The sequence below is a fragment of the Capricornis sumatraensis genome, chromosome 11, assembly GCF_032405125.1.
Source record: "Capricornis sumatraensis isolate serow.1 chromosome 11, serow.2, whole genome shotgun sequence".
In the NCBI taxonomy this organism is placed as follows: domain Eukaryota; kingdom Metazoa; phylum Chordata; class Mammalia; order Artiodactyla; family Bovidae; genus Capricornis; species Capricornis sumatraensis.
Genome location: NC_091079.1, coordinates 47,262,594 through 47,334,682, shown reverse-complemented (window position 1 = coordinate 47,334,682; position 72,089 = coordinate 47,262,594). Strand labels below are relative to the sequence as shown.

Here is a 72,089-nt window from a genome sequence, read left to right as displayed (position 1 = left end):
TTGCCAAAATAAAAATAACACTTATAAATTGAAAAATATTCCATTCACAGAAGTGACAAAAACTGTAAAGTAGTAATAGTACAAGAGCAGCGCAGAAATGAACAGTACAAATATTACTAAAAGACAGAAAACAAAACTGGAACAAATGCAAAGATATAATATATTGCATAGGAAGACAGTAATAAAAATGTCAGTCTTCCAAAACTAATAATGTAAATATCAATGTAATTCTAATTAGTATCTCAAAAGAATTTTTATTTCATTAGGATTATCTTGAATTTCCCATGGAAGAACAAATATCCAGAATAGCCAAGAAAACTGTTTAAAAATCTAATGACAATGGAAGATATACTGTAATAAGCCACTGTAATAAAATCATTATGGTATTAACATGAAAATAGATTAAAAATAATAAATCAATGGAATAAAATAGATAATTCAGAAATAGATCCCAGTGTATATGTCACAAAGGGATACATTAATTTCATGAGTAATGAACTGATTCATTTTAAAAGCCTGATAATATAGTGCTCCATAAGGAGAAAGTGAGAGTGGATGGGCCCTTATGTACACTGTGTATAAAACCATCCCCAGGGGTATACAAGAATTATCTGTGTAAGTAAATAAAATGTTAGAAGAAAATGTAAGAGACTGCATATATACTCTAAGTATGGAAGAAAATTTATTAACCAAGTGAGAAAAACTGAAAACTAAAAGAAACAAAACACTAGGGCGGGAATGAGGAAAAGAGAAAAAGATAGATTTGACAAAACAGCTTTTTTTCATTAGGGTGAAAGTGTCTTAAACAAAATCAATAGATAATACAGATAAACAGCGCTTTGGGGGAAAAAAAGCCACAAGTTGAAAGATCGACGAAGAGTTATCACTTGAAATGTATAAAAAGTTTCTCCAAAACAACGTGCGAAAACATGGGAAAGGATATGAAAACAGGCAACTCACAGAAAAGCAAATCTGAGTGACCAGCACACACATGAAAAGATTTCAGATTCATTAGTAGTCAATGCAAAAAAGAAAAAAACAAACATTTAAAAAGTAGCAACGAGGTATCACATCTGGCAAAAATTCAAGTGCAATAAATGCCTACTACTGACAAGAACGCAGGGGAAAGAAACTCAGACTACTGGGTGAAATGTCAGCTTTACAGTCTTTCTGAAAAACCATCTCGCAACATCTAATAAAAGGTAATAGAATTACCTCCTTTGATGGGGCGATTCTATTGATAATCTATCATATAAAAATAAAGGCACCTAAAAATATCTACAACTCTGCTTTTTTCACAGGACTGTTGATATGCAGTACTATCAATTTGGGGAATAGTTGAATGTATTAAGATAATTTTACATCATGAAATAATTTGCATCACTTAAAGCAATGAGTTAGAATGATACTATATACTTAAGAGAGTTCCTTGAAGTTTTAAGTGACAAAAAGAAAATGCATAATAGTACGAATAATATAATGCCATTTTAAGGAAATTCCCTGGTCGATTGGTTAAGACTCCGAGCTTCTACTTCAGGGCGCCCAGGTTTGATCTCTGGTCAGGGAATTAAGATCCCACAAGCCACTAGGTCAAAAATAATGAAAATAATAATGCCATTTTTAATAAGAACTAAAAATGGCCTTCTATTTCTATACCTGTGTGTATAGGAGTGTATCTATATGTAGTTTGTTTATAATTATAGTTATAGAGCATGGAGTAAACACATTCAGAGGGGTTAGGGAGGGTCTGCCTGATTTGAGGAAGAGCAAAGGAGAGAAGAAAGAAAGAGCAAAAAAGGAGAAAAAAGATATCATAGCTTCTCCTCCAAGATTATTGTATGATGCCATTTATTAAATTACATATATTGAACTGCAAGGAGATCCAACCAGTCTATCCTAAAAGAGATCAGTCCTGAATGTTCACTGGAAGGACTGATGCTGAAGCTGAAATTCCAATACTTTGGCCACCTGATGCAAAGAGCTGACTTATTTGAAAAGATCCTGATGCTGGGAAAGATTGAAGGCAGAAGGAGAAGGGATGACAGAAGATAAGATGGTTGGATGGCATCACCGATTCAATGGACATGAATTTGAGTAAACTCTGGGAGCTGGTAATAGACAGGGAGGCCTGGCATGCTGCAGTCCATGGGGTTGCAGAGTCGGACACGACTGAGCGACTGAACTGAACTGAACTGATACATATATGTGTATGCATGCATATAAAGAAAAAATTAATTAAAAAAATTAAAAACTGAGAAAGGGAAGGAAGAAATGAGGAGAAGATGGAAGGGGTTGGGGGAGGAAAGAGGGATCGATGATCAGCCTTTTCAGACTTGCATCACATCATCTCCTTCACTTACTAGTGACTTAAGACTCAACCTTGACAGCCTTCCATGATATCAGATATTTCAACAATTTCAGTCCAAAATGTGAGGGAATTTTTAGTTTTTGTAATTTTTCTTTTTTATCCTTCTCTTCCCACTTCATGCCTTTTTAAAAACAAGAACAACCCATTGCCAATGCTGAACATCACCTACATGGCTCAGATTCTTACCTGACTTCACGGAAATCTTTTAAACTGATATGCCTACAGAGTGGTTTTCTATGCTTTTTGTTGTCTGTGTGAAATCTCAGATAACCTACTGACGAGGAGCTTCTTCTAAAAGCAAAACACCCAGCTCCAAGAAAAGCTTGCTTTTGCAAAACAACAACAAAGGCTTTGTCCACGTCTTCTGAGTTATAAAAGACAAGAGACTGTGTTTTCGACACAGAAGAAACAATTTCTGAAATGCCTTAATAAATCTCAGTAATTGTTAGAACACCATCAAGTCAAGCAGAAAACAAAGAAGGATATCAATTTCTCAAAAGATCAAGGTCAATAAAATTGGTTCCAGCAACCATTCAACAATTTATAATGAGATCAAACTTGTCACCAAATGTCTTGGGAAAGTAATTACAATGGACATACTTTGAGGCTGTGGGTTAGCACAAAGTGTCACCAAGGAATTAAGAATGATGACAGTATTAAGGGTTTAGGGAACAATGGATGAGGAATACAAATACAAGGGAAAGAGGTTTTAACACAGACATTGAGTTCGCAAACTAAAATTAACTTGAATTCAAGTTAGTATCATTTAGATAATCTATGTCCATTAAACTTTTATATTCAACCCTCATCTAATCATTCATTAAAGTGGCCTCCCTCATCTTTTCTCTGCTTGGCAAGAGTAGAGGACTCGACTAATGCTCACCCCAGCTTCTTTCTTTGAGCCTCCATTCTAATAGAATCACACTTTGTATCATATCTCATTTAAGCATAATTACAAGTTTATGAAACAGGTCTTCATTTCACTATTTTAAGGTGAGGAGACTGATGCTTGGAGAGATACAATGAATATCATCAAGGTCAAAGAGCTAACGAGTGTCACAGCAGGGATTCACAGCCACGGCCAGTTTCAAATTGTGCTTTTTCTGCTCCACTGCCTGTGTCTCTGCTTAAGCCAATGCGGTCCTGGAGACAGCCAAACGTGGAGAACTCACCAGATCCACAGTCATCTGGCATGGAGTCACTGACTCTGTAATTACGCATACTAGGTCATTGTGGTTGCTAACTCAACATCTGCGGGATGGATCAGAAGACCCAGTGGCTCACCCCCAGCAGCTCATCTTCTTTAGAAGCTCACCTAGTGAGCGGACACTCGGTCCACCTCCCCAGGCGGTGTGTGGCATGCCACCCTGTCCCCACCAGCCGCTTAGACTTCTAGGATTCGTGGGCAAGTGACCTAAGGGAGTTAGTCATGACCCAACTCCCCATTATCTTTTCTTAGGACAAGATACACATCTTCTCCTCCTAAGCTCAGAAAATCTCTTGGGAAGAATATTAAACGCTAACGGGCAATAAAGATTACAGAATCTTATCCTAGAGAATATGGTGGATTGGAGCGCTCAGATTCTATGAGCTAGAGGTCTCTAGGGCAGCTCTTTCACTCTGCAGCTGAGGAAGCTGGGCTGAAGATGTAACATTACGCAGATTCTTGTGATATAGCCCTGCTTGCCTTTTTGACCCCATCCTGTGCCCCTCGGCCATCCTCCATGTTCCTCATAGAGCAGAGCAGCTAAGTACAATGGACAGATCGCATGTTTCAGTACCTCTGTTTCCTCATTTTAAAAACAGGTCCTTAAACACATTCTTTTTTTTTTTAAGTCTTTATTTTGTGTTGGCCTATAACCAATTAACAATGTTGCAATAGTTCCAGGTGGACAGCAAAGGGCCTCAGCCACACATATACTATAATATCTATTCTCCCTCAAACTCCCCTCCCATCCAGGCTGTCACATAACGTGGGGTAGTTCCCTGTGCTATACAGTAGGTCCTTGTTGACTATCACTTTGAATATAGCAGTTTGTACATCTCCATCACACTCCCTAACTATCCCTTCCCCCCTGGCAACCAAAAGTTAAGTCTGTAAGTCTCTTTCCACTTAAACACATTCTTATTGATATTCAACAGTACTAGAAGTTTTTTAGCCAATTGCATAGGGTTAACAGGGCTTCCCTGGTGGCTCAGACAGTAAAGCGTTTGCCTGCATTGCAGGAGACCTAGGTTTGATCCCTGGGTCCGGAAGATTCCCTGGAGAAGGAAATGGCAACGCACTCCAGTACTCTTGCCTGGAAGATTCCATGGATGGAAGAGCCTGGTGGGCTACAATCCATGGGGCCACAAAGAGTCGGACATGACCGAATGACTTCACTTTCTTTCTGTAGGGTTAATACGAGGATTACTTCATTAGAATTGATCAATGAGGCTTACATCCCATGTAAAATTCTTATCCTGGTGACTGCTCCATAGTAAGTTCTCTGTAAATTATTAGTATTATTTCCTTATCTCACCTCTACATTTTTGTACACTCCACCCTGTCTGATTGAAATGCCCTTCCCCAGCTTATTCATTCTTTAGGACTCAAAAATATCACCTCCTCTGCAAAGCCTTTCTTTTTATTCCAGAACAGTTCCTGACTTCCTTTTTCTCCTCTGGTTCTCTTTGTGCATGTATCAATTATAAAAATATTCAATATTAATAATACTTTGCCCCATATCTGTCTTCCCTCATCACCACTAGACAGAGTTCCATGAAGGCAAATGGAAGGTGGTGTCTTATTCATAGCAGAAGCCCTCCCATTTAGTGCAACAGGGAGGACAAAATTGATACTCTGTATACAGATGCTGAAAAGGTGAGTTGCCTGCCTGAGCTTTTTTCTTTCTTTCTTTCTTTTTTTTCTTTTTTTGCCACGAGGCATGTGGGATCTTCCTTACTCAACCAGGGATTGAACCCTCACCCTCCACTGGGAAGCTCAACTTCTGGGCCACCAGGGAAGTCCCTTGCCTGAACTTTAGAGTCAATTGGTCATAGAACCAGAAATCTGATGTCCCCTGATCCTGCTCCTGGTGTTTCTCTCTCCATTCACGCTGCTTCTCTAAATCCCTGGGAACAGGGGCCACAAGACACTCAAGAGCAGCCAGAACTTCTCAGGAGACCTAGGTCGGTCTGGGTCCAATCAGGAGACCGAATCTACACAGTGACTTAAACAGGGTACGTTTAACATTAAGAATTACTATACTGCAACTTAAGGGTAATTTTAATATGTAAGAAAACTTTATAAGAGTAAGTCCTCAAGGAAAACCAAGCATAAGAGGAGGTCCCCTCCCAGGGTTGGGGTTCAGATCTCAGTAGAGAAGCGATCGTTTCAGACCACTACTTGGCAGATGAATTTGCCAGTGCACAGTAACAGGGCAAAGAGGAAGTGATCTCTGTGACACAAGTAAGCTGTGGCTGATGAGCTGACCCACAAGGTGCTGAGGGATGGGGACACTTGCATATCTGGAGGGCCTAATGTTTATATTGCTAGAGCTGCAGGAGATGAAGCTGGGATGGAGGGAGCAGGCAAGAGGGATGGGGAGGGAATGGGGTGCCAGTAGGGCAGAGAGCCTACAGGGCAGTGTCTTGATCATCAGCTCAGACCAGGGTTGCAAATCATCAAAGGACCATGCATTCTCGACTCACTTCTGGGGCAGAGTACCACTGAAGTGTTCACATCCACACCCCTGACAGACAGTGCAGACACCAGAAGCAGCACAAATGCCCTTTCCTTCGGTGGTGTTCTTCCAATACCCTCTATAAGAAAGCTTAATATCATGCTCACTATAAATGAAAAATGTTTAACGTTAGCCTGTCCATTATGACATAGTAGATATTGGAAGATGAATTGGGAGTTGACAGGCGATAAATTGACCACTGGCATAAAGCCTAAATGGAAATTTCAGAGTGTAATAAACGCCTATGTTAATTTTTTCAAGTCTGTGAAACTGCCAATCAAAAGTGAACAACTGGGGCTTCCCTAGTGGTCCAGGGGTTAAGAATCAGCCTTGCAATGCAAGGGACACTGGTTCAGTCCCTGGCCTGGGAAGATCCCACAGGCCACAGAACAATAATCAATAGCGCGGGCTATTGTCCACGGCGCTCGAAAAATGTCAAACACAATTGCATTACTGAGCCCACATGCATGTATAGCACAGGGAACTCTACCCAGTACTCTGTAATGACCTTGGGAAAGGACTCTTAAGAAGAGTGGATATAAGCATAGCTGATTCACTTTGCTGTACATTTGAAACTTGTTATGCTCCAAGCCCGTATCTCCGAACCAACCGAGAGAGAGAGCAAGTCCACCACAGTAATGCAAGGGCAAGAAGGGAGTTTATCTCTAGCGCGCTAGGGCCCAAGTCTCATCCCACACAAGGGAATCCGACAAGAGCCCCGAACAAAGGAGTATGGCGGCTTATGTACAGGCAGTTCTTTGTCTCAGTTACAGGAGTAGCTGGCGTTACATGATTGGCCTTGCAGGATGAGCGCATATCCTGTCTCTTTCTGGTAAACATGACTCAGGTCCTAGAGCCCGTCGTTTGGTCCCTAACAAAACTAACACAGTTTAAAGCAATTCTACTCCAATAATAATAATAATAAAATAAAGACAAAAAAATTGCATTTTAGAAAAACAAAGAAAGATATAAGACAAAAAGCAAAACCTCTCCTCTTTCCTCCCCCTCAGCCAGCAAGGTTAACATCATACTTCAGAAGTAGTCATTGTTATGAATGCCTTATGTATACTTCCAAAATCTTTAGCTATAAAATCCTTTTTAAAAAATGCTTAAATTATGTATTAAAATTATATGTGGATCTCTTATTTCAGTTGTGTGCTAAATTTTAAAACTCCTGGTACAGATCATATATGCCATGAAGTTTTGTGTTTGTTTTTTTTTTTAATTTAAGAAAATATATCACCATCTTCTTGCATCAGCATCTACAGCTACCTAAAGTTTCACTGTAAGGAATTCCACCATTTACTTTTTAGACCAACAGGTTTGTTTCCATCCTTTAATTTGCTATTACAAACAATACTGCAAGGAGTATGCCCACCCCCTCACACCTTTTTTTGTGCACTTATGTACACAAAGAGAACTTCCTAGGAGAGGAATTCAGAGTGGTGTTGAAAAACTGAAGACAATAGCTGAAGTGAAGAGAGTAGGCTTGGAGTAGGGAGAACTCTGAAGCTGAGGGTCCAGTTAGGGGGCACAGGGCCAGCAGGGACACAGGGCCAGAAATAGATCACACCCGTGGGTGTGACCGAAAGAAAGGCCTGAAACAGACTTTTTCTACCTCCCTCCCCAAACCGTCACCCACCCACACACGGCAGACAGCACCCGCACACACACACAGCACCTGCACACGCACACAGCACCCACACACACACACAGCACCCACACATGCACACAGCACCCACACACGCACACAGCACGCATCATCCAGGGCAGCCTTCCCTCCTCATCATGAAGGTTTTCCACAAAATGCTGCGAATTTCAGCACCTTCAGGTCTTATCTTCCACCATATATGATTGAAGCAGGGTGGAGAGATAGTGCTCACATCAATACAGGCAATCACCATAAGACTTCGAGACCCCCAAATCAGTCTCCACAAAGCCAGACAGAAACACAAGTTGGGACAATGGCTTGTAGAACAGCTAATCCTGTTGACCCAGATTTAGCCTAACAGAGGAGCTTCATTTCTAAAATCACTGCCGTAAAATTATGACTTTTCTTATACCAACTACCTTAACAGGTATTTGGAGAAAGATAAAGGGATGGAAAGGGGACCAGATTTTAAAAAAACAAAAACAAAAACTCATTTTTTGTAATCCTCCACAGTGCATATATTCTCTTCCAATATAATAAAACGTGCCCTGCCTGTTGACAACTGAGAAAACTGAGAAAGTCTAAATCGAAATATGATAAAGAAAAACCTCAGCCAGGGCAATGGAAAATGTAATCAAACCTCAATAGCTCCCTCTGCTGTCGTTTTATGTAATTTAATTTTTTTGTTTGTTTTATTCAATTACAAATCACACGAAGCTGGGTAATATAGAAGTCAGTTGATAAAATCCTTAATTACTTCATCTAAAACTGGAAGCATCACTCCTGTATCCTGTCTCCTGTATTGGCAGGTGGGTTCCTTTTCCACTAGCGCCACCTGGGAAGCCCACTCCTGTATCATGAATAAGAATGATCTGATGATGGGACAGTTTTCTATACAGTAGAGGCATTAGGGTATCTTAAAGAAGTGACTGGGCTTCCCTGGTGGCTCAGCGGTTAGGAACCCAGCTGTCAAAGTAGGAGACACAGGTTGGATCCGTGGGTCGGGAAGATCCTCTGGAGCAGGAAATGGCAAGCCACTCCAGTATTCTTGCCTGGAGAATCCCCATAGAGAGGAGAGCCTGGTGGGCTATACTCCATGGAGTCAGACACGGCTTAGCTACTAAGCAACAACAACAAAAGAAATGGCTACATTTCTGAAGTGAAAAGTGCTCCATACGCTTCAATAAACCTCGATCTCTAAAAATTAGGCACATTTTTAAAAAGACAACTTTTAACGATCCACTTGTCTAGGCCACACTGGTCCTGTGAGAGTTGAAAAGCCCATGGCTTTGAAAAGGATGTGGAAGACGTAAGGTTGGAATGCAGAGAAAGGAACAAACACCAGGCCAATTAGGAACAGAACAGGTTCTTCCACTTGAGGCGCCAGGACCGCAGGGCACAGGACGGGGGCGGAGCCGAGGCTGACACGCCCCGGAGGCTCCCTGCAGGATGCCCCTCGGCGCGCATCCTCACCCGACGCTCCGAGCAAGTCTGAGCGGGGATATTTCTCACTTTACGAACAAGAAGACACTTAATTGTTTGGTCCGTCAACAACTAAGGAGAAAGATTGGGCACAGATTTAGAAGCCTTTGGCTTGGAAGTGGGAGCTAGAAAATCTGGGCTTTGAAGTCTTCATTCTGTCACTCACGGGGACCCTGGGAAAGTCACAGCCTCGCAGCCTGTTTCTTCCACTAAAAATTGAAAGATGTGATTCAGTGGCCTCACAGGTCTTTTCCAGCACTCGAAACCATTGCAGGCCCATCACACTCTATTCCCCCCCTTTATCTGACCCAGAGATGGTTCAGTTTAAATGACAATCAAAGGCAATTTGCGGAAAAAGGTAAAAAGAGAGGAAGGAAGGAAGGAGGTGGAAAGAGGGAGAAGGAGTGGGAGTGAGGTAGGAGATAGATGGGCTCCAGGTTAGACATTTTAAACTGGCCCCCTGTTTGTATTTCATGGGCCACGAAGTGGCCTTCAGATTAGATACTTAATACTGCTAGCATTTCTTGAGACGAGAGATAGGTGGGCTCCAGTTAAGGCATTTACAAGCACCCTCCTGTTTGCCCTCTGAAATGGAAGTAACAACAGAAACAGGGTAAATTGCCAGTGTTTGTCTCTTGTAAAATCCTTAAGGTAACAGTCATGGCAAGAACAAAGAAGGGCAAAACCCTGTTTGAGTAAAGGATTAAAGGATCTCCATTTCCCCGCCTTTGGGGACAGGAGACACTACACATGCGCAGAAAGGCTCCTAGCAGTCAAAAGTCAGGGGGTAATACCAGCCATAATGAGTCTTGCTTTTCCCAGAAGCCTTCACTTCAAGATCCATCTTGGCTGAGGGGTGTGTGGGTACCCAGGGAAGGGTCCCAGGATAGGTCAGATGTGGAAAAAGAAACCAGAAAATTGCTTGAAGGTAAACAAAGACCTGGAAGAACTGCCCTATATAAATGACTTAATTGCCTCTTTATTGAGCTCCTCCTCTTGGGGGTGGGGTGGGGTGGGGAGCCGGGACAGTCACACCCTTTCTCTGCGGGTGTTCGCCTCTTCCTTGCTTCTGCCTTAACTAAACAAACCATTTCACTCTGTGCTCTCCCACTTGTTGTGCTACGTCTCTAATAATAAACTCTGAACCTGCGTTTATAGTTTCTGCCCCCAGGATCTTTCACTGGGGGTAAAGATCCAGGGAAAAAGAGATTCTAGGCTCTAGCCCTGCTGGTCTGGTGGCTAGGATTCCTGGTTTTCACTCAGGTTATCCAGGTTCAATTTCTAGGCAGGGAATTATGATCTTGCTTCATGCCACCGCTCACTGATGCCTCATTGAGATCAGGAGGAAAGGAGGGAGGAAAAATGGGAGGGAAGCTGGCAGATTTCAAAAAAGCAGCCAAATAGAATACTTGCAGTGAAATAGAGATATTAGCAGGTGGTGAACGTGCCCCTTGGTGAGAAAAATGAAAGTCACATGGCTTTTTTTCAAACAATAATGAGCAGCAGCAACTTTTCCCTGCTCCACTCACCACCAGTTTATAGACTGACGTCTGGATCTCAATCAGCAAAGGCCACCATCGAAACATCAATAGCAAAGGCTCCATTCATCCCAACCCTGGAGCGGCTGGGAGGTGCCGATGACTCATTCAACTGGGAGCTTCAGAGCAGTTTACATACCAGAGAAGTCCCTTCCCTCCTAATCTCACAGTTTACAAAGATAAGAACAAACACAAACACTTCTGGAGAAGTTCTATGAAGAAAATAGAGGTAAGAGAATGGAGTGGTAGGGTAACTGTTTCAGCTATGGCGACTAGGGACATCCGGTCTCTCTCTCCCTTATATATATATCTTGGCTTTGATCCCTGGGTTGGGAAGATCCCTTGAGAAGGGAAAGGCTACCCACTGCAGTTTTCTGGCCTGGAGAATTCCATGGACTGTATATAGTCCATGGGGTTGCAATACAGTCCATGGGGTCACAAAGAGTCGGACACGACTGAGCAACTTTCACTTTCACTTTATATATATATATATATGTATTTAATTAGAGGATAACTACTTTATAATATTGTGATGGTTTCTTGCCATACCTCAACATGAGTCTGCATTAGCTGTACCTATGTCCCCTCCCTCCTGAATCCCCCTCAGAACATCCTCTCTGAGGAAGTTATCCTAGCAGAGTCCCTGCTGCTGCTGCTGCTGCTAAATCGCTTCAGTTGTGTCTGACTCTGTGCAACCCCATAGATGGCAGCCCACCAGGCTCCCCCGTCCCTGGGATTCTCCAGGCAGGAACACTGGAGAAGAAAGCAAATATCTGATCTAAGCCGATGACAGAAGACCCTGAAAGTGGGAGTGAATCTACAGTATGTGGAGTGAAAGAAAGGCAGGGTGGCTGGAGGATGGGGACAGGGCCGAGAGAAGGTGTGTGAGCTGAGGCTGGAGGGGAGTCTGGGCTGGTTAACAATGGAAGCAGGAGAGCCGACTTGGGCAGGAGAGAAGTGGAGTTGGGGCAAGTGGAGAAGAGGAACCCCGCTCACTGGGCACGGCCCGTGCTTCTGTTCCCACCACCTTTGCTTGGAGCTTTGTAAGCTAAATGGTGGTGTGGAAAGGAGAGCAGAGGAAAAAGGAAGTGAGAGGGTGCTGAGTGGGGTTAGGAGAGGCAAGAAGACCAAGGATGAAAGCAAACATCCCCCAGCAGATATCCCCCAAAACAAATCCCTGACAAATACGAACACAAGTCAAAACTAATTTGAGGGTCTTCCCTGGTGGTCCAGTGGCTAAGACTCCATGCTCCCAATGCAAGGGGACCAGGTTCAATCCCTGGTCAGGGAACTAGATACCACAGGTCGCAACTAAAGATCTGAGTGTAGCAACTAAGACCCGGCAAGGCCAAATAAATAAATATTTAAAAAAACCTAATTTGAGCATCAAATCATTCACATTCTTATTTCTATAGGCAATAAAGCAGCAGATAAGGTGTGGAGGAAAACAAAGTTAGAGGAAAAAAGTTCAGGGGTAATTAAAATCTCTGAACAATAGGTCCCTTGTAATGAAGATGTTAACTGAGAAGCCTGTTGGACTCTATGTTGGCAGATCAAGAAGGACAAAAACTGGTGTGTTTCTCTAGAAAGGTGGGCGGTTGTGTACCTGTGAATGGTGGAGTTATCCAACAGGACCTGACAGATCTAAGGACAGCTATTCACACAAAGGACCACGAACACCACACAGTCCATCAAGTGTCCCCAGAGCAGTGGTTCCCAGGAGGGGCATCCACAGTGCCAAGTTTATACTCATAATCATACCAGGGCTCTTCACTCTTATTTTCTCCTGAGTGTACAGTCCAGCTTCCCAGAGAATTACATGACAAGGGATACTGCAACAGCTTAAACACAAGAACGATGAAAATCCAGCTGCTACTAAATGAAACATTAAGCCCTTCAGAATTTTTCCGTTTTAGTTTCCAGTGTGGTGACTATTGATAAAACCCATAGGAACAAAAGCTTTTGGGGTTCCTCAATCATTTCAGGGTAACAGAAAAGTTTGAGAACTGTGGCTCAACCTGTTAGTAAATTTGAGGTTATTAATATCATATAGTATTGTACTATAAATATGATGTAAACGTTACAATAGGATAGTGATTGGTGATCATTTTATTATTAAATGGGGAGTTGCATTAAGACTAGATACTAGGGCAGTAGATCCAAGACTCACAGCCATCCATGAACCACTTCCAAGGCAGTAATTTGTCTGCCATTGGTCCCGTGCAAGACTCCTAAGTGATGAAAAAGCAGATCTACAGTGACAAAATTCGGAGCCTTTCCTCAAAAGGAATGCATGTTTCTGCACCAAATGATACACAGGAGCTGAAGGGGAAGAAGAGGCTGTGTCTGTGAGAATGAAACTCGCATTCATGTCTTTTTTTACATTTGAACCTTTCTCAGAAAGCTGTCCAATACTTCTTCACACACACTCACATACGTATGTACGCTATTGATAGTCATTCCTTTGGTTTTTCATTTGACCTTTCACCTACTGCCTGGAAACCTAAAGAAATCTGAAACCTTCAGTTTTCCATTTCACATTTCATTTCACACGTGCCTTTTCAACCATCGCCTGGAAAGCTGAAGAAATTTGGGGAAAAAAAAAAAAAGAAGAACCAAAACAGAGAATCAAGCCAAGGCTACATACAACTCCAAGATAGGTATTGAATATTTAACTTCTTTCTCAGGCCTTCCTGCCCCCCACCTTACTAATGGAGCAACGGGGGGAAAACCATCAATTTACATAAACTCTGAGAAAGGAAATGTGTCTTTCCAAAAGAGGAATGGTTTGACTCAAGACTTGACATGGTTTCAGTTGGCTTTAAATTTAGATACAAGAAATTGTTAGTGGGTACATTTCTTCTCTCCAGCGTTACACACAGAAAACATTGCTCATAGTTTAGATATTTGAAATAAATATGTAAGTGCTGGCACGTTATATTTTCCAAGGGGTATGAATACTTGTCTTTATTACATTTACTTGCAAAGATGTCCTACCAAGTCATCATTACATATGGACACAGGCAGTCATGTTAAGATATTTAATACAGAGGGAAAGAAGTTTGGGGACTTTAGAAAGAATAATTTAGGTCAAAACTTCTCAAAGTGTTAAATAATGAAAGATACATCATTTAAGGAGTGGATTCATAAGTGATACAAACAAACCTTGCACACTGTAATTTAAAACAAATATGCAGAGAATTCCCTGATGGTCCAGTGGTAAGGACTCTGTACTTTCACTGCCAAGGGCCTGGGTTCAATTCCTGATCTCAGAAGTAGGATCCCACAAGGATTTGATTTAGATCCAAGAGTTCTTCAAATAGGAATCATGTCTTTTTTCTATGAACCACACCTCACCTCTAAGGCACCATCTAAAATTTCCCAACGGAGTGAAAACTGAAAATACACTTGCAAACTACAAGCAAACTTCTACATTTTTAATGAGTTTCCTGCCAAGTTTTTACCATTTTCTGATCTACACCTGATGTTCAAGCTGGTTTTAGAAAGGGCAGAGGAACCAAATTGCCAACATCCGCTGGATCATGGGAAAAGCAAGAGAGTTCCAGAAAAACATCTATTTCTGCTTTATTGACTATGCCAAAGCCTTTGACTGTGTGGATCACAATCAACTGTGGAAAATTCTGAAAGAGATGGGAATACCAGACCACCTGACCTGCCTCTTGAGAAACCTATATGCAGGTCAGGAAACAACAGTTAGAACTGGACATGGAACAACAGACTGGTTCCAAATAGGAAAAGGAGTCATCAAGGCTCTATATTGTCACCCTGCTTATTTAACTTCGATGCAGAGTACATCATGAGAAACGCTGAGCTGGAAGAAGCACAAGCTGGAATCAAGATTGCCAGGAGAAATATCAATAACCTCAGATATGCAGATGATACCACCCTTTTGGCAGAAAGTGAAGAACCAAAGAGCCTCTTGATGAAAGTGAAAGTGGAGAGTGAAAAAGTTGGCTTAAGGCTCAACATTCAGAAAACGAAGATCATGGCATTCAGTCCCATCACTTCACGGGAAATAGATGGGGAAACAGTGGGAAAAGTGGCTGACTTTATTTTTGGGGGGGCTCCAAAATCACTGCAGATGGTGACTGCAGCCATGAAATTAAAAGACGCCTACTCCTTGGAAGAAAAGTTATGACCAACCTAGATAGCATATTCAAAAGCAGAGACATTACTTTGCCGACTAAGGTCCGTCTAGTCAAGGCTATGGTTTTTCCTGTGGTCATGTACGGATGTGAGAGTTAGACTGTGAAGAAGGCTGAGCGCTGAAGAATTGATGCTTTTGAACTGTGGTGTTGGAGAAGACTCTTGAGAGTCCCTTGGACGGCAAGGAGATCCAGCCAGTCCATTCTGAAGATCAGCCCTGGGATTTCTTTGGAAGGAATGATGCTAAAGCTGAAACTCCAGTACTTTGGCCACCTCATGCGAAGACTTGACTCATTAGAAAAGACTTTGATGCTGGGAGGGATTAGGGGCAGGAGAAGGGGACGACAGAGGATGAGATGGCTGGATGGCATCACTGACTCAATGGACGTAAATCTGAGTGAACTCCGGGAGTTGGTGATGGACAGGGAGGCCTGGCGTGCTGCGATTCATGGGGTCAGAAAGAGTCAGACACGACTGAGTGACCGAACTGAACTGATTGATCTACACCTCATTAGAGAAATAACTTTTATCAAGTTATTTCCAAAGCAGTCAATTTAGTTTTCAAACCAACAACTCTCTTTCAGTCACATTTTATCAGTTTACATATTTAAATGTCATAATAAAAGAAATAAGTACAACTGGAATAAGCAAGCTTAGAAAAAACCACAAATGATATTGATAAGCATATGTACAAGGGCAAACTAGAAAACAGCTCTGAGATGCAAGTATTAACTGTGATCTAACAAAATCAGTTACTGCTGATAGCCCAAGCAGAATAAGTTTAATATACTGGAGATGATAGCTTTAATATTAGCATGCAACAATATTATGATAAAGCTTTAATTTGTAAACTTTTTACCTCAAGATATAATCTTGAATATGTACTAGAGTAGCTAGAACTACCATGTGTCAAAGACCTCTTCCTTCTAAAGCTGTACAATGTTACCAATGCCATACTGAGCTAACACATCCACATTAGTGTTTCCATTTTGAATTGTTACTAAATATTCATTGTAAAGCTCTTATAATTCACTAACATACTTAAGTGGCATGGATATCAAGCAGCATTGTAACAGGCAAAGCATACTTTTTTTCTTTTAGTATTTATTTATTGCCTGCATCACAAGAGACACAAGAGATGCGAGTTCAATATCTGGGTCACTAAGATCCTGGAGAAGGAAACGCATCCACTCCAGTATTCTTGCCTGAAAAACTTCATGGACACAGGAGTCTGGCGGCTGCAGTCCAGTGAATTGCAGAGTTGGATTCGACTGAGTGACGAAGCACACACATTTACTTAGCAGTGCCAGGTCTCAGTTACAGCAAAATTTCTTGATCTAATTTTCATCTTTGGCTTTATTTTCTTATATTGCTTATAGATATTCTTGTCATTCCCCCATTTGCTCTCCTTTTAGTCTAATTTCCCTTTGGTTTTGCTGCCTGCTCTGCTCTGGCAGGATTAACTAGCTGTATTGTTGCAGTTTACTTACTTTGAGAAACAATGGCTGACAGTCACTGAAAACCCAAAATTGCAAAAAACAAAGATAAATAATAATTTAACTAAGCTTTAGACAGGCAGTGCCTGTTCTCAGGATCTCAATCATATAACACTATGAACTGAAAATAATCAAACTTTCTACTGCATCTGAGCAGTGAACATTATCCTAAGAAATGTCCAGTGGTAATCAATAAATCCTAAATTTTCCATACAAAACCAAAGAGCAAGTTAACACTTAAAGTCTTGCCACAGACCCAGGGGTTGTGCTCACCGCTTTATTTAATCCTTCTGAAATAGGCTCCATTCTCACTCCTTTTGGGGCTTCCCTGATAGCTCAGACAGTATAGAATCTGCCTGCAATGCAGGAGACTTGGGTTCTATCCCTGGGTCAGGAAGATCCCCTGGAGAAGGAAATGGCTACCTATCCACTTCAGTATTCTTACCTAGAGAATTCCATGGACAGAGGAGCCTGGCGGGCTACAGTTCATGGGGTCGCAAAGAGTCAGACACGATTGAGTGACTAATACTCAGCTCTTTATTTTTTTAACTGATGAGGAAATCTAGGCTCGGAGCCTAGTGCACCCAGATTCCAGTACAGGTTTATCGGCCTCCAAAGTGTATGCTCTTGGCGAGAATATTATGCAGCAGACTCAGAAATATTTCAAAACCATCCATCAAAAAGGATGCTGAACTATTTAAATCACCTTCTTTAAAAGGAGTGCATCATTCTAACCATAATATTCTGTTTTAACTCCTACCTCTGGCTTTTCAATCCAGGCAAATTTGAATGACTATCTGTTCTTATACGTAAGACCAAGATAATCAGCCACCATCTAAATTTTCCCTATTAATACACCTTCAATCCCTTTATTAAGACCTCTGCACCCTTATACACACAATGAGAATCCATTCAGGGAGGAGGTATGAATCTCTATTAGAATTCCTCCAAAATACAACTAACCGTTGAGAAATGAGGAAAGAAAAAGAGGGAGGGGCGGATAGCTCTAAAGAGATAAAAGGAGAGTAGCGCTGACATATATACACGGTCATGTGTGAAATACACGGGGAAGCTGCCGTATAGCACAAGGAGCTCAGCTGGGTGCTCTGCGATGACCTAGAGTGGGGTGGGAGGGTCAAGATGGAGGGGATATATGTATACTTACGGCTGATTCATGTTTTTGTATGGTAGAAACCAACATAACATTGTAAAGCAATTATCCTCCAATTAAAAAAAGTAAAAAGGACACACGAGCCTGCCAGGATGAGCCTAGGTGGTGGTAAGATTCCTGTATTCCTCTTTATAAACACAAGGATGAAAGAAGAGTGCAACTGTCTACTCAAGTATGGACTGTGACTTCCTTCCAAAGCCCAGTGTGGAAAGGAGGGACAAAGAGTGACTTGAGCAATCTGACACTACCACAGCCAAGTGGTCAAAGTCAAATCAACAGGCGTATGTCGGTGGTGTGTGTCCTTGACATGATGTGGGAGAAATGGCAGCTTTACCCACGTATGGTCTTCCTCCCCAAAACTTGTAACCCCAGTCTAATCATAAGAAAGACATAAGTTCCAAAGAACTTTACAAAATATTTGACCAGTTCCTCTCAGTACTATCAAGGTCATCAAAACCCAGTGTGAGAAACCATCTTGGTCAAGAGGAATCTAAGGAGACATGACAACTGAAAGTAATGTGATATCTATCCTTGATGGCACCCTGAACCAGAATAAGGACATTTGGTAAAAACACAAAAATCAGAAAAAAATAACAACAGATCAATACCAATCCATTGATTACAACATATGTACCAGACTCATGGCAGATGTTAACAAGAAAGGAAGCTGGGTGCAAAGTAGATGGAAACTCTCTGCATCGTTTTTCTCAGTTGTTCTGTGAAAAGTGAAAGTGAAAGTGAAGTTGCTCAGTCATGGCGACTCTTTGCGACCCCATGGACTGTAGCCTACCAGGCTCCTCCGTCCATGGAATTTTTCCAGGCAAGAATACTGGAGTGGGTTGCCATTTCCTTCTCCAGGAGATCTTCCTGACCCAGGGACTGAACCCGGGTCTCACTGTTCTAAAAAACAGTCTGTTTGAAAACAGAAAAGGATTAATGCAAAATGGCAGTAGAATAAAAAAAATGGACAGGATTTCTTTAGGACACATATTCTCTTGCTTTATACAAACACTGTGGAAAAGATGACAGTTTCAATCACTAGACTTTAGGACTCACTGAAGGGAAGTAGTGGTTGTATTTTATCAGAGGCAATTAATCAAATATAATTTGAGGTTTTCAGCACCTATATTTTGAAATAAACAAAAGATAACTATCACAAATATTCCTGGTTTCCAGACTTACTTTTAAATGAACACTCATTGCCGGAGTAAGCTTAGAAAGTGATTTAAATCATAAAGTTGTAAAAATTCAGAACTGCAAAGAAGCCAAGATGCATTTTATGCCAACCTCCTGAACTACCAACTACACTGACAACAGTGATCTGTGCAGGGTCAGGGTCAGTCTACCAGTTAGCAGGAATCGTGTGCACTTCCTATTACAAGCCTCTACAAACAGTATGAGAATTACTGTGTTGGTAATGCAGATAAACTTAAGGAGTATGTAAAATAATCATTATGACGAAGAGAAATAGATATTTAAAATTTAATACTAAGGGAAAAGGGACCACTGTGTAAAACAGGTTATCTTTGGATACAATGTCTTGTCTTTCATTTTACAAAGCAGCTTCTATTTCAGTATTTTTTCTACATTAATAGGGTAAAATGTAGAGCAACTGCAACCTATCCACGAAATGGGTAAATTTCCTGAGGGGAAAAAAAAGAGTAACTGTTTAAGTCTGACTTTCATATTTCCAATTCTAAGATCCTCCTCCCTACAATATTCTACTCTGGTTACAAACATGTCAGAAGTAGCCAACGATGTTTCAAAATGACATTCCAGCAGCTAACCTCTGAGTGTGTTACATAAGGGGTATTCTTTGGAAGGGCCCAGGGTAGCAGGAAGGGATGTGGAAGCCCCACCCCACAGTGCTATTAAGTCTGAACTCACATGTTACTTGAACACGACATTTTGTAACAACTTTTATTGACAAGTAGTTCCAATGTTGTAACAGTAACTCAAGTTATGGACTAGACACATTCTGAATTTAGTGCAATGTTTATAAATAAACTGTATTTAAACTGTCCTATCTGTGGGTGATTTACAGAGGAGTTCTGCTCCTATTATTGCACCAAGAGCGATGGGGAAAGATTACATGTCAAGATTAGGAAATGACAAGTACTAGTGCCAGTACTAGTCCATGACTAGTACTAGTCCAGACAATGACAAGTACTAGTCCAGACAATGACAAGTACTAGTGACTCTTGAGTCCACTCTTGAGTCAGCTTAATTGTGTAGTACACTCCTATTTACTACTAAAAAAAGTCCATGTACAAGTGGATCCATGTAGTTCAAACCTGTGTTGTTCACGGGTCAACTGTTCTAAGAAAGCAAACAACTTAGGTCCCTTAACTTATAACTGCAAGATTATTTTAGTTCCTAGGCTAGAATTAACTGAATCTAATGTCACAAAGATAAAGCCAAGCCAGTAAGAGTCCCAGCCAGAAGCAAGAAGCCTCAAATATAAGCTGCTGAAGTGAGGCAAACCTTCTCTTTAGGAGACGAACAGTAAGAAGGTGGCTTCCAGTGATGCCACAGTGTGGACACCCGGGGTGTCTGTTAAACAATGTCCTGATCGCAGGCTGTGTTGTATGCAGCACAAAACTAAACTTTGGTTTCCCTCATCTGATCAAGTGCTTTACAGAGCCCAGCAATGATTACCAACACACCATTCAGAGTCCCCACCCCCCTACCTCCATAAACTGTAATCACTATTAAAAAGCATTCCCTGGTCCCAAGAATGGGAGATTATGGTCATTAGACAGCTGGTGCCAAGACTTCCTCCCATTAAATAAGCCTCTTTCTCTTTTGCTCTAAGTTTAGTAATAATGGTATGTAATTCAATAAGCGCACTGGAGTGCATAAAGATTAGGATAAACTGTTAGCCTTCCTCCTCTGTTTAATTCCCCTACTTAATTTCAAATGGCCAACTAAATCGAGTGATATAATCTACTTGTACTTGAGAAATATGTCAATCAGGAAATTCATAACAGAGTTGGCAAAAACGTTAAAATTTTTCTTGAAAGGCAATGCATATTTATAAAGATAAAATGGAAAGAACACAGATGTGAGTGAACAATTTTTATTGAAACCCTCAAAGATTAAGAGGACCAAATGGTGAGTTTGGGTACCATAACAGAAAATCTCACCTAACTGTACCATCATTCACAGGAATGAACAAACCCAAACACGACAAAATTCAAATTCTCATGTAATTGCTACAAGTGAATGTAAATGAACTAATCATTTTATCATAACCTTTCTTTAATCATATGAAAAAGAAGGGAATTTACATGGCATAACAAAAGATATGCAAAACTTCATGAAACACAATTCTCTTAAATTTCTCAAACTTATGTTTATAGGATGCAGAATGCACTTGAAATGATTAAATGACTTAAGCTGATTCTTTTTTTTTTTTTATTGCAAACTGTTTTAACATCAGCTTTAACCCCCATGCATGGTATTCAAAAAGAACACAGCTTCAGAATTAAAAAGATCACTTAAGTTAAAACGAGGACTGAACTCAGGAAAAGGCTGGGGTTTCTTCTGAAAGGAATCTTCAAGTACCAATAAGTATAGAGAAAGAATACTAATTTTGGTTACATTTTCCCCCTTACTGTTAAATATACAAACTATATAATACCTTTCAAAATAAAACACCCATATAAGATAAACTTTAATTAACAAACATTCAAACCAGATCTTGGAAAAACATTAGGCAAGGAGTTTACTGGGCCAATAATGTCTCAATCTGTGATTGCTCAAAACACGGGGTCAGTCTCCTGTTGAAGAGCCCAATTTCTCACCCTTCTGGGTCCCAGGAGTTAAGAAACCTCCCATTCCTTGTGCTAATGAGACAACCTGCGATCCTTTCACTTAAGAGGAAAAATATTCTGCTGCACGTTGACAGACCAAGAAGGGAGAGAAAGTAGGTACTCTGAAGAAAACTTGAATGAGGGGGAAAAAAAATCCACCGATTGAAAAGTTTTGTTTTTCCCAAAGGAATGCTGCACCCATTTCACTTAATATTAGAAATCCAGGTTAAAGGCACTGGGAGGAACTCCTCACCATGAGTAGAATTACAGGTGACACTTCTGAGTCTGCTATTGCAATCAGCCTGCCTGTTGAGTGTTCTGTGACGTTTCTTACACAGAAACCTACTGTAAATTAAACAAGTTTCAATCTGTGAATAATGTAACAACTAGTTTTATAAAAAATATTCAGAGTTGCTAATAAAGCACCAAGAAAAAGAGCAGCTCAGAGGACTCAGAGCCTTTCTACAGGTCACTCATGCACAGTTTTCTCCCACAGGACCTTCAGAGTGACAATGGTCTTCTCTGACCCGTCCCACCTATATAACCCAAGGGACGTGGAAGGCTGCTGCGGGGACTACACCCAAACGCCAACTTTCATTATAAATAGTTAAGAGATATCTTACAAGATTTCATGGCTTACTCTGAAAAAGGTAAAACAGGTGCAATTTTCCTTTAAGAAAGTCTTGATTTTTGTAATACACTATTAATATTTTGATGTTCCCTTCAGTAAACACTGATAACTATGCTGGGACTACCAAAGCACTGTGAAGTCACTACAATTTATCTACAAATACTGTATTTTTTTTCACCTGAATACAGTATTTGTACATTTTAAGAAAATATTGTACAAAAAAAATCATATAAATGAAAGCCTCAAAGAAATATCTGTCATTAAATTTTTGAGTTGAAGTGACCAAAGACCATAGTGATGAAAACATCTCTAAACATGATGTAAACATAAGTGGAGTAATGCAAAACATCAAGGTATTCAAACCTACTATATTGCTATTACCATCCTTAATGTATCTTTCTACATAGCTTTCTCCTTTTGGAACCGTAATATAAGGGGCAGTACATTATTTCACAACCATATGCCATCAAATCAGGTAATACAGATGCTTGACACGTTTAATTATACAAAATCAATTTGTTTCAAGATACAAAATTAACGCTGATATGTCATTAATGAAAAAAATAAGATGTTAAAAAGATAACTATAAGAATACCCAGATATATGCTGTATTCCCATTTATATAGATCTGATCAATAAAACATCAACACATTCACTTAGATACTGATTTAATCCATGGATCAAGGCCATATTTTCAAATATTTTAAGGATGCCAGGACACCGCAAAAGCCGGAGAAAGGAGTTGAGGAACAATATATGCTTGCTAAACAAGAACTATGTTTATTTAGCTAGTGAATACCTAGAGTAATAAATTTTTACTTCATGATAGCAATCAGGCTCGCAAACACCCAGAAATAGGAATTAAGGGTTTTAAATGTAGTTATAAAGGTCATAAAAAGTCTGATTAGACTGAGGTACATTACTCAAAATTTTGAGATTCATTAAGTGGTAGCAAACAAAATAATTCCTCAGACAAATGCACATTTTTCAGTATACATATTATTGGGGGAAGGAGGGGAGAAGAATGTGCATTAACTGGTGAGACCCACCAAGCTGCATATCAATATTCTGTTACACCAAACAGTTTGAAGACAAGGGAAATGTTCTAATATAATCTCAGATTATGTTTCATTTGGCTAAAATAGAGCTTAAGGTTGCTTTGCCATATTAAAAGTTTACTACAATAATTTTCACATAAACATTTAGACTTTAACTCCAGGACTAAGTATGGCATGATTCTTTTGCTTTTAATCTGTCAAATAGCTAAAAATTGACAATTTAAAAACTACAACAAAGAAAAAGTTGAAGCAGTGTGACTCTTACATCATTGAACCACTTCTAATGGTTAACTGTTAGTATTTAACAAATTCAAAGAGTTAATGAATCCTTGCATTCATTCAGTCTTCTGTGCCTTAGCTAGGATGCATAATTACAAAAGACAGCAGATACTGGTAAAAGCTTCAGGACAGAAAGTGCTTGACGGAGTTACAGTTCTCAAGTGTGTTTGGTGAGAGTATAAGGGCAGACGCGCTGATGAAAACCATTACAAGAAGAGTCAATTCTGTGTTGTTAGAGTTCAAAGATGTCACCTTAAGCAGAAAAAAGCTTTAATAACGTCTTCTTTGACTTATTAGGCATTTCCAGAGTCTACATCATTAGTGTTGTAATTCTAACAGGGTATCTTCATAGGGTTATTGTTTGTTTCTATTTCTCTCCTGAAAGAAAAACACAAAGACCTTTAAGGAAACATCATCGTTTAGGGATTTAAATTAGATGCACATAGAAAGTAAACCACGTCCATAAAGAAGTTCTTCAAATACTAATTCAAATAGTTAGGTAAAAACAATTCACTATTACCTACACACACCACAGTGGGAGTACCACAAGCCATTTTAAAATAAACAATTCCAAACACAAAGACCCAGTTCAAGAGATTATAGGTCCCTTCCACAGCCCTATCTTCCCACAGAATTTTGTTTACGTGGGACTACTACAATAAATGTATTTCTAGCCCCTTCCATGAGTTCTTGATGGTTAAGTATCAAACAGACTGTAAGTCCTGTGAAGCAATCAGAACTACTGGCTGAGGCAGGGTCAGGAGGAAAGGAAGAGGTGTGTTAAAGTTGCATTCAATTAAGCTTTCTGTGTTAATTTCTCAGTATCATACTCTCACATTCAGCATAATTCATTTGAATAAACACTAATACTTATTACTAATAATTCCTTTTAAGAAAGCAGAAATCCCTTGAACAAAAGTTAAACTGAGTGATGTTTTCATGATGGTTATTAATCAAATATCCACCTGCAATACTTATCTTTGAGCCTGCAATTCTAACAAGTTCACAGTGATCCTAATGCTTCCAGTCCAAGGACCACAGCTTGAAAGCCACTTGTGTCTAATACATTCTAAGACTCTATTTTTGGTTTCACTACTCCTTTTTCATGAGTAATACACATTCCATAATAAATATGTGCATACTTTGAAAATGGTAAAATTAATGTCCCATCCTCTGTGACATCAGGAAATTATTTAAAATTTTAAAGACAACCTAAAGTTCTTTGTTACTAAAGCCCTTCCTTCTTCATTTGTATATATTTCTACAACTTGAATGACAGTATTTAACACAGAAGTTTAACAAATAAATGTCCTACTATACAAATAACCACAAATAAACTATTTTATGCACCCATAAGTATCAGTGGGATATTATGAAATTAAAGAATAAAACAAAAATGAAAACAGACACAAAACAAGCTAATTTCCAAAAGGATAAACAAAAACAAAAATCCAAAAGCATAAAGGAAAAAGAGACCCCCCAAAATTAGAAAAAAGTAATAATAATTTGGAACCAGGAAGTTATAGTCTAATTTTACAAGATACCTAAAGCTTTAAAAAATAACAAATCAGCCTAAACATAAAGGAAATTTATTTCTCAGCTGAAGGAAAACAGATTTGCATGCAAAATGGTGAAGCCTGCTATAATCAGCTGGATTATAAAACACAGGAGGTAACGAATGGCTCACTGTTCATTCTTCCCCATGAAATGATTAATGAGAAAGCACAAATATAAAGTGGCAGAAATACACATTTAAATCAAGCCATCAAAACATGTAGGTTCAACAGAAACACAGAAGAGCTCAAATTTGTATTAAAAAATGATTTATAGGAAATTAACCTTAAACATAAGGAGACAGAAAAGTTAAAAATAGTGAAAAACAAGCCAGATAAAGACTGAGTCAATCAACTGTATATACTTGATTGATATATACAGTTATATAGTGGGTATATATGTGTATATATAGTGGATTCTAAAGGCAAAAACCATTGTTAAACAATCACATATTGAGTGAAAAACATTTTATAATTACAGCAGTATTAAAAAAAAATACAACTTTACATATATTAAAAGTTGTCAGAATTACAAAGAAAATCTGACAGGTTCTTAATTACAGTAGAATTAAACACATTTCTCTCAGTAATTGATAAAGAAGACAAATTGGTGAAAATAAAGACTGAATATACAGAAAACAGAAAACTGAGCTAAATAATTATGGCAAAAAAAAAAAAAAAAAATTATGGCAGGGTACACAATGAACAATTACAAAAGGAACTATATGTTAGACCAGAAAATGAAAATAAATACCAAGGAATCAGTATCATACAGATCACATTTTCTGACATCAATTTTAACAGGTAACATTTTAACAGGTAAAAACATCAATTTTAACATGGCAAACAGGTAACAACAATGACGAAATCTTTCCACACTGGAAATTCTCTTCTAAAAGTCTCCCAGAGACCATAACAAAAATTCCAAAGTTTTAACACCAGTGCAATATACTAAATCTAAGCCCTTGAATAGCACTTAGAAATTTACAAGTGTTGATTTGAAAATATATATATTTTTCAGTTGAAAAATGAGCTCATCATCCACTCAGTATGTTAGGAAATGAGCAGCAGCTAAGTCCCCCAAAATAGAATATAAGACCCAGGAGAACAATTTAACAGAAAACAAAAAGCAAAGACAGCACAAGAAAACAAAAATAAAAACTGATGTTGGGGCGAAGGGGTAAAAGAAGCTAACAATTGAAAAATCTCTAAAAAGACTCATTTAAAAAAGAGAAAGCATAAATAATATGAAGACTGATATAGCTAAAAAAAATTTAAAACACTATTAACACCAATATGAGGCTTCCCTGGTGGCTCAGACAGTAAAGTATCTGCATGTGATATGGGAGACTCCGGCTCAGTTCCTGGGTGGGAAAGATCCCCTGGAGAAGGGCATGGCTACCCACTCTAGTATTCTTGCCTGGAGAAGCTCATGGACAGAGGACCCTGGAAGGCTACAGTCCATAGGGTCACAAATGCCAATGTGCCAAAAATGTCTGAGACAATACCAACAACTTGCTAAAAACATAATTTATTAAATACAACATAATAAAACAAACTCAACAGTAAAAAGAAAACTTGAAGAGACTTATAAAAACTAAGGAACTTTAACCGACAATTAAAAATCTATCCCAAACTAAAAACTACCAGATTCACAGTTCCATAAATGCATTTGATTAATTATCCCAGAATTAGAGATAAGGAAAAGAGAGAATATTTCTTGATGTATTTTGAGGTTAGTAATACTTTGATACTAACTTCAGAAAAGTATGAGAAAACTGAATCCAGTCTCACTTGTCCCAAAAGGATCTCTTATGGGCTGTTCTGATGATAACAGAGTGTGGAGAGGAGCACAGGTAGGTGCAGGAAGGCAGTAAGGACAGCACAATAATCCTCCAGCATGGCAACGATAATAACGAAGGGTGCAGGACTAGTGAGAAGTGCTTGGATTCAGGATATATTCTGAAAACAGAGCCAACAAGACTGTCCAACAGACTGGTTAGATATGGAGTGTGAAAAAGAAATATCAAATTATTCTGGAAGGACAATGGCCCTCTACAAAGGGGGAGCAGGTCTGGGGCAGGCAAAGAAACAGAAGCCATATTGGATTTAAGATGCTTATGAAACAACTAAGTGAAGATGTTACATAGGCAATTAGATACATGATTCTAGAGAAAGAAGGAAAGGTGCAGTGTGAGTACACAAATTTCCAAGTCCTCAGCATGGTAAAACATCCTTCAACAAAATTCAATTCCTCCTGAAGTCAAAAGGTCATCAACACCTCTGCTTTAGGCAAAAACCCTCAAGTACCCCACATTTATATCATAAGATTTAGAACAGTGCTTGATACTGTATTAAACATTTGAATATGAGAAATCTCTGGACATGCTATTAGTAACAGACCACTAAAAACATGAGACTAAGAATTAATGAGCTATCTATCAGTGATATAACTTTTAGTGTTGTTTTAAAACCAGGTACATATGACACAGCTGAGGTCATAATCACATGCCCCAGTGAGTTGTACGAAGTAACACGGGGGATAGGAAACCTGAATTACACAAAGGAGCCAAGGCTGAGAAGCCCTGGGAAAGGATGAAACCTCTAGTGCTGTTTCAGCAGACAGCACTTCAGACATCTTTAGGATACAAACTTTCCAAAGTGGTTCACAGAACTCAATTTTTACTTTTAGTTACGACTGACAATTCAAAAATAAAACAACAGCCTGCAGAAAAATCCCTCCTCCCTCTCTTCACCACGAATAGAGGGCTAGGTCTCAACCAAGCAGATGCAGATATCTGACGACTTCTTCCCCACCCAGATTTTAGCAAAGGTACCGGAGATCGCAAGACCAACACCTAGAATTCAGCCTGTGAAGATGAACTCTGGGAGGAAGTTTACTCCCCAAGCCCATGTCTTTTTGACACAGCTTAACAGATGAGCTAAGAACTCCCCTACCCTTAAGGGCAGGAGAGAGCTGAAAACAAAAATTTTCTTCAGTGTCCTCAGAGGGGTCATCACCTAAACATTACAGGTAAATGACTTAATTCCTTTTCATTATCTTTAGGTTTAAATAATACTACATAAGTAATAAACTTTAAGAAAAAAGCATAAAATCAAAAAGAAATAAAATGGTCTCTACTGGCAGATGGTATGACTATTAGGCAGGAAAAACTACTAGAATTAATATGTGAATTTAGCAAGATCACACAATATAAGACACCTCTATAAGCTTGTAGCAAAAAACTGGGAAGACTGAAAATACAAATTATAACGGCAGAAAAAAAATATAAAATACTTAGCAAAACAATTCTGTAAGAATCATGAAGTTTTCAACAGTGAAAACTACAAAATTTTACTATTCTATTTGTCTCTCCCCAAAACTCTTAAGTTCTACAAAGCAAGGGTGATTTACCTTAAGTGGCTTACTGGTAAACCTTTAATATTTATCTGTTGAATGAATAAGGTAACAGTTAAGAAAAGAACACATAGGGTCTAAATATATGGTGATAAAGGATGACTAGCGCAAGATACACGCTAGTGTTCTGGTGCGGGGAGGAGTGCAGGGGGAACTTATCTGGGACCCAGTATCAAGTTCTTAAAAACACACAGAGGAATCAATATGCAACCCTATTTTGGAGTGAGGTTTTAGACTATGATAAAATGAAAATAATAAACTTATTATCCTCTAGACTGTCATTCATAAGGGAAACTGTTCACGTGTAGCTTTTTTACATCCTAGGTCTTTTACTTTATGTGCTGCAGGGAGGTGGTTCCAATACCCCCGTGGGTATCAAAATCCAAGGTCGCTCAAGGCCCTCACAGTAGCTGGCCCTCTGTATCCAGGGGTTCCATATTGACAGGTTCTTATCTGTGGACATGGAGGGTTGACTGTAATCATGCATTTGCTGCTGAAGAAAAAGAAACAGTTGAAATACCATTCACTTTAAGGATGATTGTTCACACCATAACAGATATGAGTTATTTACCAAGCTCAGAATAGAGTATTACTACAATAAAAATGGAATCATCTTGACTATTCAGAAAACCACTCAATGTCTTAACATAGAATTACTCACTTAAATATGCAATTAAGTTTATTCTATCAAGTGTGATATATCCTGGGCCAAAACCTATCTTCCAGAGAAATCTTTTACAGTGAGGATCAAATGAAAAGCAGGATTTTATACACTGAGTTTGCTTCTGTTCACCATAATGAACTCACTAAACAGACTTCAACCATACAACAGTTAACAACTATAATCTGACAATGAGAAAGCATTAAATTAAATGTTCCACTTGAGAAAAAGAAGTATAAGAACTGTCAGGAAAATGTTTACTGTTGACAAAGATATACCTACTGCTCAAGTAATTTCTTCTGTATCAACACAAACTTGATTACTCTGAGACAGACCTAACATCATCTCATCTCAGAATCAAAATGGCTCCAACTGTGAAAAAACTATCAGGGACTAAAACTTACTCTTTGGAAATACTCAACAATATAAAATAGCATAAATGACTAAAATATACAAGACTGTTCTGGAAATCGAAACTATTTAATAGGGATTTTATTACAATTATGTCTTGCTTGTTTCAGTTTAAGCTGCAGGCCTTCATCTCTTTCCAAGGAAAGAGTATTGTATTTTAGAAGTGCACCCCAAAGTTACAGGTACTCAAATACACTAATTATTCTTATATGGAATTTAAAAGGCTATTAAACTAAAAATCTCACCTCAGTCTGTTTACTGATCAATAAGGACTTATAAGAATGAAAGAATATAGAAGTTAAATGATGTAGTCATTATAACAAAGTAAAACTTCAGTAAAACATTACCTAAATAGTTAAGATGGCTATGAAGACTCAAATTTATACTGGGCAAATATACTCCAGACATCAGCAGTTTGTTTTTTTCTTTATTTTGTAATCACACTGGCTTTATCGTTAGAAGTAACACACATGATTGCAAGTTAAAGAAAGTAATGCTCCCCCACCCTCCTCAAGTCCTTTCTATTTTAACTTCCTCTGACATAACTGTACCTGGCATACTAATACATACATTCTTGATTTGCCAGTTCAGACACTATTGGTGGTTTACTTGCTAAGTCATATCTGACTCTTGTGGCCCCATAGACTGTAGCTTGCCAGGCTCCTCTGTCCATGGGATTCCCTAGGCAAGAATAGTGGAGTGGGTTGCCATTTCCTTCTCCAGGGGATCTTCCTGACCCAGGAACTGAAGCCAGGTCTCCTGCACGGCAGGCAGATTCTTTACTGACTGGGCTATGAAGGAAGCCCTCCCATTGTATATGATGAGCAATTTATTACAGTGAATGCTATATTCTCTTCTTCTCTACAACAGAGCTCACTCTATTTTAGTTCCAGTGACCATCCTTGACTTTGCCTACTATAGGCCAAGCATTAGGTGCTAAGGATTCCGCAAAGAATCCTAGAATCATAGAGCAACGCCAACCAAGAGTGCTCACGGCATCCCAACCAAGGGCTCATGTCTCTGTCAGGCTTCAAAGACCACGATGCCATTTAACAGACAGAGCAGGCAGATGCTTACAGCCCTGAGATTCACTCTGTACAATGAGGACTGTCTGACTCAAAACGCATAGTCTCTACAGAGGGATATTTGTTCTAATGTAACCAGCTAGCGGCTGTCATCCTTCTTGAATTCCTTTTTCATTCTGCTGAAATACCTCTTCAAGTTTTTCAAGGATATGTAGCTAAGGTCTTGTACACCTAAAAATTTTATTTTGCACTCGTCCCTCACTGATATAATTTAACACTCATCTTCAAGAGCATGATTTTATGCCCCATTCCTCTACACAACAAAATCAGAATTCGTGTATGTGTCCAGAGTTGTAGATGAGCGAATTTTGATAGCAGTCTGACTCTCCTTCCTTTGTAGCTTATAGGTAGAAGGCATATAATCTGTCTTTTGTTCAGAAAGCTTGTCTCTTTACCTCTTTTTCTTTTAAAATTTTAAATAATCCTGCTAGTTCCTCAGTGAGCCCATTCATTCTGGAAAGTTCTCTTTAATCATTCTGCCCTCTGATTGCTTTTTTCCTTTAGAGGCAGTAGATCTCCTTTCCACCATGTCTTCCACTCCTTGTATTTTTCATCACTGTTGCTCCACATTTGGAAATTTCTTTGATTTAAAATTTCAGAACTAAAACATTAACACTGTATTAATCCACTTGCTTAAGAAGACTTTTAAAAATTTTTTTGATAGTGTTTTTCATTTCCAAGAACATTTTCTGGTTTTCTTCTTTTTACGTATGAATATTAACAACTCAACTTTTGTTTTATAAATTACTTTCTGCTCTCTGAATTACCTGTTTCTTTTAGAGGATCCGTCTTGCCTTTTTTTTTCTTGTCAAGCTTGATTTTAATCAAATATATCAAAAGTGTGTGTTCACATCTAAGAATGAAGAGCTATACAAATACTACAATGACACTGGCATAAATTTTTCCTTTAGCTTTAAGCTTCACAACTACCCTTTCACTATAAAAGAGAAAACCTGGCTTTCCAAGTTTTATATAACCAGAACTTTCCAAGTTTTATATAACCCAACAGGCTATGTGTGATTGGCTCCTCCATAGGGTGCTGTGCTGGCAAAGAAAGGTGGGGAATTCCTCCACTGCCAAAATAACCAGAAGGGGAAGAAAAAAATGTCAATAAAAAAAAACCTCTAGCAATGACAAGATGAAATTAGTTCTTTACACTTCTTGTCTGTTACCGCAAGTCGGCTCAACAACTTAAAGAAAAACATAAACACAGTAAGAAAAGAAAGGAAATTACAGTAACCACAAAACTCAATGTAAAATTTTAAATTACAAAAGTCCTATTAGAAAGTACAGGAAAACCTGCCCCTGAGACCCAAGATCACAAGATCCCAGCTGTGGGCTTAAGATAAACTAAGGAGGGTTGGCTGTAAAGGGTGATCACTGGTTTCTCTCTAAAGCCAGTCACTTTCTTTCTTCTTATAACAAGTCTTTCTCTGCCTAAAAAAAAAAGAAAAGAAAGAAAGTACAGGAAAAAAGTTTCTCAAACTTGGAGAAGGCAAAGACTTGAAGTCATGTTAGCATAAATGTTCTAAAATAGTTCTTATTATTCAAAACTGCTTGGGTTGTTCCAATCTTAACCTAGATCCTATACTACAAAAAAAAAAAAAAGAGAGAGCGCTAAAAAACCCCAAAACACTTAAAATGACACTGTGGACCAACTGAAAGAATATCATGGTTACTAAGAGAATAACTTTATTCTTAGAAAATATACACGATACATTTTTAGGGTAAAGAGCCATGATGTATGAAATATACTCTCAAAAAGCCCGTATCAGGCAAGCATTTTTCCTGCTGATGACATTTAGGTTGTTTCCTGCTATTTACTACTGTCAACTACACTTCTAAGAACATTCTTGTATGTATCTGGGGTATGTGGGAAGTTTTTCTTAGGTACATATCCTGGAGAACTGCTGAACTGTAAGTTACTGAAGTGTTCAGCTTTGTTAAGAAAATGCAAAACTACCTGCCCCAACTACCTGCTGTATCAATTTAATACTCCTATCTGCGAACACATAACACATTTTGTTGGTATACATTCCCTCCAATACTTGCTATTATCAAGCTTCTTAATTTTGCCAAATGAATACATATAAAATATTTTCTCATTATAGTCTTGAATTAACTCTTAATTCATTTCCTGAATTAAGACTGAATATATTTTTATACTTATTGGTCTTACTTGTTTCCTCTCTCATAAAAGGACTATCCTATCTTTTGCCCATTTCTGTATGGGACTATTTTTTTCTTAAACTAATTCACAGGAGTTCTTTATGTATAACTGTCTTTGGTCAGTTATGTTAAATTCCTACCAGTTTCTAGCATGTCTTTTTACTTCCTTTAAAGTATTACTTACTTTAAGTACTTACTTAACTTTCTTTTGATGAACAGATTTTAATCCAGGCAAAATTTTCTCTTACAAATAGTAAGTCTTTTCTCTTACAAGTAGTTCCATTTCATGTCATTTAAGAAACCCTACTCTATCCAAGGTCACCTGAGGAAATGTGACTTCCAGGGTATCAGAAGCTTTGAGGAATTACAGCTGAATACAAGACAGAAGGTGTCATATAAAAGTGAATACTAGGATAATGACTTGCTGCTCCTTTTATTCAAAAAAGAAAAAAGGCATAACCAGTGAAGGAAATCCTAGCAAACACCACTGATTTGTCCTTTCTTATGGAGCCAAAAAGGACTAGAACAGACAAGGAACACATCCTTCATCACTAGGATGCCCAGAGTATTTGAAAGCAATTTTTGCTGGAAAGCTAGAGTGCAAACACAAGCATATCTAAGAGGAAATACACAAATGAGGAACAGTACCAGGGAAAAAGTGGCAAGGACACACGATATCCCAAATGCCAAACAGTTAATCAGTGGGGGAAATGACTTCCTGATGCGGTCCTTTCAAAGCCTAAGGAGAGTCAAGTTTTACCTACTAGCATGGCCACTGCACTGGCTCTCCCTTCCTACCCCTCACTGATGAATCACTTAACTTGTAACATCAACATATTGGGTTGGCCAAAAAGTTTTTTCAGGCTTTTCCATCGCATCTTCTGGAAAAACCCAAACAAATGTTTTGGCCAACTCAATACATCATGGCTCTCTCATCTCCACATATGCAATGGAAAGACAATATGCAACTAACATAAGCACTAAAGCACCACACAAAAACAAACCTATTTCAGTGCAAATACCTGATCCAGATGATCTCTGTCTGGTTTAATGACAGGAAAGCAAAAAAAAGCCAGAGTCTGAAAATATTTTTTCCACACACACACACTCACAAAGACACTAACAAAACTACAATGAGTTCAGATAGACACTGGGGAAAGATAAAAGACAAAGAGGGCAGAAAAAGATAATCTGGGGGGATACTATAACCTGGCTGCGGTAGTTACACAAATCTACAAATGTGTTACAATTCACAGAACTGTACACCCCAAAAGAGCGACCTTCACTGTAAGACTTTTTAAAATTTTGTTAAGGATATATACAACACAAACATTTACAGAAGCTTTACACTTTCCAAATCTGAAAGCAACCAGATGTCCTTCAAAGAATGATTGGTTAATGAACTGTGGTAAATCCATACAATGGAATAGTAGTAAGAACTGACTGGCAAAACATAAATTCTGAAGATACAGTGCTGAGTAAAAGACTCCAGTGCTAAAGTTCACATGTAATTTCATTTATGTGAAATTACAGAAAACGCCTTATGGAGACAAAGAAAAGATCAGAGAATTACTTACTAGAAGGGGGAAGGGAGCACTTGACTAGCAAGAGGCAGCAAAAAGTATTTTTCAACTTTACTGTACTTTAATTTTTAAAATGAGAAAGGTAAAGAAGCTATGGAAGAGGAAGGAGTTTCTAAAAATGACAATTACAGGAAGCAGAAATAAGCTTTCAATAGTCATCTTTGTGCTCAATAAAATCAAGATGGACTCTGAAACAAGGGATTCAGGTAAGAAAACAACAGGTATATGCCAGGAGCCAGCGTAAGGAATTCCACCCATGACAAGGTCATGGCAAGGCTAATCAGACCTCAGGTTTTCCCCCTGGAATTTCCTGAGCATCCACCCCCCCAAAAATAAGAATCTGCCGGCCTGTGTTCTCTGCTTTTCCACTTTTCTGATATTCTCTGGAAAAAAGTCAAATCAGGGCTTTAGTCTTCTGCATTTGAAAGGGATGTTTCAGTTAAACCCCCTCTGATTGCTCTCTAGCTTGCCTAACAGGTTCCCCGGACCTCTTACAGCTTGTGAATTGCTTACAGCCCCCCAACTGAGAGAGGCACAAAACTTAAAAGCATCTTAAAGATACAGAGCCTTTTCTAAAGAGTTAAAAGTCGTATTGGTGAGGGGTTTTCACTGTTGACTCAATGACTGCTGCCAGACCTCCATATTCTTTATCTTTTAGGCACCTGGGAGGATGTTAATCAATGTAAACGGGATATGGAAAAAGATATATAATAGTTTTGATGCTACCAACACTAGACTTTTGAGCTAATTACTTTTCTCTTTGTTATATATCACTGCACTCCTCTTGTGTTCTTGCTATGTAAGAATGTAACTTTATTTAGTGCTTTTTGAGAATGGCACCAGACTCTGGGAAGATCAACACAAATAAGTCTGGTTGACAAACCCTTATCAGAAAAAAGGCTGTAAAATGTTAATTGGTCCTTTTGGCTGGAAGATGATGTAAATTACCTAAGACTTGTGTATATAATTAGGTATGCAGGGAGAAAAGCCTGGTTTTGATAAGAATCTGGACTGCTAACACTGCATAACTTTGTGTTACCCATTGATCTCCATGTTTTATCAAAAGTATAAAAGGCCTTCTGAACAACAGAGGCCAGAGCCAGTCGCTGGACTGGTTTCCCCCATGTCTCTCTCTCTCTTTCTCCTTTTCTCACTTTCCCTCCCTCTGCTCTTTACTTTAATTTCAGGCTGAATTCCCATCTGGGGCGCAGAGGCTCGCCAAGTCTACTTACTTGCCCTGGCTGTTAAGACCCGCGTGAAAGGGAGCCTGAAGCGAGGCACCCTGAGATATTCAAGCGAGCGCCGGTGGCCCAACATAGATGGTGCAAATTCCTTGTCTGGAATTTTATTGGTCTTCCGCGTAATCCAAGTTATTCAGCCCTCTTCCTCCACTTAATTTTCCTACTACACTGTTGTTTCTTAATCTAATATCAATAAATAAATAAGTTTTTCTCACGTCAACGCCGTCCACCCTTCGAATTCCCTGGATCCACCAGGGCCGGACCCCGGCAGGTATAAAAGGAGACATGGATGTGATAATGTGAGCAAACTACTGCTGTCTGTGAGGAACAGAAAGGCTTACAAATTACAGAGTCAACAAACAGTCAAATCCATGACACGCAAGTTCAATTCTGAGAAATTCTCCAAATGCAAAGAACAATAATAAAGATAAGAACCAATGGCATGGAAGGACCAAGATTCAGTATTATTTTTCGACATTACTAGGGAGAATAAAAAAAACTTGGCCTATAAATGAAGGAACAAGGAAAATTATGAGAGACCCACATTGCACACATTCCACACACATGTTCACACTGCAAGAATAAATTTTGTGCACACATAGAGAAACAGCTATTTCCAAAGAAAGAAAATTTAGGCTGGTCTCAGACTTCTCCATAATATAAAACTATAAATAATATACTATAAATAGAAGACTATAAAACAAAGCCTGAATGAAAAGACTGTGACCCAAGATTTCTATATCCAGATAAAACAGTTGCTCACATATCATGGCCAAAGAAAGGCATTTTTTGGATCTAGAAGCGCTTAATAATTACCAAATTACTCTTCCTTAAAAAAAAAAAAATTGATGATGGTAATAAGTTAGATTCAAAATTAAAATGTCAAAGGTGGGTTTAGACATGTTATAAAAAGACTGGCAGTAAGCCATGAAACAATTTAAATGCAAAAATTTTAAGTTTAAATCTTTATTGTATATATGATTTTGAAACATAAATAATTCCTGACACAATTATAAATAAAACTAGGATAAATTTTCAAATTGGGTAGAGAAGAAATGTGAGAATATGTACAAGGGTGACCTATCCTTACTGGTGGGAGGAAGAAAAGCACAATCACTTCTTCTGATTCACTCTTTGTAAAGGTGCTTACAGTGGGGCCACTGACTCAACTGCTGAGCTCCAAAAAGCTACTTTTGATCCTCTTTTTCCCTCACTTCCCACATTTAACCTGGAGAAAACTCAAGGATATTCAGCAATTCATTGGTAAGGCTGAGCAGTGCTTTTCACAGTCAGTTGTATTGTGCTGAATTGTATTCAAAATTCAGCACAGTGATCACTAGCACCAGAATCACCCGAGATGCTTGCACACCAGGCCCCTGATCAAATGTACCAGATTTTCCTAGAGTGGGATTCAAGAAGCTGCGGTATCAGGAAGCACCTTAACTGATATTTGTATGGCGTAAGTTTTGGAAACTACTGCCTTAGGATCATTATTTCCAACATTATTGAGCAGTGAGGGCTGTACTTGAAACAGTTCCCTCTTCTGTACAGACTAAGAAGCCACAAGATACTTAGGTTTGCACAGAAACAAACCACTGACGTTTTACAGACAGAACAAGTTGAAGTTCCTGCTTCATCTTCATTTCGACATAGAAGCTTTCCATCGTAACCAACTTAATTTACTGGAGAAGCTTCGAATGAGCTCTGCTTTACTAGAAATTTAAATGTATTATGAATGGAAAAATCTGCCAGTTGCCTACTCCATCCATTCTCTTCTCCTCCTAAAAACAGAACTCTGCAATTTACTTTTGTAGTCTGGAACAGAAAACATTCCTCAGCCCGTCCCGCTCTGTGATCAAACCCTGGCCAACCTGAGGCAAGTGTAAACAGTGTTTAACTTCAGGGTCAGTCTCCCTTAAAGTCTCACAGAGGGCAAATAACAGAATCAGAAATCGAATTCTGCAGTTTACATCTAAGTCCACTTCCTCTCAGTTCTAAGCTGTCTTGCTAAAGTCAGATTCTCACTATTCAATATATTCTGTACAAATGCTGTAAGTGCACAAACTATAAATACGCCTCAGGAATATTAAGGGAAAATATCTATTTATCATAAACACAAAATCAGTAACATTCAAACATTTAAAAGCTGTTTGTCTCAAACTCCAAATACATATTCCCATAAAATTAAAGTTAAAAGATCAGTGACTAGAATCCTTAGCCAGTTCTTAATAACGAATGCAGGTCTCGGAGCTCTGATGAACAGGACTCAAAGACTTTTATCATCTGAGAAGTATGAAGAATAGGCAGAAGGCAAATTCAGAGTAAAGGTTGCCCTTGGGAAGGCATCCCAGGCCTTCAAGGATGTTTGCAGAGTTCTGTTCCATAAGCTAAGTGGTCAGTTTCCTTCAGGGTAATGCTTAAACTCAGAATGTAACACCACAAGGCATTAAAAGACTATCTGTCCATACATACCACCCCAATGAAAAGACCCTACACACAAAAATTACTGTACTCTTACCCTACGCATGGCTTCCTCCTCTTCTTGACGCTTTTCATAATGTGCAAAGTCATCAAAGATTGAGGTGGTATGCTTGAAAGTAGCAATTATTTTAAGCACTTGCTTAGCTTTTTCTAGGGGTACCTCTTGAGTGTCCCTTGAATTGGTAACTGGTTTGTTGTCATTATTTTCTAAGCGAATATGCCGTAATTGGTTATTGGGGACATCTTTGACAAAGATCCATTTAACTTCAAATTTGCCCTTCCACTTATCCTGAGACCAGACTCCAGCATACGCATTATAGTCCACAACAGACTTCATCTCAGCCACTCCACAGAAGTGTCCACTGCCATTCACACTGAAGAGCAAATAGAGTGGGCCTTTCCCATTCAGGGAACGGTAAGCCGCATCCAAACGCTTATTCCCATGCTCAGTACTACACCAGATAGAGTACTTAATGGAACGGTGTATGTCATCCTCAGAATAGCTCTTAATTATGAACACACGTCCGTTCTTCAGGTTCCAGTCAAAGTCTTTGGGATTGTAGTTGTTTATGGCCTTTAGCTTTTCCAGCACGGGATGCACTTCCACACTCGATGGGGAAGCGCTGACAGGAACGACACCTAGACCAAAGTTTTCACTGCCCGCTCCATTGTTCTGGTTGAAGCCGGCCCCCCTGTTCCGGGGCGCCACCCAGCGGTTCTGCAGCTGCGGCTGCGGGGGCTGCACTTGGTGAGGCTGGGCTTGTGGCTGAGGTCCTTGTGGCTGCTGCGCTTGCGGCGGCTGAGGCTGCGGTTGAGGCAGTTGGCTCTGCACCAGGGGTGGTGGCTGAATTAATGGCTGAGGCTGCTGGATTATAGTCTGAGGAGGCAGAACTGGTTGGGTTGGTGGAGCCTTTACCACTGACCCTTTATCATCCCAAGTTCCAATATTCATGTTGTGTTTTATAGGAGGTGGCGGCACAGCGGAACCCCCGATTCCCACATTGCCCTTGGGTTTAAGTTTCGGTTGAGGTTTGGCGGGCTTTCTGGCAATGGCAGCCCAGGAGGTGGGTTTCGGTGCCGCACTGCTAACTGGGGGCACACTATTGGTTGCGATGCTGGTCATACCACTGCTGCTCAATGCTGTTCCTACGGTTTTTGTCACTGCAGCAGTTAGGTCACCACCAATTTTCAGTCCGGTCATGCCTTGCTCGATACTGCTAATGCCAGGCACCTTGCTCAAAGTATCATTGCCAAATCCAGCCTGTCCATCAGTAATAGCTCTCCCAAGAGAACTAGGTGGATAGCCGTAACTGCTACTATAAGCAGAACTTTGTGTTGATTGTCCCTGAGATCCACTTGTCCCCCATGTAGAGAAATCAGCATTACCAGGAAAAAAGTTAAATCCATGTTGACCAAGAAATGGAGGGGTATTTCCTAATGCCCCAGGCTGACTAAACACACCGTCTGGTATATAATGATGCTCTCCATTACTCATCTGTCCATAGGTTGTCAGATATGGCATAGGCTGGTCTCCAGCTGTGGACCATGCTGCTTCCCCAAGCGAATATGGAAATCCAATGGATGGAGCATAGTAACTAGGCATGTATGGATCTGACATTGGTGGATAGCTGTTATTCTGGAAAACAAAAGATCACAGTCAGGAATGACGCACAATGTGGGGGGAGGGGAACACCCCTAAAATTAAATTGTTTTAAATAAATGGGAAACAGATGTACCTGTTTCAGATTAAAAAAAAATATTTTAAATCTAATTTTACCAAGAGAAAAATTTACTGATGACTATTTTAATATATTTATAATAAAATTATAGGGTTTTTTTGGGGCGATGGAGGGTTAGGATGGGGATTATTTTTGTGTAAGACCCAGATCCTCCGGGCACAACTTAAAAACACTCTAATTTCTACAAAAACTTGATTTATAAACTTTGCAGAAACACTGATTGTTAGCTTTATTTTAAGCCACTGATGTATCAAAAATTTATGAGTAAGGATTAAATGAACACAGATGATGCCAAATAATAGACAAATTGCAGTATATCTATGATGGAATCCAGTCCAGTAATTTTGCATTTTTATAAAAAACAGAGAAATGTTCACACTGAGAAGAAAAAAAGACTTAATATTATATAAATCCATATTTAGTTTTGCCTTGCTCATTTTGAAAAACAAAATGAAATTCTAACGGTTTCTTAATGGTTGGTAACAGGTGCCAACCTGTTCTCTATGTTCTAAATTTTACACAATATGGTGGTGGTCCAGTGGCTAAGACTCCATACTCCCAATGCAGGGGGCACAGGTTCAATCCCTGACCGGGGAACTAAGATCCCACATGCCATGCAATACAGCCAAAAAAAAATTATAAATACTTAAAAAAAAATTTTACACAATAAATTTACCAACTTCCCGATCAGAAATTTAACTTAGAAATTGTTAAGTTCCTACCATTTTTCCCAGAATTACTGTAATTAAATTGGCCTTTATTTTGAATAAAATGAACTCATCATTCATTTAGTGATGTCAAAATTCAAAGCTTATTAAAGAAAAAACTCAAACTTGTTAACTAGCCAACGTAAAAAATAAAAGTCTATGGATTTCTTTTGAAGGTAGGTTTCTTGTGCCCCAAATATGTCTAATACAGTCAGCCCTCCAGTCCACAGGTTTTGCATCCATGGATTTAACCAACCATGGCACAAAAACACTCAGGGGAAAAAAAAAAGCTCACTAAGTTTCAAAAAGCAAAACCTGAATTTGGCACATGGGCAACATGTTCACATGGTATTTACATTTTATTTGGTATTATCAGTAATGTGGAGGTGATGTGAAGTATACAGGAGGTTGTACATAGGTTCTATGGTACAGATGCCATTAGGGACTTAAGCATCTGCGAATTTTGGTATCAGTAGGGTTCTGAAACAAATTCCCCCAAGGGACAATCTGTAATAGATTTTCACTCTATATTCATGGTGTGACTTTTCAAGCCTTGAACAGAGCTTTAAATTTTGTAAAATTAATCAAGATGAAAAAATTAAGCTAATATCCAGTTGAGACAATTTGTATTCCTTTCCTAAGGGTCAATACCATTTTGAAGTTTAATTATTCACTTTACATTCTAAGTATCCTGGAGCAAAGTGCATTGACAGGGGGTGGTACGAGTGGGAAGGGCTGTTACTCTCTTGGGATTATTCCTGTCACTGCTTTCTCACCCAAGAAAGAACATCAACATGTGTGACAATCACATCATAGATACTACCTGGAATTCATTTTATTTTTTAAAAGGCCTATTACTAAAAGTTAAAGTGCTTTACTATTAAGGTATCCGTGATATATACCTTACAACTGTTAAAACTGTACACTATAAGAAAGTTAATCTAATAGTCTTTTGAAATAATTCTTATATAATTAAATGAAAATAACGAATCAAATAAAGGTTGCATTTAAATAAGACACAGATTTACCGAGTATTTCCAGTTAAACATGAACTTAAAAACAAAAAACAACTGTCATTTAGCAATATTAAAAAAAAAAAAAGACTTTAAATACACTTGACATTAAGTAAATTCCACTGTATTCAAAACTGGAAATATATGTGTCAACTATTTATTTAGTTTTTAGATAATTATTAACCATATCCAAAAATATATTTAAAAAATTCTCACAATATTAGCATGAAGGAAATGAACCCTGAGGAATGCTGAAAATCACCGAGTGATTTGATAAAAAAATAAAATTCTTGAAGATAATGAGCAAACTTCATTAGACATGGATACACTCACATCTGTGTTTACAATTCAATCAGTAAATTACTAAAGTTGTTAAAGTATTCATACTGAAGTCACTTGAGAAAGCCTAAGTTTAGACAATATAAACAATCAAGATTTTCTTAATTTTTAAATTTTTTCAAGTTATTAAAATAATTCCTTTTATTACTTTATTTATTCTAACCAAACACTTACTAAATGTCTACACTGTAAAAAATACTGACATAAGATATTCATTCTAACGGAAAACCTACAGTTAAGAAGACACACAGCACAGGAAGTGGAATATATTCCACACAAGGGAATAAGACAGCTCAATGAATATGCAGGTAATCACTTTCGAAGTTTTAATTTAGAGTATTAGCCTGAAATCTGGACTCAGTGCATCTTCACCTGGATGTGGGAGTGGAAAAACAAAGTGAAAAGCTTTAAAGCTCATTCTTCATGATTAAAGTGTTTGCAAAACCATACTCATAAATTATGTTGAATATTCCTTCTTTACCCTCACAAACGCTGAATTCTGCACAACAGTTACATATCAAGTTTCTAATTTGTCTATACATGTCACATGATTCAGGTATCAGCAAACTAAAGAGCCAGTGAGCAAATATTTTAAGCTTCACAAGCCAAATACAGCCTCTGGTTTCAGTCACATATTCATCTTTTTATAACCCTTTAAAAAGCTTCAAGCTCAAGGGTTTCCTCAAAGAAAACAGGTTTTGGTCCCTGGATCAGTTTGTTAACCCGGTTTTAATAATTATCTATTTATAGTGATTCCTATTAAAAAAAACAAAACCCTGTATCATTAGATTCAGTGGGTAACAAATTTTTGCCATTTCTCTCACTTCTGGGGCTGGACCAGGTCCAAACCCTTTTCGTGTGGAGATTTTTGTTAAATATAATTATTTTTGAATCATGAGTTTTACTTCACCCCTAAATTAGTAATTGTATCAAAATACTAAGTTTAAATTGCTTTAAAATGTGCTCCTTTAATCACAAGTATCTTGTTAGACAGCTCAGGCTAGTCAGCAGAGATGCACGGCTGTCCATACCTAACTCCAGAGCTATCCACAGTGAGCACAATGGATAAATGGCCCGCTCTCTCCAGTTGACCAAACAATGCTAACTAATTCCTAATTCTTTCAGTAGTTATAGCTGAAAGAGAAGCTTTTTTCTTATCTCTGTGAAAGAAAAACCTGAACAGTCTCCCATGGGGCTAGGGTTTCAGTTTGGGTTCTAGTGAAAACAAAGTTTTGGGAAACTATTCAAAGTTTAAAAGTAAGATACCGTAAACACAATTTGTATTAGCAGAGCTTTGTTGTAATTGGAAATATTTTTAAATGTTTTGCCAAATATAAGGTAAATTCTTAATTGTTAAGTGGGACATCAATTAGGAAAGTACCTTGGGTAAAGAAGGGGAACAAAATTTCTACCTACTGATGATAGAAAACAATAACTCAAAACTATCTTTCACCTTTTACTTCAAATCTGGTACAATGAGGTATAATCAATTTAACAGTTTATGTCCAAATAATCACTTTAAAATAGTTTATTCATAGTGAAGTTTCACTTTGTTGTTTAAAGATATATGACCTCTAAGCAAAGTGATGTGAAATGTTTGGTATTTCTCTTACTCAAGAACTAATTAGTAATAGGAAGATAACAATATGTACACACAGAAATTGATAGAAAATTCAATGGATAGAATGAAACATACTTGTAAAGTAACAGATCCACAAACCCTTTACCTAGAGCATAAACTCAAAAATACAATCTGGAGAGAGACCATTTAATTATATGAGGTAGATGTGATGCCAGAAGGTATCTAATCTAAATTCTAATCCCAACCCATCAGTTGTGTAAAACCAGTATCAAGCTATTTAAACACTTGAGTTTCCTCAAATATTGAAAGAAATAAAAATAAGGTACCTAGGACACACTAACTATTCAATCAACAATAGTTGTATTCATTAATACAATTTAACTTGCCTTTTGAAAATATAAGTTTAAAATGTAAATTAATCACCAAATGCATATAATTTCACTCACACTGACCAGCCTGGATCTTAAGAGTATAAAGTCACGGTATGACACAGTAGTTGTACAAGGACATAGGTTCTGTTCTCTACTCTTCCAGCTTCTATGTCAGTGACTATCAGATCATTTAATTTCTCTAACCTTGTTCCTTCACTGGTAAATGGGATAGTACCTGCTGCTCTAATCAATTACAAAATTTAAAAATCTACCTGTTAATTGCAAAGTGCTAAAGTATAGGAGTTAATCTTATTTTAATTTAAAAATGAATATAGAAAAGATTAAAAATTCTCCCTTAGAATTTCAATCATTTATAATTATCATTTCTTAGCCTTTTTTCTATTATCTCAAATGAAGTTTGAACAACAGTAAGAAAAAATTCATGATTACTGTTCTGACCTGAGGGCACTTCAGTACAACTCAATTATAACTGAGTCTTTCAGCTATACTAATACCAATTTTTACTTCATAAATATCCAAACTTCAAGAGAGAATACTGTACAATGTCTTCGAAGGTCAATATAAAAAAGGTTAAAGTATTATTCACCGTTAACAGCATGTCTGCAGAGAAAAACGGAAACATCCATTAAAAACTTGAGGTACTTCAAACTCCAGAACTAACTTACTGAATTAACAACAAAAAGTTGAGTTTAATATACTTTTAATGTATATGTGAATTTTATTTTTTAAAATTATTATACTTCTTAAAAAGTGTAATATATGCATATGTAATCACATAGGTGTTGTAAGAAAATGTAGCATCATACATTATACTCAATTAATCTGAATTATTTCACCAACCATACTTCTTCATTCCTTAATTCCAGCAGTTAACCCAATCTACTTATTCAATAAATACTTAATGAATGCCTGCTACATGCCAGATACAGCGCCAGTCACTGGAGACAGAAAGAAAAAGAAGATGGTCTTTAGCCTAGAGCATTTCGCACGTTTAGGATGAAGACAATCTAGGAAGGATAGTTACAGAAATAAGAACAAAGCAAAACAAAACACTCAAGCATAAACAAGAGGGAGCAAGTAACTGGGAAAATCAGAAGACTTCACTAAGTGATATACATATGAGACTCTGTGTGTGTAAACCATACATATAGATAAAAAGTTTAAGATCATGAAAGAAAATATTCAGAAAATATTTATGTTTTCAGAAAGTAAGTCCTATTCCCTAAATAATGTAGATGGATAAGTTGGCCAAAGATGAGTCAGGGAGACAATGGAGTCACCTCAACGGCACTCAACACTACGAATATACCTTCTGTGGTGAAACTTTGGTAAGTCTTTAAACAGGACTATGGCAACAGACTACGACTTTAAGACTACCACTGAGTGCCAATATGGAATCCCCAGTCAGGAAATCATTCCACAGGCACAGATAATGAAAACCTTACCTAAGGGCAGTAACAACAGGGACAGAAAAAGATATTTTATGTTCTTAGTTCTCTATACCTCTTCTCGGATCAACACAGCTAGGAATTTATTACCCGTATATATATATATATATACACATATATATATACACACACACACACACAAGCAGACAAATTCAAACTGTGGTGTTTTTCAATTTATTCTTCAAATTTATATGCATAAATCACATGGCATCTTTTAACAGTAATTAAACCTGAATTTTCAATCAACTGCCTTGTTAGACTATTTTGAGGAACTATAGAGAACTAATTTTAAGTCTCCTGAAGGACATTTACTTTTTAAATTACTATGAAAATTATTTCCTAAGATATTGAGCACTAGGAAAATAGAAGAAATATACTGCCACAAAAGTAAAAGACCAACAATCTGTTTTTAAAGCATCTCTGAGTTTGAACTGATTTAGCTCTAAGTATATAAAACAAACAGTAAAAACCTTTCCAGACTAAAGAATATAATTTTTATTATTTATAACAGCAAAATCAGATGAAGGGATTTCAAAGACCTACCGTGTTTTTCGTTGAAAATTTAATTAAACAATTTCGGCTAGGTCAGTGCAAGAAGCTATAAATACTTGCATAACTTTAAATCTCCAAATAATTACTTCAAATATTTCACCAATAGAAGTTTTCACTAATCTACTTTAAAAGGTCAATTTGTATTTTTTATTTCAGCTAAGTAATCACAAGAAATTTAAAATTTGTAAGGCTTATCTTTAAGATTTCAGATAATTTTCAATTTTGCTCTCCAATAAAGTCAGTTTTCAACATTCTATAGTGTTCATGCTCATGCTCAGTTGCTAAGTCGTGTCCGACTCTTTACGACCCCAGGGACTGTAGCTTCCCAGGCTCCTCTGACTATGGGATTTCACAGGCAAGAATACTGGGGTGACTTGTCATTTCCCTTTCCAGGGGACATTCACAACCCAGGGATCAAACCCGTGTCTCCTGCATTGGTGGGTGGATTCTTTTACCTGCTGAGCCACCACGGAAGTGTTAGTACCATTTCCCCTGATTAGATCATTATTTTCAGTTATTACAGAAAGGTAACTGGTAAAAACCTATTCATTAGTACTGGCAAGGAAGAGGTGGTAAGATATAGTCTCACTGGTATCAAACTTTTAAGACATCTCTTTAAACAGCACATTACATTGATTCATCATTGATTTAAGTGATTTAATTAATAGAAAGCATAAGACCTTTCATTTAAACATCACATTAAAACAAACCTTGTATAGATGTTTTTGCCTCAACATAAGGAAACTTTTATGATAACAATTTAAAAACTGGATTCACTAATGTAAATGCCCTTACACTCTTAAAAAAAACAAAAACAAAAACAATGACTTTCCAATGCTTTATGTGAAATTGTATGCAGAATTCCAACATATAAAACACATAAAATGCAAAGCACAGCTCTGGTTGCTACACAGGTGGGATCCAGGTTACCCTCCCCAGGTCTCCCCTAGGCAGACCTGAAGCATCTCTGTGGAATGCCAAAAAACCAATCTTCTAAGTCCCTGTGACAAATAAATTATGAAATATCTGTTACCAAATAAAACAAGAAGATTCTTAAACAGGCAGCAATTCTCAAACATTTATAATTCATTAAAATATCTTGAAAATAAAGTTTGAACAAATATTTCAGAAAATACTCATACTGTACCCTTGCCTTAGACATTCTATTTTACATTATAACACACAAAGTATAAATCAAATAGCAAAAAACAATTCAATTATTTAAACCAAATAAATTTCCCAAACTTATCTAACAATGGAGACCTTGTTAGCAGAGTATCTACTATAACTCATTATATCAGAATTTCTCAAAAAACTAGAAACACTGCCATAAGGGATGTTAATTGAGATTACTGTCTGGGCCCAAACAGAACAGAGTACTATTTATTTTGTTTAAAACCTTCACTATACCCCAACAAATAATCTTCCCCTACTTTTCAGTGATACATTCTTTCACACCCATAGGTGGAAAGTAGATTTGTTACTAAGACCACAAAGTTAGATTACATAAGCATGAAATAATTTTTTTTCTTTTTTTAGAAGTAGCCAAACTTCTTGAAAAAATGTAAGTTTTATCACTTATTTTTATTTCTTCTCATTTATTTATTCCCTCCCAACATACTCGAGGGATGTAGATCAACTGATAGAAGGGAGTGTGAGAGAAATAAACATAGATTAGGTTGAACATAACCATAGTTCTCCGAAGTCCTAAAAATAATCATATATTCCACAAATTGGGAACTACTTTTTGTTGAAATTTTCTCTGCAACTGCAAATTCTATAACAATATTTGGTTCCTTGTTCTTTTATTAAGTTTAAAAACAATCTAGGTTAATATTTCAAGGTACATTTTTTCATGCATCTTTTTATAAGGAAAATTAAAAGTAGTTTCATTCCAAAATATTGTCTCTAAAAAAACTGGTTAATAATGAAAGCTTATTTGTTAAATTTATTTCCAGTAGTGGTATTTTTATTAACAGAGATGCAGAAATGGAATACAGAGACTAAGGAATATCATTTGGTTTGGTCAATGTTTAAGTCTAAATTATTCCTGTATATAAATTCACAAGATTATTTGTGAAAAATTCAAACAAAGAATCTCAAAAGCCACTAGTTACTTGATTTGATGAAATTCTCTATGCTTACAATATATAAGGCAAGTGTGTTTATCATCTTTAATTCTATTCCTTATTATCAGGTTAAATAAAAATGTTAAATATAATAACCAAAAATTTCAGGTACAAACTGTCCTCTCCCCAAAATTTCTACTCAATTAAACCTTGCCATTTGCTTTGGCTATGAAGACATGGCATTAGCATTGAAAGATTAAATTCAGCAGTCAGTCTAACCACAATATATACAAAAGCTCATCTTTAAATCTTTACATTTCATAATTGAGTTTTAGCCATCTACAATGTGCAAAGAACTGCCCTGTGTCATAAACCCGCAACTGTTATTCACTAGTGTGTAGGCACACTAGATTAATACATGATATGGTTCGTCTCATTCAATTAAAACATCTATTTTTAAAAATCAATTGTTTCATTTCCTAAACATGGGACTGTCAGACTTACCTGATTTGTCTGGCTACTTAAGTATGGCTCAAAATCATCATCATTTACAGCATCTTTTTGATGAATCGAACCGTTTTGTACTGAAACTAAAAAAATACATTTGTATTAGATATACTGTAATTATCTTTATGAAACTCATAGAATAACCTAACATTTTCAGTATTTTTCAAGTCAGCTTGGAAAAAATTATCCTGAGTTCTTTGTTCTTTTCATTAAAAAACCCCCTTAAGGATGAACTTAATTTTGGATATAAATATTTATATGGCACTGAAAACTTACAAATCTTGTCTATATAAGCCTAACATCACATAAACACAAGCTATATATATACACTTCCCACTACTAAAAACACAAAATAAACATCTCAATTTCAACACTGTCATAAGCAAACAGTTAAATTTAAATGTTGGAAGGGTTTGCTAATGCTATATTTGAATCTAAAATAACCACTTCAGGCAGTGTTGCTGACAAGATAGACTTCTGAATGTGCTCTACCTTTGCTAAATCACTGTAACTATTCAGTCCAATAAAGACAAACAAATAACCTTGTTTGGTAACCAAAGTTAAAATAAGTATCTTAAGTATCTCCAGTTAAAGTGACTAAGAATTCACTTGTAGTATCACAATATTATCATAAAAAACCTAAATAAAAAGGGCCTTAATCCTAAACAATAAATAATGAAGACTTTTACAAGAAAGTACAAATAAAACTAAGACACTGAAGTGAAGTCGCTCAGTCATGTCCGACTCTGCAACCTGTGGACTGTAGCCCACCAAGCTCCTCCGTCCATGGGATTCTCCAGGCAAGAATGTTGGAGTGGGTTGCCATTTCCTTCTCCAAAGACACTGAAGATAACCATAATATTCTTGCAACATATGAAAACACCAGTTAGAGGCTGATTTATAATGACATGTTTGTTCAGAGATCACTTCCATCAGTGCTCTGTATAAAGCTGCCGTTCTGCACACTATGTCGGTACTTTTAAGCACAGATTCAAGGTGGTAAAAAGGCCCTGGGTGTGAGTCCAAAATCCAACCCTAAGAGGCTGGGAGATCTCAAGTTCATAACTTCGCCTCTCTAACTCTACTTCCCTGTTCAAGGAGGTTATTAATAGCACCTACTTCATCTCATCTGAGTATTCAATGACAGTATTTAATAATCTTGGATATTATTATTACATAAAATATTACAAGATCCAAATAGGACTAAAAGATTACTTCAGGACCACATTAACAAGTTTACGACTAATTGCTTAGGTACCAAAAAAAGCCCTTCAATACCTGAAGATTTATTGCTGAAAATAGTGTATTTTGAAGTATAACCATTAAATATGAAATATTATAGATTAAGGTTAGGAGCAATGGATTTAAGTTGCGCGTTCTTGTATAATAGCATCTCTATTTTCCTTTATTATTCCAACAAGTTTAAGGACCTAAACGAACTATACAAGTTGACAGAGACATGGGAGCAAAGCTAGATAAAATACCTTGTGTTTTGCCATCCTGGGTACCAATGATTACTCAAAAACTACTACTCTCTGAAGCCTTCAAAGTAGACCTCTCGTGAATTCTCCACTGCCCCTCAAAGCCTCTAAGAGAAACCTGAAGGTCACCACAATCCTGGCCTTATTGAGATGGTTTAACTGTATTTGATAAGGACTGTATCAATGTTAGAGCTGAGCTGAATGTGCTCCCCAGGAGTTACATATGTAACAACTACTAGAAACAAAATTAAAGCAGAGGGTACCTTAAGTTATTTTTGGTGGACTAATCATTTCAGCCCAAGAGATTCTAATATATCTGTTCTTTACCACTGTTTTATCAAAAAGCTAGTTATGCCTGATCCATTACTCTCCTGAAAAACATTTCTTCACCACACTCCTTGACTGGTACTTATGTGTCACTGGTATGTATTTGACAGTATCTGAAACAGCTACCTAGCATGAAGTTAAAACTATTTATTGCTTATACTCATTATAGAGTCTCAGAAATTTATTCTACACTGCTAAAAGTTTTTTTATAAGTACCTGCTTAAAATTAATCTAAATATATATTATACTGCTATTATTCTTACTCATTTCCTGTTCTTTCTCTTCTGCAAGGCTGAGACTAAGAAAATATTCTCATACACAAAATACAGCACTAAACACAGTCCAGTCTTTTATAAATGTCTTAAGAAGTCCTAAAAGATTATTAAAGGACTATGTCAATCTAAGGATAAAAATGTTTTGTTTCAAGTATTTCACTCATACTGATAAGCAATTTGCATCAAATTAGAATCTGAGTAAGAAGCTAGTCCTTGAGTCTCAGAAGCATACCTTTCTTAAGGAAATTCAATCGTCTTAAAGACTCTAGGTTTTGAACATCCCTTAATGACAGTTTAATGTCTTGGAGACCAAAAGCCATTAAAAAAGTAATGAAATCCCAGCCAATTCTATAGTCTGTACAAGTTCTTCAGGGAAAAAAGAACAGATGACTTACATGATTCTTCGCCTGTTTCCTCTGCTCTATGAAGCAGAGTCAAATCAAGATAGAACATGGGCCTTAGAAGTCAGGTGATTCTTTGCTCTGGTCCTGACTACATCAAGTTAGGAAAGTCAACAGATCTGTGCATCATGTTTCCCCACCTATAAAAACAGGGACAATACCATATACCCTCTATCTCCTTATAGGGATCTTTTGAGGATTAATAAAATGAAGCCTATAACAACAGTAAAGTGCTTTGCAATCATTTCCAGAGGGGGTAGGGTGGGGAGAGGATACAAAAGATATTGCCAAAATACAAGGCATTTTTCATTGCTTTTCTGAAACACTAAAAAACAGTCAAATTTAGCCTAATTTTTTAAAATTGTGGTACCAATGAACATTTCCCTCTGCTCAGAGGGGTACGGGAGGAAAGGAGGGAAAAGATAAATTCCTTTCCAAATATGTGCCTATTTTTAAACTTAAGGGAAAGAAGGAAGCAGGCAGCAAGGCCTGGGGCTACAAGGAGCCTGGGATCTGACACTTTTTATCTGTGGTGCCTGCAAGGAAAGGAAACATTTTAATACACTTTTTAAAAATATATATACACTTTTATTCCAGCAAACAAAAATTCAGCTTGTTAATAAATAAAATGATATTAAGTCAGCCTTAAATTATGGGCCAATAGGTACACAATTATCCTTAAATTTCTACTATCCTGCAGTACTTCCCTGGCCAAGAATAACAGAGTTCTAATACTTAACATAGTGACAACCTATCAATTAAAAAGAATTCCAACTTATAAACAAGTAAACTTAACAGTGTTATTTATGCTACAAAAGCATCTTTGCCTTACAAAGAGATTGATACAGAATTCTTTGCAAATTTTTGCTCCTTCAGTACATTTAAGGACATACAGAAAAATACTTGGTAGAAAATCAAGACATTATAGCCAGGAATTAGGCTGATGCTGTCAACTGAAGACTATTAAGAAAGGAAATTCACAGTCCCTAAAATCATACTAAATCAACTAAAAAGGGGTATGCTTTTCAAAACTTAGATAGTTCCTTTGAGATATGCATTTTTCATAAGTTTGTTAAGTTTTGAGTTTAACTTTCATACTCATCTTTAGAATACTGGGAGTTAGTTCAAGGAAAGTCTTTCTGCTTCATAAAAATAAACAGAAATAAATATAAAGTGATTTTACTAGCTTGAAAACCAAGTCAACTAAGGCAGAGCAGTTTTTTTCAAACACACAGTTACTCATAGTTATCAGTTTGCTGGAGGTGCTGCCTTCTTGTAATTCTCCCCACAGAGGGATAAAAACACAACTAATGTATATGTGTATCTGTGTACTTGGGAGTATCCACCAATTTACAGCATCTTATGTGTTAGTGGCTCAGTTGTTGTCTGACTCTTTTGCGACCTTATGGACTGTAGCCCACCAGGCTCCTCTGTCCATGGAATTGTCCAGGCAAGAATACTGGAGTTGGTAGCCATTCCCTTCTCTGGGGGATATTCCTGACCAGGGAACGAACCTCTGTCTCTGCATTGCAAGCAGATTCTTTACTGTCTGAACCACCAGGGAAGCCCCAGAAGCATCTTAAGTCATTATGAATACTTTTAGGCCAGTCGATATTTTCCCCCCTGCCATGTCTCAGGCAACAGCTTTCCTGCACCTTAACAACAGATGAGGTGAGGCAGCAAATATAATGAAGTGGTGGGTTATTTTAACTACAACAACCCTCAAAACATACAACAGGATTCAAGGCCAAAATTATTACATTTTACAGGGAGAGGGGAAATTCTGACCAAGAGGTGTAATGTGCTCAAGATTACTTGGCAAGCCAGTGGCCATAGGCAGTATTAGGACACAGGTCTCCTAGGGATCCTAGTCTACTGTATCCATGGGTAAAACTGTAAACTGAATAGTAAGAAAGAAAGAAAATTTCTTCGAATAAACATTTATACAAATAAATACTTTGTATGTGTGTCTAAATATATCTGAGGTGATACTGATGGGTGAAAATAATTTTAATAACCTAAAATATCTGTAGTCAATACATAATTTTGTTTATAGAAAATTTCTATCTCTAATATCAAAGATGTCATAAGGACACACCTAAGTTAAATGACTATCTCACAAATCATACTTATAGTAATGGTTTACAATGCTGGAGATACTCTATTTTGTCAGACAAGTTAAGTACTTCATAGAACTTGCACACTTACCTTAAAGCAGGTAACACAAAACACTTAGCATTTCAAATAGCCTTGCAAAGTGCCACCTCCCCACAGATCTAGGATAAAATAATTCATGCTAGGCAATAATGACCAGATTTCACATATGTCCAAGTCTATATACTTTCCAATGGGCAGACCAGCATGAAAGAAATTAATGGATCACTCTCTTTAAATTTAGAAACCAATTTTTTTAAACTCACATAAATCAATATCAAATTGTGAGCTTTATGCTTACAACAGAAAATAATTCTAAAATTAAAATGAGCCTAAAAATTAAAATTGCTGTTTATATATATCTTTAATCAAAATGAAGCAATGGATTTATTACCTAATACAGTGTCATTATCTAGCATGTAAAAATTGTCAAGAAATTGTACAACTCTAACTAAACTGTGTATAAAGAATCCAATCCTTTCAAATTTATTGAAGTAGCTAATAAAAACCCTAAGAATATAAAGGGCACTAAAAAACATTGAATTTACATCTAAAAGGCTCTGCAGATCTTACTTTATAGGTAATACTTTACAACAGAAATAAAAAACAGGACGCTTAATTGTTTAGTCTAATTTCAAGCCCTATTATAAAATGTAAAAATACATAGTTCACTGCAATGTTACTTAATTGGCACTGTCCCAAGAAAGCAGTTATTGTTCTACACTTATAAATGTCACATGATTAATGTCATGTTTCAGTCAGCTGACTGTATTGTTCCATATTAATAAATAAAAGATACACTCATTTTTTTAAATGCTCGACTTTCCATGTTACTTTTTTCCCTTCTAACTAAAGAGTAAACTACATAATCCTGGCAGGAACCTCACAAATTATTTCCTTCTCAGTCATTTTTAAAATACCATATTGAGTCAAATCTTTCAGGGCTACATAGCAAGATGACATGCCTGCTCAGTTTTGATCTCTAACAGGCTATTGCCTCAGTGTAACTGACTTCAACAGAACCAGTGATTAATAATACAATTTTCACTAATGTAACAGAATAATTATGTGGGTTCCATGTTTCGATGTAAACCAGACATGTCGAGGAAAATGCCCACCTATCTACATGCATTTGTTGAATCTGCAGAACTTACACAAAACAAACTATAAAATTAAATAAATGTCACTACAATTCATAACCAATACCTCCTTAAGTGAAGTACAACTAATAAAACTATTACTTGTATCCTTTTGATTCCTATAAAAGTGGCTTCAAAGCAAGGAACTACCAAACTTTCAGACAGCATTTGGCTGCCTTAGCTGTGATGAATTGTTTTTCCAATTCTGCATTTCCAAAAAAAAAAAACAAAAAACAAAAAGGTCTTCACGTAGTTTAAAAGTATCATCAAACTAACAATGAGAAGATAAAAAAATATCCGAACTCACCTTTATTTCCTTGCCCTTTAGGTCTCTGTGTAGCAAGATGAAAGGTGTAGTAATAAGAAGGGAAAAAAAGGGAAGAGAGAAAAAGTGTGTTAACCCGAGACGTTACCGGAGACAAGTTATTTTAAACAATCCGCGTAGGAGTGAACCCCACCACATCCTCCATCGCCACCGATCTCCCCACAATCCCGGTCCTGAAACCTCCCACCCGCCACTCGGAAGCCGTCTCCCCGGGCTCGCTCGCTCTCAGCCCCGCGTCTGCCGCCCTCAAGACGCGTCCGAAGGCCCCGGAGCGCAGTCCTGCCCGCACCCTCCGCGGCCCCGCGGCCGCCCGCCCGGGCCGCAGGCTCCGGGGCCACGGCGCACGCCCCAGCCCAGGCTGCGAGACCGCGGCAACTTGCGTCCCGGGCACCGTTACGGGCCGGGCAGCGGCGGCGACAGGGAGGAGCCGAAGCCCCAAGCGAGGGTGGAGCTCCGCGGCTCGGGCCTTCGCCAAGCCTGCGGCCTCTGCTCCCTCACCTGATCCACGCTAGTGGCTGACATTCTTCACCGCAACCCGAGAGCTGCTGCTGCTGCTGCTGCTACCGCCGCCGCCGCCGCCGCCTGGGCCTCTCCCTTGTGCACTCACAGCAGTTGGCCGCCGCCCTCGGCCGAGAGGCTCTTCCTGCCGCCGCCGCTCGCTGAGAAGCCAGAAAGACGGCCTCGCTCTCGGGAGTTGGTGGAAGGGGCTCGTCTCTTCCGCTTGCACGCTCCTCTTCCCCTCTCGCGCTTCGCTTCTCGGGTCCACAATGGCGGACAGACTCCCTGGTCTCACTTCCGCTCTGAGCCTCCCTGACCTTCCGCTCTCCACTCTGACGTCCGCGCTCACCTCGCTCTTCCTCCCCCACCCTCCCGCCGCCGACCTTGGCTCCGCCCCCGCCTTGCCACGTCATCGGAGACGGGCCCGCGCGGTCGGCCCCTTGGCGCAGGCGCCGCGGTGGGAGCGGGCCAGGGAGGCTGCGAGCGCCAACTTCCAGCGGCGCGTCTGTGCCTTCCTCCTGTCTGGCTCTGAGGCCGCTTGGGTGCGCGTCAGGGGGCGGCATCCGGGAATGGGTCAGGAGTCGGACTCCGGCGCATTCTGAACAGGAAGTTAACCTGGGAGGCTGGCCGAGTTGCCCGGGATTCTAGAGCGGGGCCGGCGCGAAGTGAGGGTTGGCAGGTAGGAACGCCGCAGCCGAGCCGAGGCCGCCTCCAAAGCCGAGGCCGGCGGGGGCCAGTCAGCCGTCCCCAGGACAGAGTTGCTGGCCCGGCTGGGAGCCAGTATATGCAGCGCTAGTGGCTGTGTTAGAGCTCTGGGCGCCGAGCGGGTGCACGGGAGGGTGTTCGTTCTCGCCAAACCCCAGGAGCATGGCAGGAATAACTCATATTCTGCCGTTCGCTCTGAGTTCAGAGCGTGCCCTCCCCTGCCGATGATTTTGATGAATGAATAAAGTTACTTTGGGAAAGGTAAGCATGGTTGCAGAACGCTTTTTCAATCCTAAAAGGACAGACGTTTCAAGGTTCAAGAGAAACCGAGGAAGTTACTCTTCTGCAAAACCAAAGGAACTGATTTGCAACATTTTGAATGTTTGGTTAAAATTATGTCTTTTCATTAAAGGCAAAGGCTACTTGCCTAACACGTGTGAATGTTGACTGTATATAAAGGAATAACTTAAATGGCCAAATCTTTACCTCAGAACCGTCGGATAAGAGATTAACTTTGTGTTTAACAATGCAACAATATTTTAGAAGCACTGAATAATAGAGATGAATCCTATCTTGGGAGTCCAGTGTTTCATATAAATCGCCGAGAGGCGTTTTTAGGTCAGCTCAGCTTCCCCTCTGGGAAGTTAAGTTTTTGACACATTCTGATTGACCATGTGCTCAATTTAAAGATCAGAAAGAGGATGGATAGTGAGAGACAAATTGTAATGAACCTTGTATGCGTAGTAATTGCCCAGATTCACTTCGTACCCAGCAGCATTTAAACTATTTGAATTTTCCCCAGTATTTAAGACAACTTCTAAGGCTTTTTGTTATTTTTAAGTAACATAGTATAAAGGAACCAAGCACGGAAAATTCAATTTGAGGATTGATGAATACATTTTTGGAGGGAAGATATCCTTAAATATGCTTAAGTGAAGTGAAGTCGCTCGGTCGTGTCCGACTCTTCGCGACTCCGTGAACTATAGCCTACCAGGCTCTTCCATCCGTGGGATTCTCCAGGCAAGAATACTGGAGTGGGCTGCCATTTCCTTCTCCAGAGGATCTTCCCAACCCAGGGATCAAACCCGGGTTTCCCGCGTTGCAGGCAGACACTTTAACCTGTGAGCCACCAGGGAAGCCTAAGGTGAAAGTAATCTCTGAGGAGAACACTGAACCCCCTCCCCGCCACCCCCCACCCCCAACAATTAAAACCTGCTTTGAAACAGAAAGGTCAACAACTTTGTTTCATTCTCGTGTGTGTGCCTGCTCAGTCACTAAGTCGTGTCCGACTATCTAGGAACCCACGGACAGTAGCCCACTAGGCTCCTCTGTCCGTGGAATTTTCCAGGCAAAGAAATTTATAGTGGCAAGAAAAAGCAGAAAACAAGTGGTCCTAAGGTTTCCCTAAAGCGGTGTATTCCAGAGTGTTTCCCTAGGCTAATAGCATCTCTGGGGAACTTAAATGAAAATTCTTGGTACCCACCATATATACTAAGTCAGAAACTCTAGGATGGGGAACGTCTTTATTTTGAAATACCAGTAGATTAACAGAAGTGTTGCAAAGAATTTCTATGTATCCTTCACCCAGCTTCCCCTAATAGACACATATTACTTAACTAGTTACTACATTTATCTAAACCAGGAAATTGACATTGTTATAGTACTATTAGCTACAGACCACCTGGATTTCCCGTTTTTTTTTTCACTGATATTCTTTTTCTTATTTATCTCCCCCCAGTTTGTGAGTTTCTTGGTCTAGTCTCATGGCCTTGACATTTTTTTGAAGTGTATAGGGCAGATGTTTTTAGAATGAACCTCAAATTTAGTTGTTCTGATGGTTTCTCACAATTAGGTGGGGGTTGGTGGTTCAGCGGTATAGAATCCACCTGCTGAAGTGGGAGACGTGGGTTTGATCCCTGGTCTGGAAGATGCCCCGGAGAAGGAAATGGCAACCCACTCCAGTATTCTTGCCTGGAAAAACTCATGGACAGAGGAGCCTGGCTGGCTGCAGTCCATGGGGTCACAAAAGAGTTGGACACAACTTAGTGACCTAACAACAAGATTGGGGTTATGGATTTAGGGAAACGATACCACAAGTGCAGTGCCTTATGTCATTATATCAGGGCTTGTGACATCAGTATAACTTGTCACTGATCATGTTAACCCTGGTTATTTGGGCTAAAGCTGTGTCTGCCAGGTTTTCCATGGCAAAATTAGTATTTTCCACTTTCCATACTCTACTCCTGTGAGGTGAGTCGTTAAATCCAGCCCATACTCAAGGAGAAGGGAATTAAAGCTCCCCTCCTGGAGTATTTGGAATTCCTGTGCAGGGAAGATCTGACCTTTCTCTCATATTTCTGTCACTAGGGACTCATGGATAATCCAGTGCTTTCATAATTAATTTAGTTGCTCAACTTGTTCCAGTCTTCGGCCCCTGGGAGATCAGATTGATTTCTGTGTGCTTTTGCTTTACCTCTGTCCTTTTTTTTTTTCTCCCCAAGCACTTCACTTTGGAGCAGAAATATTTCATTCATTGTAATGTTTACTATAAGGAAACTTACTGTGACAAGGAAATGGCAAAAGAAAACATCAAGTAGCCCTAAAGTCTCCCTAAAGCTCATCAAAGTATGATCCTGGGATAAAAGCATCAGTGGTACCTGGGAGTTTGTTACAAAATGCCAGTTCTCCAGGGTTCCACCCCGTAGTTAGGAAATCAGACACTGGAGATGGGTCCCAGCAAGTTGTATTTTATGGAGCTCAGGTGATTGTGAAGCACACTAAGTTTTAGAACCACTGCATCTAAGTTTCCTCAAAGATCCAGGTCAAAAACCTACTCAAAGAACCCATGCATTCTGTTATCAGCCTTAGTGAGAGTTTCTGAAGCACTTCTAGTTATTTGCTTTAAAAATAAAGCAGACAAGACATGGACAGCTGTTTCACCAAAAGGGGTATACAGATGGCAATTAAGCATTTGAAAAGATGTTCAGTGTCTTTTACCATTAAAAAAGTGCAAATTAAAATCACAGTGAGATTTCACTGCACATCTATCAGAATGGCTAAAAAAGGTGACCAAATGGCTTGCAAAGTTGTAGTGGAGAACTGCATCACCCTTACATCACTGGTGAGACTGTAACTAGTACAATCCGTATGGAAAACAGTTTAACAGTTTCTTATAAAGCTAAGTGTGTGATCATCAATGATAGTTACATTCTTGAGCACCTACCCCAAAGAAATGAAAACTTGTGGTTGACTAAATAATGGCTTTGCTATATTTTGACTAACTCGAGTCCCCAGAATTTGTGAATATGATACCTTACTTGGCAAAAGGGTCTTTGTAGTTGTGATTAAGTTAGTGATGTTGAGATGGAAAGATTATTGGGGATGATTCAAGTGGGTCCAATAAAATCAGAAGGGCCTTTATAAGAGAGAGGCGACAGTCCATGGGGTCACAAAAGAGTTGGACATGAGTTAGTGACGACACAACAAGGAGTGCCAGAGTTAGAAGATCTTGTGTTGTTGGAAGCAGCACTTGGAATGTAGCTATGAGCATAGGTATGCTGGCCAGCTCCGGAAAGAGAAGGCCAAGATCAGATTCACCCCTGGAACTTCCAGAAGGAACTCAGAATTCTGATCTCCATAACTGCAAAATAATATATTTAAGGGTTTTTTAGATTAAGCTTGAAGAGATTTGGGCTTCCCAGGTGGCTCAGTGGCAAAGAATCTACCTGCCAATGCAGGAGACACGGTTTCAATCCCAGGGTCTAGGTGATCCCATGGAGAAAGAAATGGCAACCCACTCCAGTATTCTTGCCTGCGAAATCCCACAGATGGAGGAGCCTGGTGGGCTACAGTCCGTGGATCGTGAAGAGCTGGACACAACTGAACACAATTTGTTACAGCCACAATAGGAAATAATGCATTTCTGTGTTCATGCAAACATCTATACACATATTTTTATAGCAGCTTCATTTATAATAGCTAAAAACTACAAAAAACCTAGGTATCTTTCAGTGGATGAATGGGAAAACATTCTGTGCTACATCCATACCTGGAATACTAGTCAGTAATAAAAGGGAAAGAAAAAAAGAGCTGACATAGAAAACAACTTGAATCTTGGGATGAGTGAAAAAAGCCGGTCCTGAAAGCTTATATACTGTGTGATTCCGTATATATATGTTGTTCAGTCACTCAGTCATGTCCAACTCTTTGTCACCCCATGGACTGCAGCACAGCAAGCCTCCCTGTCCTTCACTATCTCCTGGAGTTTGCTCAAACTCATGTCCATTGAGCCAATGATGCTATATATATTTAATAGTCTTGAAATGACAAAATTATAGAAGAAAGACAGATTAGTGATTCCCTGAGGGTTAAGGCAGAGAAGGCAATGGCACCGCACTCTAGTACTCTTGCCTGGAAAATCTCATGGATGGGGGAGCCTGGTAGGCTGCAGTCCATGGGGTCGCTAAGACTCGGACATGACTGAGCAACTTCACTTTCACTTTTCACTTTGATGCATTGGAGAAGGAAATGGCAACCCACTCCAGTGTTCTTGCCTGGAGAATCCCAGGGATGGCAGAGCCTGGTGGGCTGCCGTCTATGGGGTTGCACAGAGTCAGACACGACTGAAGCGACTTAGCAGCAGCAGCAGAGGGTTAAGGAAGATTTGACGGCAAAAGGAAAGTGGGTACGGTTGTAAAAAATCAACAGAAGGGATCCTCCTGGTGATGGAAAGGTCTGTCTTGACTAGAGAGATGTCATTCTCCTAGCTGTGACATTGCTCTATAGTTCTGCAAGATGTTCCCAGTGGGGGAGCCTGAGTAGAGAGCGTACTATGTCTTCTGGATTATTTCTGACAGTGTGTGTGAGGGTACACTTAAGACGTGATTTTAAATAAGGAATCATACCTTTCAAAAAGATAAAGCAAACATGGAAAAAATGGCATACCTCTTATTAAATGAGATGATGTATAGAAAGTAGCGTTTATTTTTGAAGACTAAAGATATGGCAAACTGGCTTACTATTCCATGAAAAGGGAGAATCTGTTCAGTATGGTTCCCATCTTTCAATATTCTGTGTAAGAAAACAGAAGGAATCAATCAAAATGTGAACTCAGTATCAATTTACATGGTTATTTCCTTCTTTGTAACTTTCTGCTTTCTAGATTTTCTACTCTTATAATTTTAAAACCTATAAAATAGTTAAGGATGAGCTGAGTCAGCTTAGGATTTTTCCCACTCTTAATGTGTGATCACTTTCAATGTCTAATCAAATTTCTCATCTCCCATCGTTGATATCTGATCACCCTAGCCTGCCATTCAGTAAGAAAGCTCTTGAAATAACTCTGGAAAAACTTCTCCCTATGCTTGATGTCTTCTCTTAGTAATTTTCCATGCACAACCCCCACCCACCTTTCACACACATAACCTGTTTGTTGTATGTAAAGCCCCAGTTGTCCTTAATGAGAGCTGAACTCATCTCTCCTATTTCAATAGTTTTGACACTTACCACAATAGTCTTAAACAAAGTTTTCCTTACCATTTAAAAAAAATAGTTAAGGATGAAATGTTATATGTCTTGAGATTTGTATTTAATCCAGCTAAAGAGAAAGAAGGAGGAAACTGACTGGATCAGCTGTTATTGAGGCTAGGTCATAGGTCTCTTTATTATGGTCTCTCTTACACAGTTGAAATTTTCCATGATGAAAATTTAAAAGAGAAATTACCTTATTTTTGCTGTTGTTGCAGTCAGTTCTCATCATTCTCAATGTGAGACCTGTTGCTTAGTCATGTCCAACTCTTTGTGACCCCATGGACTGTAGGCCACCAGGCTCCTCTGTCCATGAGATTTCCCAGGCAAGAATACTGGAGTGGGTTGCCATGTCCTACTCGAGGGGATCTTCCCGACCCAGGGATCGAACCTGCATCTTCTGAGGCTCCTGTACTGGCAGGCAGATTCTTTACCACTGAGCCATCTAAGGAAGCCCCATCATTCTGGATAGCTGGGTTCTATAAAATGTCTGGGAAACCGAATTAGCAAATACTGAGCCATTTCTCTGGGGGAGTTACAGGGTTAAGTTCCTGGCAAGCCTCTCATCCCAGCATGTTTCTCAATCAGAACATAACCTTGTTTTGTTTATGTTTTTGCTTTAAGGATACTTTATTTCATATATATTATTGATTCATTAACATTGAGCTCTGGGCCAAGAGCACTGGAACTCATGCCCAAACAGAGCTTACCTAAAACAGGTGTTTTCTCTATAGGACATGTCACAGCCTTCTTGCACTTGTGGACACCAGATAGCATTTCAGCACTACATATGGGGGGCATTTTAAACAGAAATCAGCAACAGAACGCATAAAAATGTGATAATTGGCATTTGATATAGACTATGAAAATGATGTAGGTAGACAGTATGAGTTGGAGAAGGAAATGGTAACCCACTCCAGTATTCTGGCCTGGAGAATTCCATGGACAGAGGAGCCTGGCAGGCTACAAACCATGGGGTCTCACAAAGTTAGACATGCCTGGGCAACTAACACACACATACAATATTAGAGCTGAAACAAGGCAGTGTGTAGCCATATCAGACCTCAGTCAAGACTTGTACCTCCTTCAGCAACTTGGATTTTCCCGTAGTCTCCCCTTGTATATCTCTACCATCACTAAAGTGTTCGAATATTGATTTGAGGGTTATAAATAAATTTTAAGAAGTATATTTGCAAATACAGAATTCATGAATAACAAAGTGATAAGCATAGTGATTGACACAATGTAAGTTATAAGTAAGTGTTCCTTTCTCTTTTCATAGGTACAGACTGAGATGCTGAATTACTCAAAATTTTATATGAGTCCTGTGGTTCTCATATAAGTGAGTTATGTTAGTGAAATATATTAGAAAGTAATGTGCAGGTGGGACTTCTCTGGCAACTCAGTGGTAAAAATTCTGCCTGCAACTCAGGAGATGTGGGTTTGATCCCTGGGTCAGGAAATGGCACCCCACTCCAGTATTCTTGCCTGGAAAACCCCATGAATAGAGGAGTCTGGTGGGCTACAGTCCATGGGGTCACAAGAATCTGACATGATGTAACAACTAAACCACCACCATCAATGTGTAAATTCATTTGTAGTACAAGTGTCATTTGTAGTTGGTTATAAGTGGTGGGGGGGGGTTATAGAAAGTTGAACATAACTTCCTAGCCTGTGAGGAAATTAGATTTAACTTAATTGTTTTAAAATTTTTGGGTAGTTCCTAGTGGTCTAGTGGTTAGAATTCCATTGCCATGGACGAGGTTCAATCTCTCGAAAAGAATGAAATACTCTCTTAGACCAGTGCTATTCATGAGTCCAAAATTGTATGAGAGGCAACAAAAAAAAGAACACGTGGATTTTTCAGTCATATGTATCTGGCTTCAAATTCTTGCCAACCCACCTAATAGCTGTGTGAACTAAGGTTAAAACATGCTCAGTTTCCTCATTTTAAAAGTGGAATCATCACACCCATGTCACAGAGTTGTTGAGAAACATTTTTCCAGCACTGGGGCCAAGCAGGGACTCTTGTTGTTTCGTTGATAAATCATTTCTGACTCATTGCAACTCCACAGACCACTTCTGTCCGTGGGATTTCCCAGGCAAGAATACTGGAGTGGGTAACCATTTCTTTCTTCAGGGGATCTTCTCGACCCAGAGATTGAACCCGCGACTCTTGCATTGCAGGTGGATTCTTTACCACCGAGTTACCAGGGAAGAAGGGACTCTGGCAAAAGGTAATTCTCTCTGAGATGCAGGGGGTTGTTGTATCCAACAGCCTGCTAATTGCACTTTACCTCAGTCTCAGATAAAGAATATGCAAATAGGACTTCCTTGGTGGTGCAGCAGATAAGAATCCACCTGCCAATGCAGGGGATGTGGGTTCAGTCCCTGATCTGGAAGATCCCACATGCCTTGGAGCAACTAAGCCTGTGCACCACAACTATTGAGTCTATGCTCTAGAGCCCGGGAGCCGAAACTACTGAGAGCCCCTGTGCCAAAACTAACTGAAGCCCATGCACCCCAAAGCCCATGCTCTGCAACAAGAGAAGCCACCGCAGTGAGAAGCCCGTGCACCACAGCTAGAGAGTGGCCCCCAATCCCTGAAACTAGAGAAAGCCTGCGCACAGCAACGAAGACCCAGTACAGCCATAAATAAAGTAGAATGTACATGTCAAAAATAATTTTTTTCAGTACAAAAAAAAAAAAGAATATGCAAATCATCCTGAATTCCCCTTTAGTGACCCATCATAAATATTCCATTCAGGAGTTAAGGTTTTACTTGTGAACGTAACCAGAACACTGATTCCACAATATTTATCAGCATTCATCCAACCCTTTCTCCTCTTTCCCAACCTTTCCACTTATCTTCTTCATCCTTCCTCTGTATTAAGCAGCACTTTGGTTCTTCTGTTTGTGCACAGGGATGGGATGTAGCTACAATGTGGTGTCTGGTGTGCAGGGGGATGATTAAAGGATTTTCGTCCTGGCCTTTTAGGTTTAAAAGCACAGGTGCACACGTGCTCAGTCACTTCAGTGGTGTCGTCAGACTTTGTGTGACCCTATGGACTATAGCCTGCAGGCTCCTCTGTCCATGGGATTCTCCAGGCGAGCATACTGGAGTAGGTTGCCATGCAATGAAGTGACAGAACCTGGTGATAGGTTGGGGTATAAGGAACTTAATAGAAAGAAGAGTTAAAGGTGCTTTAGGGGATTCTAGCTTTGGAGATTAGGAAAAAGATGGTATTATGGATAGACTTAGGAACATAGTAAAATGATGCTGGTTTGTAACAGGAAAATGTTGAGCATAGTTGCAAAGGTTAAATTTGAAATAATATTTGTACATCCAGTTATGGTTTTTTCTCCTCTTTTATTAAAAATAGTCATAGATTGGGGGGAAATAGATGAATATCCCTAATAGATAATGAGAATGTACAAATAAATAAAAAGAAAAATACATTTCCAATAGAAAAATGATCAACTCAATGCCAGTGATTCACCAAAGAAGACACCTAAATGACCAATCAATGTGAAAAACTCTCAACCACACAAACCATTTAAGAATTGTGAAATGTAATTAATAATTTAATATAGATTATCAGGATAGACTTTAGCCATAATTATGTTACTTCTTTGGAGAAATGGTTCTTTTCCCATACAAAATTAGACCTGAATGTGCTTAGAATGTACTTTGAAGCTGTGACTCTGTGCTCTGGCTCACGGAAGTGAGAACCTGATAGGGCCAAAGAGACAGGAAGCCTGGCTGGAGCACAGTAGGTTGATGTGACTTAAGAGCTGATCCAAAAATGTGATAAGAAGAGCTGACAGTTGGAGGAGTTAACAATGACAATATCAAGTGAAAAAGATAGTCTTTTAAAATTGAAACAATAGATCTCATTTCTGAAAATGAAAAAAAAGTGAAATATAATCCTTCTAAACCAGCTGCTTATTTAACATATGCAGAGTACATCATGAGAAACACTGAGCTGGAAGAAGCACAAGCTGGAATCAAGATTGCCAGGAGAAATATCAATGACCTCAGATATGCAGAAGACACCACCCTTATGGCAGAAAGTGAAGAGGAACTAAACACTTCTTGATGAAAGTGAAAGTGGAGAGTGAAAAAGTTGGCTTAAAGCTCAACATTCAGAAAACGAAGATCATGGCATCCGGTCCCATCACTTCATGGGAAATAGATGGGGAAACAGTGGAAACAGTATCAGACTTTATTTTGGGGGGCTCTAAAATCACTGCAGATGGTGATTGCAGCCATGACATTAAAAGACGCATACTCCTTGAAAGGAAAGTTATTACCAACCTAGATAGCATATTCAAAAGCAGAGACATTACTTTGCCAACAAAGGTCCATCTAGTCAAGGCTATGGTTTTTCCTGTGGTCATGTATGGATGTGAGAGTTGGGCTGTGAAGAAAGCTGAGCACCGAAGAATTGATGCTTTTGAACTGTGGTGTTGGAGAAGACTCTTGAGAGTCCCTTGGACTGCAAGGAGATCCAACCAGTCCATTCTGAAGGAGATCAGCCCTGGGATTTTTTTTTTTTTTTTGACCTAATAGCACATATATAATTCTGGACCCAATAATAAAATAAAACATATGAAGCAAACATTAAGCATTTGTAAGAATGACATTGATATTTGTATTGGGGAATGGTATTTGTACTAGGCCATATGATATATCAGTAAATTTCAAACAACTGGCATCATCAGACTATCCTTTCTTACTATTAGGCTAGTAATATAGAGATTCACAACTAAAAACACTTATTACATAACAACTAAAGAAAATTAATTCCAATCTTATCCAAACTATTGAAAAAAATACATACTAACTCATAAGGTAAACATCACCTTGATTCAAAAATAGCAAGGACATTATGAGAAAGTAACACTTTAGCTCAAGCAGCAGCAGCATTTATGAATATAAACTCAGAATCCCTGCATTAAGTATCATGCTCTTGTTACTGACAGGGTTCTTGGCCTTCCCCAATGAATAGAAATTAGCTAGAGGCCAGACAAGAAATTCAGGCAAGGCTTACTAGGACCCCAGCTGCAGCAGGGGGGTAGTGAGAACAAACACCCATTTCCCTTGTTTGCCTGCTCCCTGATGGTGGGGCAAGCTTGTTTCTTAAGTGGGGTGAGGGTAGGGGTGGCCTAGGTGGTCTGCCCACCCCCTTGGTGATGTTGAGTGCAGGGGGTGTGTGCAGCCCTGGGATTTCTTTGGAGGGAATGATCCTGAAGCTGAAACTCCAGTACTTTGACCACCTCATGCGAAGAGTTGACTCATTGAAAAAGACTCTGATGCTGGGAGGGATTGTGGGCAGGAGGAGAAGGGGACGACAGAGGATGAAATGACTGGATGGCATCACTGACTCGATGGACGTGAGTCTGAGTGAACTCCGGGAGTTGGTGATGGACAGGGAGGCCTGGCATGCTGAGATTCATGGGGTCACAAAGAGTCGGACACAACTGAGCGACTGAACTGAACTAAAACCAGCTGGGCTTCCCAGGTGGCGCTAGTGGAAAAGAACCCGCCTGCCAATGCAGGAGACATAAGAGATGAGGGTTTAATCCCTGGGTTGGGAAGATCCCCTGGAGGAGGGCATGGTGACCCACTACAATATCTTGTCTGAAGGATCCCATGGAAAGAGGAGCCTGGTGGGCTACAGTGCAAAGGTTCGAAAAGAGACACAACTGGAATGACTTAGCACCGTGCAAAAAATTCCTATAGCACACTAGATTCCAATAAGCCACAGTTTTATTAACATGAACACAACATGAATGAAGTGATAATTCCTCGTGAGTAGAGGAGGGCTCCCCAGATGGTGCAGTAGTAAAGAATCTGTCTGCCAAGCAGGAAACGCAAGACGCAGGTTCAGTCCCTGGGTCAGGAAGATCCCCTGGAGAAGAAAATGGCAACCCACTCCAGTATTCTTTCCTGGAGAATCCCATGAACTGAGGAACCTGGCGGCCTATAGCCCACGGGGTTGCAAAGAGTTGGACATGACTGAAGCGACTTAGCAGACGCACACACAAATCAATTAGCTAGGAATCCATTAGTACAATAATCCAGCCAAGGAAAATCCAAGGGAGCAACAGATAAATACAGAAAAGCACCGAAGATGCATGGTTTTAGGTACATGATGAGTGCAGAAGCAAAAGGTACTCTCATATCTAGCAAATGGAGTTTGGCTTGACAACCCTAGAGGATACCCTAGGGATACAGAAGAAAGTGATAGACCCTGTTAAAGAAAAAGTGTCAGAAGAAGTAGAATTTCCCCAACTCTATTTGGAATTTAGTGGAAAAATTAGGAAACAATAATGAAGAAACTTCATTTCATCCACTTTTTGACTCTGTATTTTATGACAAATCTTAGCTTTGCAATAGTTGCAGTTAATTTTCTAGTCTCCGTCTTATACTGCAGATTATTTTAGTGACTGAATAAAGCTTAGAATCCTCAGAGTGTTTCCTCATTTTGCAGACTGAAATTTCTGAAGCCATGTTACCATGTTACTACATGGAGTGAAATTACAGGGTCTATTACTCTCAATTAGATATGCTTTTAACATATAGAAAGAATTTTTTTTTTTTTAATTCTAAAGAGAATCTAAGGGCTTCCCTGGTGGCTCAGTAGTAAAGAATCTGCCTGTCAATGCAGGACATGCGGGTCCAATTTCTGGGTCAGGAAGTTCCCCTGGAGAAGGAAATGGCAACCCACTCCAGTATTCTTGCCTGGAAAACTTCATGGACAGAGTAGCCTGGCAGGCTACAGTCCATGGGGTCGCAGAGAGTCGGCCACGACTGAGCACACGTGCATACTTTCAATAAAACCTAGTTCACTTTATGTTTTTCCTTGTCCCCATGACTGATGGCAGAGGACTAGATGTTTGGATAACGTCACCAACTCAACCAACTCAATGGATATGAATTTGAGCAAACTCTGAGAGACAGTGAAGGATAAGGGAGCCTGACTTGCTGCAATCCATGCGGTCACAAAGAGTCCAACCCAATTTAGCTACTGAACAAGACTGACTACTGCTGCTAAGTCGCTTCAGTCATGTCTGACTCTGGGTGAATCCAGAGACGGCAGCCCACCAGGCTCCCCACCAGGCTCCCCCGTCCCTGGGATTCTCCAGGCAAGAACACTGGAGCGGGTTGCCATTTCCTTCTCCAATGCATGAAAGTGAAAAGTGAAAGTGAAGTCTCTCAGTCGTGTCCAACTCTTGGCGACCCCATGGACTGCAGCCCACCGGGCTCCTCCATCCATGGGATTTTCCAGGCAAGAGTACTGGAGTGGGGTGCCATCGCCTTCTCCAGAACAAGACTGACAGAAAACACCTATTGATTCCTTCTAAAGTTCCACTAGGTGGTGCTACAGTGAAATTAATCATGACTTTTTCTCTCCTTTAATCAGTAGTTCTCAAACTTTAGTCTTATTTTGGAATTGCAAGCGCTATTTGTTTTCTCCAATCAATTTCTTAATTGTGTCATTACCAATTAACAAAAACAGGTCACCTTACTGCTTCTCTGGTGCTACTGTAATGTAATACTAAGGAGGTGAATGTGAAAATGTTAGTTGCCCAGTCGTTGCCTGTTTACAACCCCATGGACTGTAGCCCACCAGGCTCCTCTGTCCCTGGGATTTCCCAGGCAAGAATACTGGAATGCGTTGCATTTCCTCCTCCAGGGGATCTTCCAAATCCAGGGATCAAACCAGCATCCCCTGAATTTGCAGGTGGCTTCTTTGCTACTCAGCCATTAAAAAATCCATTAATGTAAGATACCACTCAAAGCTTTGATTGTGTAGACTAAACATTCTAGTTTCTAAATTGAGAATATTTTGGTGACATTAAGTGATCACAGAAATGTTATTAACTGGAAATGAGAAAAAAAAATCTTCCAGGAGCAGAGGAAGAATTTCTAATGGACATGTTATAAAGTCATAGTGGGACACAGAAATAAAGGCTCCGTTCGATTAACTTCTGGAACCCTTCTATTCAAGGCATTCTTTACATATATTAAGTTTTTTCTATGATAAATTTGTTTCTGAAATGTTGGCTTGCAGGATCTCAGTTCCCAACCAGGGGTTGAACCCAGGCCATGGCAGTGAAAGCCCAGGATTCTAACCATCGTGCCACCAGGGAATTCCCACCCATTGTTTTATAGCAGTTTTATAGAGAGATAATGAGGGCTTCCCTGGTGGCTTAATGGTAAAGAATCTTCCTGCAAGCAGGAGATTCGGGTTTGATCCCTGGGTCAGGAAGGTCCCCTGGAGAAGGAAATAGTAACCTACTTCTGTATTCTTGCCTGGGAAATCCCATGGACAGAGGAGCCTGGCAAACTACAGTCCATGGGGTAGCAAAAGAGTCAGACACGACTGAGCAACTAAACAACAATGACAATTTACATATAAGATCATTCACCCATTGAAAGTGTTCAGTATGTTCAGCCTATTCACAGAGTAGGTTTGACAGATGTTTCCTACTGACTCTTACCTTCTCTCTACATGATACACACCAAGGTCTTCCAAACTTAGCATTTAACACTTGGGCCAAATAATCAGCAGTTGTCCCATGCATCATAGGATGCTCAGCAGCACACCTAGCCTTTAACCACAAGCCAGTAACACACCACTGAACCCCAGTTGCGACAATGAAAAATCCTCAGACATTGCCAAATGTCCCCAGGGGTACAAACACATTCCAGATTGAGAAACTACTGATACGGATGATGCATTCTCTTCCAGATGAACTTTGTCCCCTCAGTCCCTGGTTTTGTTTTCAATGATCTGTTTAGACACAGCTCAGCACATGACATGGTCTATTCCACACAGATTTTTGGGGGACCAGTGTCCCCAGGTGGCCCCTCAAGGGGAGAATCTAACACAGTTCCAGGCCAGCTCTTTCTCATAGGTGCAGTCAAGATCTTGCCCTTGGGAAGCACTTGTCTGTTACCCTCGCAAATTCACAATGGGAATAGCCACTCTCCCTTCTTCCTAGCCCAAGAGCAGCTAACCTGCCGGTCTCTGCCCAGTGTTCTCCAGTCAAGAGTCAGATACCAGTCTACTAGGTTCTGCTAACCACAGGGATGTCAGTCACACCAGTTCTCAGGGGACCCCACTGAAGACCGACTTGCTTAAGGATGAAGTCATCTCCACTTTTGACCCTGTTACAGCCTAGATGAAAATAAAGCATTCCAAGTCAGGAGCCAGTTTTCACATAATGACGTTGATGTTACTACAGAACAGTCTGTCTCCCAATTCATTTTCGTATCTGCTATCTAAGAACCTTGGGAATCTAGTAAACTTCTGCTTTAATCATTCTGTTCCATGTTTAACAATGTCACGAATGGTGACATAATTTATAGTGTATTTCACTGAATACTATATGTAACCGTTAAAAAAACTGCTGTTTGAAAATATGCTCACAACAGAATAGTGATTGAAGAAAGAGCTATAGTAAAACTATGTATATTTCTAGACAAAAGGCTAGTAGGAATTGTACCTAAATGTTATTTGTGACAGTCTATAGATGGCAGTCTATAGATGACTGATGCTGAAGCTGAAGCTGAATCTCCAATACTTGGGCCACCTGGTGCAAACAACTGACTCATTGGAAAAGACCCTGATGCTGGGAAAAATTGAAGGCAGGAGGAGAGGGGGACGACAGAGGATGAGATGGTTGGATGGCATCACCAACTTGATGGACATGAGTTTGAGCAAGCTCTGGGAATTGGTGATGGACAGGGAAGCCTGGTGTGCTGCAGTCCATGGGGTTCCAAAGAGTCAGATATGACTGAGCGACTGAACTGAACAAAACTGAAGACAGATGGCAGAATTTTACTTTCTTTTTTAAAAATATACTTACTTATTTTTGGCTGCACTGGATCTTCATGGCTGTGTGGGATTTCCTCTAGTTGCTGAGAGAGGGGCCTACTATCCAGTGGTGGTGCTCAGGCTTATCTCTGGGGTGGCTTCTCTTGTTGCAGAGCACAAACTCTAGAGCTTGGGCTCAGTAGTTTGTGGCCACAGGCTTAGTTGTCTGATGGCATGTGGGATCTTCCCAGACCAGGGATTGAACCCACGTCTCTTGTGTCTCCTGCATTGGTAGGCAGATTCTTTACCACTGAGTCACCAGGGAAGTCCCATTTTCTTTTTCATAATTTTTTTTCTCTACAAATTTTCTACTATAAGCCTGTGTTCATTCTTAATGGGAAAAAAAATGTTATATGAAAATAAAATGTGCAAAGTTTAGGCATATTCACATTTTCTTCCTCTTTTAATTTAAATATTTTAAAACTCCAGCACAGGCTTCCAGAAATTTTAATCGATTTCTTTTTCAGAGAGCATCTCCTTGTCTCAAAAATGAAGTTCAAATTCCTTCGTGTGATATTCCAGGCCTGTCACCAGCCTCTTGTGTCCTCATGAGTCATTTCTGTTCCCTCTGTGCACTGATATGTACTTCTGCAGTAGGGACCTTGAAAACTTTATTTACTAAACTTCCTTGGAAGCTAACTGGCTCCTAGTGCCTTCTACCAATGAGATACTAATGGAAGACCAGCAGATAGGAGCAGAGGAAAAGAGACTCCCTTATTCTTCATCATGTCAATATCCTGAGACTTCCCCAGTGGTCCAGTGGCTAAGATTCTGAGCTCCCAATGAAGGGAGGCCCAGGTTCAATTCCTGGTCAGGGAACTAGATCCCACATGCCACAACTAAGAGTTGGCAAGCTGCAACTTCAGATTCCACATGCTGCCACCAAAAGATCCCGAATGCCACCTGGTGCAGCCAAAAAAAAAAAAAAAATCCCTTCAACAGCAGCAGTCAGTGAAAGAATGTCCTTGTTGTTTGTTGTTCAATCGATCAATCATGTCTGATTCTTTTCGACCCCATGGACTTCAACACAGCAGGCT

The 72,089-nt window shown here is 39.2% G+C and overlaps 1 protein-coding gene across 3 annotated transcripts; it reads right to left on the bottom strand.

Annotated features, from left to right (window-relative positions):
* Positions 1-20,717: 20,717 nt before the first annotated feature.
* Positions 20,718-55,206, bottom strand: YTHDF3 (YTH N6-methyladenosine RNA binding protein F3). 3 transcript variants are annotated; one of them, XM_068984160.1, is made up of 5 exons: positions 54,932-55,206; positions 54,416-54,440; positions 48,329-48,414; positions 38,021-39,619; positions 20,718-23,759 (listed from the first exon to the last, which is right to left on the bottom strand). In XM_068984160.1, the coding sequence occupies exons 1-5, from the start codon at positions 54,953-54,955 to the stop codon at positions 23,736-23,738; spliced, it is 1,758 nt and encodes a 585-aa protein (XP_068840261.1). In that variant the 5' UTR covers positions 54,956-55,206; the 3' UTR covers positions 20,718-23,735. The 3 variants fall into 3 exon arrangements, with proteins under 3 accessions (XP_068840261.1, XP_068840262.1, XP_068840260.1); XM_068984161.1 differs by having other exon boundaries at positions 48,329-48,408; XM_068984159.1 differs by lacking the exon at positions 54,932-55,206 and adding an exon at positions 50,810-50,955 and having other exon boundaries at positions 54,416-54,443.
* Between the last annotated feature and the right edge of the window lie 16,883 nt (positions 55,207-72,089).

Bases quoted from the DNA above. Each gene is read 5' to 3' on its own strand.
- YTHDF3 (XM_068984159.1), bottom strand. From the start codon at position 50,867: ATGTTCTATCTTGATTTGACTCTGCTTCATAGAGCAGAGGAAACAGGC. The intron at 48,415-50,809 runs GTAAGTCATCTG...GTATTTTTTTAG, and splicing joins GGAAACAGGCGAAGAATCAT to TTTCAGTACAAAACGGTTCG. The intron at 39,620-48,328 runs GTAAGTCTGACA...TTTGTTTTCCAG, and splicing joins TAAGTAGCCAGACAAATCAG to AATAACAGCTATCCACCAAT.